Here is a 65,823-nt window from a genome sequence, read left to right on the forward strand (position 1 = left end):
TGGCCTTGGAGGGGGCTGACTGCAGCCCCTCTGCGGGCAGGGATGGGCTCCAGGTGGGAGGCGAGGATGCTCCAGCAGCAGCAAGACCACAGTGGTGACCACAACACGTCTGGGGACAAGGGAGAGTGGGACAGGGAGGGCACAGACCCAGGCTGGGTCGGCATGCTGGGGAAATGCCTCACGGCTCTGCTCAAGGTGCCATTACCACCCCTCTGAGACCCTCAGCTCGCACCCCAGGCTGGAAGCGGGGTGATGAGGGAGAGCAGGAAGGGATGGAGATGGAGGGGGCGAGCGGGAGCCTGGTGCCACCTGGTGGCTGCCTCGCCGCGCTCGTGGCCTCCACCAGTCCCCCGTCCCGGCTCCCCCAGTAGCTGGGTGGGCTCGGGCTGCTGCTCTGGGTGTCACCCATCCGTGTCTGTCCCAGCAGGAGGGCGCCTGGTGCTGCCCGACCCAGCTCTTCCAATGGGGATGGAGGCTCCTGCAGGCACCCAGCACAAACTCGCTCTCGAAGGGCTGTCCAGGGGTGCTGGATTCACACCTGTGCTGCGATGCAGCGGCCTGAGGACACCGGGACGTGGCTGAAATCCTTGCACAGGAACCAGGGAATGACTTGTTCAGTCCTTCAGCCTGTGCCGTGCCAGAAAATAAATCAAACAGCACCAAGATCCCTTTGTAGGCTGGAAACGGCCCCATAAGGTGCCTCTGGGAGCTCAGAGCCCCGTGAGCATCCCCAGGGCAAAGCCTGGCTTTGGTATACTGAAGAGATGCAGTAACCCTGAACCAGCACGCCAATTAGGGCTAACTCACAAATGTTTTAATAGTTGCTGGGACAGGAAGAAGGTGGGAAGATGAACATCCCTCTGAGCGTAGCGGTGGCTTCTCAAGGGCTTCTGCTGCTTGCCTGCACCCCTGGCCAGGGATTTATCCAGGTCCACCCACAGGAGGCACCCACAAAGTCAGGAACAGGAGAGCACTGTCAGGAAGGAGCTGCACCCTGGGCACAGCCTCACAGACAGACAAACCTTGCAATATCATGTTGTGACAATACCCAAACGTGGTTCAGAGAAGAGCAGCAGGGATGATCTGCAGGCAGCAGCTGGAGACTGCCAGGGCTCTGTGTAGCTCATTAAGGAGCAGCGTGACCGCTGTTATCCAACACAGCAGAGGGAAGAGCTCGCCTGCTCCGGTGCTTTTTCTTCTCACGAGGAAGCAGAACAAGAACTGGGAGCTGGTGTTGGACAAAGTCACAGAGCTCGGTGGCAGCTGGTGCTTGTTGCTCCTTGGCCTGCTCCTCACTGTGTGACGGAAGCATTGCAGCTTGTGCTGGTCTTCAGAGCACCCCAACATCCTTTTTTATCCATAGACCAGCAGCTCCTTGACCTGTTTGGGAACAAATAAACTTTGTATTAACCCTGCATCACAGCATAAACGCACAGGGGAACCTGGGGGAACGGCTCTCCCCTCATAGCTCGGGCACTGTGTTCTGGCCCTATAGCTGTGACAAGGGCTCAGCATCACCAGCCCTTTCCTGCAGCTGCCACAGACGGGCTGACCCTCACTCCCCTCCCCTACAGCCAATGCTCCAGCCCCTATAGCAGCAGGGGGAGATCCTTACGGCTGAGGAACCCCAGCTCCTACAGCTTATGGGGCTGCCACACTCAGACCGCAGGAAATGGGGTTCCCAGCCCCATAGCAGGAGGTCCCCGACCCACTCCCTACAGCCCCGGCTGCGTCACAGCCCCCATCTCCAGAGCAGGGGCGGCTCCGTGCCCGTCCCTACAGAGGAACACCAACAGCCGGCGATGTCCCCGGGCGTCCCCCCGTAGCGGGCCGCCTCCCATAGGGCTCACCCCACGCCCAGACCCTCCGCCCGGGGGTCCCCGGCCTTCCCCTCCCACCCCGTCCCGCCCGGCCGGGCCCTCCCCGGGGGAGGGCGCTCGGGGGCCGCGGTCCCGCCGCCTCGTTCCGCCATGTTTCCCGGCCGCTCGCCCTGCCCGCCGCCCGCCTGAGCCTCCCGGCGGCCGCCCCCGGCCCGGCCAGGCCAGGCCCGGCCCGGCCCGGCGGCCGCCCGCCAGCTCCGGTGAGTGCGGCCTGCTCCGCCCCAACCCGCGGCCTCCGTGTAGGCCTCAAAGCCTCGGCCTCGATTTTTACGGCTCGCCGGGATCGGGCGCCCCGCTGCGGCGTGGGGGGGGGGGGGGGAGGAGGAGGAGGAGGGGCGCTCCGGGACGGCCTTGAGCCGCGCTCGGCCCCGGGGCCAGCTGGGCCGAGGGGATCGGGGCACGCTCCTACCGCCCTGCCCGGCCTCCCCACGGCCAGACCCACACGGCTGGCGGCCCCGTAGCGTCCAGGGGAGCCCCGGGCACCGCGGGCTCGGTTTGGGTTGGAGGTGCCGTGGCCGCGATGTGGATTTGCGGTTTTTCTTTCAGGTGGGGTTTCAGCACTGCGTCGGCCTGCCGACCCGCGGGCAGCTCGGACGGGGACAGAGAGGCTCGGCGGTGGGGCTGCTGCCTCGGGCTGCCCTGAGCGCGCACGGCTCGCTGAGCAGAGCGGCGGACAGAAGGGACAGAAGGCTCCGTTGGTGGTGAGTGGACACAGCGCGGTCGAGGAGCGGTGTTAGCGAGTCGCCCTGCCCTGTGCTGCCTCCGGGCTGATGGAGCAGCCAGAGGGGACGAGGTCAGTTCTCTCCCTTCGGGTGCGGTGTTTCTTGGAGGTGGCAGCTGGCCGTGAGCCAGCACTGTGTGCCCTCGCAGCCTTGAAGCCGGCTGGATCCTTGGCCGCATCCAAAGCAGCGTGGGCAGCGGGTGAGGGAGGGGATCTGCCCTGCGCTGTGAGGCCTCACCTGGAGCACTGCGTCCGGATGTGGAGTGCTCAGTACAGGAGAGACACGGACCTGCTGGAGTGAGAGCAGAGGAGTGCTACAGAAAGGTTCTTGGCGATGGAGCAGCTCCCTATGAGCTGAGGACAGGCTGAGAGCTGGGGCTGTGCAGCCTGCAGAAGAGAAGGCTCCGGGGAGAGCTGAGAACGGCCTTTCGGTACCTATAGGGGCTGTAAGAAACAAGAGGATGGACTTGTTAGCAAGGTCTGTGGGATAGGACAAGGGGAAATGGCTTCAAACTAAAAGAGCGGAGTCTTAGACTTGATGTAAGGAAGTTCTTTACAGTATGGGTGATGAAGCACTGGCTGCCCAGAGGGGTGGTGGATGACCCATCCTTCAGATACCCAATGTCAGGGGTCAGGGCTCTGAGCCCTCAATGCAGCTGTGGGTGTCCCTGCTCAGTGCAGGAAGTGAGACCAAATGGTCTTTAGAGGTGCCTTCCGACTCAAACCATTCTGTGATTCATCAGGTTTGGCAGCAGGGCTCCGTGCTGCTTGGCGCCTGTGAGTGAACTGCAGGCTCAGGGGTAGCAGAACTCATCCAGTAGCAGCAATCCTCCAGTTCTGTCTCTGGGGCCACTCAAAATAGGAAACAATTTCAGAAAGTCAGGCAATAGTTGTGGCCACCTGGATGCATGGGGATTCTGTCTTTCAGCTTTTGCCCCCAGTCTGGGGGAGCTGGATGTGGTGCAGGCTCCTGTGGCTGCTTGGGCCGAAGGAGAGGTCAGTTCAATGGAGGAACTCCAGGTCTGGCAGCAGAAACACCAACCTGAGCTGTGCAGGGGAAACCCCAAGTGCAGAGCTCTGGTTCCTGTCACCCAGCTGAGGACAAGGAGGAAAAACCCGGAGCTGATTCCCTTCCTTCCCTCAGGAGCACTCCTGGGGGGTTTTATTTCTCATGTTCCCATCGCTTCGTTCCCTTGGCAGAGCAAGTTTTCCAGGAGTGTGAAAGAGAGCAGAGCCAACTGCAAGGCCGTGCCTGCTGTGCTGGGAAAAGGAGGAATGCTGCTGGTGACTCCCTGGAGCAACACCCGGTGTGGCTTCCGAGCCACAGCCACCTGTGAACATCCCTTTGTTCCCTATCAGAGCCACATTGCTCACACAGAGGGACTGGGATGAGGGAGCTGACTTGCTCCACTTCCTGAGGAAACGTGGGTGAAGGGAGGGGGGAAATCCTCACTGCAGAGCTCTTGTTGTGCAGCTGGTGGGGCTCATGCTGCTGCTCTGCTCCTTCTGTCTGCTGTCAGCCCGTGGTGTTGGTGTGCTGGTCAGTGCTGCCCTGGAAGCAGAGCCTTGTCTGCAGAATAGATCAGCTAGGGACGGTGCTGAGTGTTTTTGCCTTCTGAATTGGTGTTTTTTTGTTGCCAGGAGTTACTGCTGTGGTTGGAAGGGTGCAGTGCAGCGTGGCCGCATAAATGCTACGCGAGGGTCAGCTGCTGGGTTTGCTGTGTGTGATCCTAAGAGTAAGATGCATTTTGGAAGGAGGCTCCTCCTGGGAAGGTATTTCAGAGCTCCCCTCGCAGCTGGAGAGAAGCCTTACTCTGACTTCCAGCCTAAATATAGCAGTCTGGTTCCCCTCATCCTCCAGCACGTGTCAGGGAACACTTAAATATGTCAGAATTGAGAGTTCCCTTGGAATCGCTTGCATCAGCCTCTGAAAACTGAAAAAATTAAAGCTGTCTTGTCATGAAAACAGCCCCGCCGGGTGCAGGTGGTAACTAATTAACCTGAATGCTGGCCGTCTGACCTGCATTTGTTGCTTCAGTGTTTGCAGGAGTCGTTAGTCATGCTGCGATGGCACTTCTTGTTATGTTTAGAGTGGATAATTCAGGTCTTACGTGAGCCTCTGCTCCAGTGAGTGCAGCAAGGTCTGTGGAGCGAGGTCCTGCTGACCTTCCAGGCTCTGTGGCAGCCAGGTTGTGGATCCTGCTTACAAGCCATGTGTGTCTCTTCTCTCGAGGGACTCGGGTTGCACTGTGCTGTGAGTGCAGGATCCGTTCTGGGGATGCTTTGTGCTCCTTCCTGCAGTCAAGTTCTCTGAGCGTAAAACAGCAGTCTCCTTTTTATTCCCCCTTTGCAGTTTGGCACCTTGGAGGAGAAAGGATGGCTCAGGAGACGAACCAAACCCAGGTGCCTCTGCTGTGCACCACCGGCTGCGGGTTCTATGGCAGCCCACGCACCAACGGGATGTGCTCCGTTTGCTACAAGGAATTCCTGCAGAGGCAGCAGAGCAGTGACCGGATCAGCCCTCCAGGTAGAGCATTTTTGTCCAAGAAATCTGTGTTAAATGAGTGCCTCTGACTGGCTCGGAGCACGGTGCTGGTGTTGGTCAGATTCAATCCCTGCAGGAAATCTTTGTTCCCTGCAAGAGGGTCTGTTGTTTTCCTCCCAGGGGCAGCTATTTGTGAAGCGCCTTCCAGTAACCTGTGACGTGCCACTTGCACTTGTGTCTTCCTCAGCAGCACAAACTTGTAGCTGTCATCTGCTCCCTGAGCTGTGTGACTGCTAGAAATCATGTCGGTCCCTCCAAATAAATCACTTCTGGGGAAGACTTTGGACTTGAGTTTGCACAGTTTTCTCTGTGGGGTTGACAAGCAAAAGCAACGAAGTAAAAAAGTTTGTTTTGTAATGAACTCAGCCCACCTGTCGCTGTGTGGGGAGCAGCCAAGCGTGCAGAAGGGGTGCTTTTTCCATCCTAACGTTTCTGAGGCTTCACCAAGGTCGTGCTCTTGTCTCTCAGCAGCCAGCAGTCCCAGCAGCAGCCCTGTGGCATCGGACTCCATGGCAGGGCAGCGGGCAGAGGAGGACTCCACACCTGAGGATGCGAAAGCCAGGTGAGGGCTTGGTCTGTGGGTGTACCTGCAGCTGTGCTGCAGACCAGCCTTAGGACACAAGGGACAGGCTTTCATCCTTTGTGTGGCCAAGGGGATCTGTAAAACAGGCTGGGTCAGACACAGTTTACTGCGATCCTGGTTTAACTGGAAGACTGAGGTGTCCCTGATGGTAATGAGTGATTGAGAGGCAAGTGCCAAGAGGTTGGTAGTGAACTAAAATCCTGTAGGAAACTGGTTGTGTTACAGCTGGTGCATCTGCTCTGTCCATAGCTGTGTTCACTTGCTCCATTTTGACTCAGTTGTAAGAGAAAGCATCTGGTGGTGATCCAGTCTAGAAGCTGCAAGAGCTGCCTTTAGGGATCTCACTTAGAGGAGCACACTGCTTATCTTTCCCATCACTTTACAGCCATGACTCATAACTGTTCCCCTGGTCCTGGACTTGTTTGGATGGGCTGTTGGCTTTGGGATGTAACTGGGTAGGAAAGGAAACTGAGGTCATCACACATTCATTCTGTTGGTGTCTGTAAAGAACTTTGATCCCAGCTCCCAAGGGGTCCAGGCCTGCTGTAGTCCTGAGCTCCATCCGAGAGTAACAGAACTATCGATGGGCTGAAGATCTCTCCCATGTAACTGTTCCTCAGAGTGCAGTATTGATGTTTGCTCTTTGCTTTGTTTATCTGTCACGCATGCTCACAGTGCTCAGACTCCTGTGACCCACCAGATGACAGCCATGAGCATATCCAGAGAAGAAGGCAGCAGTGAGACAGAAGGGCTCGCCAAGACGGAAGAGGCCACCCCAGCATCTTCCTCATCAGGTAGACTGGTTGGTTTGGCTTTTGCACGAGATGAGATGAGATGACACCCATCTAGGAAGTTGGTTTGAGCAGCAAGCACGATGGTGAAAGAGACTTGAAAGGGCCTGCCCTGTTTTCTGTTAGTGGGATGACAGGAGGTTCAGGGCTGGATCCACAAAGCCAGGTTTCAGCTCGCTGCAGGTGTGTATCTTCCAGCAGCTGCAGCTCTCCCTCCTGTTGTCTCCAGCTGAGGTGCTGTAGGAAATCAGTGACCTTCAGTCTGGCTTTCAGAGCTCAGTTTTCCTTTCGGTAGATTAGAGACAGCGATGAGTATCTGTGCAGAGCATTCTGAGACCTACATATGAGGAACACTTACATAAGAGTCAACAAAAACAATTACTTGCATTACTTGCAAGGGGTTAATTTTTGATGTTGTTTTTTTTTTATTCCAGGCTCAGATGTTTACATCAGCTAAGCTGACTGTCCCTGTGCATTCTTAACCTATGGCAAGCACCAGATAATTCTACTTAGCATTAACTTTCCTCGGCAGGAGAGAGCCGTGCCTTCTGATGCCTTAGCTAAACTTTGGTGTCTTGCTGGTGTTTCTGAGCTGCAGACTTGGGGAATTGACATGGGGAGAAAACATGAAGCTGTGTGAGGTGTAGGTCTCAGTGGAAGCAGACAAGCCTCAGTTTGGGGGCTGATGTCTGCAGGCTGCTAACTGGGGTTAGGGCAGCGTGCATGCAGAGGTGTTGTCTGGCACAGACCCACAATCGAGCAGCTGGAGGAGTAAAATGATGCGTCTCTGAGTTGATCAAAGTAACAGAACTCTGGCCTTTGGTTCAGGTGCCCTCCTTGAAACATCACAGAGTGCAGCTGAGGACAAAACTTCTCCGGAGAAACCGAAACAGAAGAAGAATCGCTGCTTCACGTGCCGGAAGAAGATTGGGCTGACTGGTGAGACCCTGAGCGGGGGGAGGCCTGTGTGCTGCAGCCCCAGCAGTCTGCAGGCAGCTCTCCTCGTGCTGCCCTGCTGCCTGAGCTCAGAGCGTTGCCGTGGCTCAGAAGGCAGGGGGCACCCCTCCAAAAAGTGCTTTGGGTCTGCGAGTCGTGCAGATGGGAAGGGGATTGACTGCAGCTCTCCGTGCCAGCCCTTGAATTCAGGGTTGCAGAAGTGCGTGGAGCGGTGCCTCTCGGGTTATTTCTGCTCCTTGGCAGAAGCTGTTTGCAGAAATACAGCTGGTGGTCACTGTAGATCCAGTTGTGCTCCTACTCGAGGCAGCAGTAAAGCCTTGCTACTGCTGACGTGAAGTGAGTTAGACCCAAACTGAAATCCCACTCCAAGATTCATCCTTTGTTTGTTAGGGCTGCTTGACTTGTGCCATTAGCTTTCTGAAAGCAGGGAGCTCTCGGGCAGTGCTCCTTGTTGAGTCTTGAGAGCGAGAGGTGCTGTGATGGGAGCAGGGATCACTGGCAGAGCAGTGGAAAGGAAATTTGTGAAGCAGCGACCTTGGCCAGGGTTTGTTAATATGAAAACATCGTTCCTCCAAATTAACTCTTGGCATCCAGCTATCCGTGGTGCTCTGCAGGTCACCCTGTCCTAGCAGCATGCTCTGCTTTTCTGCCTCCATGGATGCACGCTGCTTTGGCAGGATCAGCTCCAGGTTTGCTTAGCACTCTGCTGCCTGAGCTGCCTTGGAGATTTTGGGGCACTCCCATAGAATAAGTGCAGGTTTATAAGGCTGGAATTGTGGGCAAGGAAGGGAGCTCTGCACCCAGCCTTCACACCCGAAGGGAGGATTACTTTCAAGTAGGAATCTGCTTGCAGAAAATTCCTGTGAATTCAGAGCATGTAGGATAAAATGGGCTTTCTCAAATAGGTGTGATTCCTCACAGCGTTGTGTTTGTGGTCTTCACAGCCCCTGGTTGCTACGGAGAGGAGTTCATTGCCACTGCAGTGGGGAGCTGAGCTGCTGTCCTGCAGCACATCCCTCCCCTTCTCCGTGCCTCAGTTTCCCAGCGTTGACAGAAACATTTCTGAGCAGTGCTGTCTCTCTGACTCAATTATGAACTTTTAAGGCCTAAATAACTTGAAAGGAGGTGAAGGAAGGTTTTGTTTGCTGGCTCGCTGCCCGTCAGCCCAGATGCTGCTGCTGTGCTGCCCCAGCTCCGGCTGCAGCCTGGGTTAGGAATCTGGGTGCAGATCTCTGAGCTCTTCCTGCATTAGGTGGTGTGGCAGGAGAGGGCCCTGCTGACGACCGTGCCTTAGTCTCTGCTCTCCTTCCCTGTAGGCTTCGACTGTCGCTGTGGGAATCTGTTCTGTGCCATTCACCGATACTCAGACATGCACGCCTGCCCCTATGACTACAAGGCAGAAGCTGCTGAGAAGATCCGGAAGGAAAACCCCGTCGTTATAGCTGAGAAGATCCAGAAGCTGTGAACGGGGCTGAGCAGCTCGAACTCCAGCCTGGTAGCCTGGTGCTCCTCCCCGTCCTCCCAGCCTTCCCCCCTCCTCCCAGCCCCGTCAGTGGATATGGGGATCCAGCAGCACACGCAAACCAGCACCCGGACCGGGATATTCCTTGCACCTCCTTGACAGAAGCATGGTGTTCCTCCTCTCCCTACAATCCTTCAGGGCTCAGCAGATCCATTTCTGTCCAGCTTTCACGAGGACACTGGCCCGACTCTGCCTCACCCACTGCAGCACTGAGACCACAGCATTTCTCCTCCCCAGCCAAGCCACCCCTTCGTCCCACGGCTCCAGGTCCTGCAAACTGCCTGGGACTCATGGCTGGAGCTCCTGAGCTGCCTCCAGACTCCCCTCCCTCCACCCCCCCCCCTCCTCCTGATGGCTGCAGAGTGGGGAGCCAAGGAGTCCCAGCGACGATCCCGTTCCCCACAAGGTGTTTGGTCTCAGATGCAGCAAAGAGAGGATTCTGTAGTTTTAATGCTCCCAACCCCACACCCCTTTTCCCTTTGAGAAGCTGTTGTTGAAGCAACTGCATCGTTAAGCTGCAGAGTATGGCACAGTAAAGTTATTTTGTGGCTTGCCGTGACACAGACACACTCCGGCCACAGGTCAGGACCTGGAAGCAAACACTGCTCTGGGGTGGGTGGAAAGTCACAGGGAGGGTCCTGGGGGGAGGGGGGCAGGGGTGCACACAGAGGCTTTGAGCTCTTTCAAGGAGCATCGTGGGAGGGAACAGGGACACGCAGGAGGCTCTGGGGCACGTGGGAGCAAACGCTGGGGCTCTGGGAATGGACAGGCAATGGGGCTTTGCTCCCGTGGAAGATGGGGTCAGCGTTACTTTGTTCTGGCCATCAGCAGCACCGAAGTCCCAGCTCATCCCAGGGGACAACAGCAGCCACACGGCTCTATTGCAATGTGGGTCACCCCGAGGTTACGCCTCAGTTTCCCCACCCCCAGCAGCGACGGCTGCAACGCAAAGAAACCCCACGGTGAAAATCGTGCAGATTGGGGGGCTGCTGCAGCACGAGGATGGAACCCCAGCGTGAGTTTCCTCGCCCCGGCAGCACGCTGCAGCAAAAGCCGGAGGAAAGCAACCGTGCAACGCTGGGAAGGTGCCAGCCCTGCGGGGGGGGGGAACGCTGCGGGCCGGCTGCGTGCAGTGCAGTGCAGTGCAATGTAATGCAATGCAGTGCGATGTAATGCAGTGCAATGTAATGCAGTGCAGCACAGCCCGCACCGCAGCTGCTGCAGCGCCACGAAAGCGCGCGCGCGGCGTTGTCCCGGCAACGGGGTGGGCGGGGCGTGGGCGTCACTTCCGGGCGCGGCGGCGGTGGGCGGGGCTTGCGGGGGCCGCCATGCAACGCCAGCGCCGCCCCCGCCTCGGCGGCCCGCAGCGGCCGGGAGTCCCGTAGGAGCTCCGAGCGGGGCGAGGCGGGGGGGGGGCCGGGGTCGGGCCGAGGAGAGCATCTGGCATGTGCAGGTATTTGGGGGGGGGGACGGGATTTGGGGGGGGGCTGCGGGGGTCCGGTGTGCGCTGGGATGGGGGGAGCGAGGGAGCAGCGGGGGGAGCGGGGGAGGAGGCCGCTGTGTGCGGGGCTGTGTGCGCTCCGATGGGCCCGGTGCCCCCCCCCGCCCCCTCCAGGTCTCGCTCAGCCTAAGGCTTGCATAGGGCTGGAAGGGCAGCAGGGCGCGCGGTGAGGTCCTGCTGGGGGGGATCCCGCAGCTAAGCCATGTGAGCCATGGGGATGTCCCCCCCCCAACCCGCCACCACCGCTGTGATGTCTGTGTGCGCGGTGTGGTTGTGCCCCCCGGCACCAGCAGTGCTGGTCAGATTGGCTGTCAGGGTGCACACACAGCAAGGACTGCTCACCCCCATCCCCCCCTCGAACCCCCCGGGCCGTGCGGTGACACACAGGTGAGGGCACCACACAGTGCGTGACACCCGGCGTGTGCAAGCACAGGCGTGTGCACCGCCTGCCTCTGCCTGCGTGGCCGCACGCCTGGCCCGGCCTCACAGCCCGAGCGTCCCTGCAGGCGTGCGCCCAGAGGGACCCCGGCAAGCAGCCTGCAGGGGGTGGGGGGGAGTGGGGTCCCTTTAAATATCGCCGTGCGTCCCGTCCCCCCCCCCCCCCCCCCCCCCCCCCCACAAAGCCGAACCTCCACCCTCCCCTCCTCTTTCCCAGCCCTTCAGAGGCAGATGGAGCGGATTCCGCGGGGTGTGGGCTGCTTTGACATTCCTCAGCCTCGAGCCTGTGCCCAAACTTGCAGAAAATAGTCGCTTTTTTTTTTTTTTTCCTTCTTCCTCCCTTCCCCTTTCCCCCCCTTTCCTTTCATTTGGGAGCTCTGTGCTCCAGCTGCACACGCGTGCATTGAGGCCCTCGCCAACACTGGGGGGGGGCTGAGGGGCAGCTGTTTGTGATCCCGGCTCTGTGCTCACCTCACCGGGCTGCAGGGCTGCGCGTGGGCTGGGATGCTTGGAAGGTTTTGGGGGGGGGCTCAACGGGAACATGGGGGTGTCAGAAGCGTGGGCATGGCGCAGCCTTCAGCTTGGGATGGCGGTGGGTGGCGGGTTTGCCCGTGGGTTGTGCCCACACGATGCCGTGTGCCCCCTCTCTGCAGGCTGCCTGCAGGCACACGGATGGTGGCCGCCCCGACCCGTGAGGGACTGCAGGCTGCTCCATGGCAGCCGTGATAAGGACGGGGCCTCCCAGCGCTGCTTCAGATCCTCCCTCGCTCCCAGCGCAGCCTTGAATCCGCCGTCATGAACGGGCTGTCGATCAGCCAGCTCTGCTGCCTCTTCTGCTGCCCTCCCTGCCCCAGCCGCATCGCCGCCAAGCTGGCCTTCCTCCCCCCAGAGCCCACCTACGCCGTGGTCCCCGAGCCGGAGCCCATCGGCAGCACCAGCACCGGATCCCTCCGAGGCGGCGCTGCGGGGAGGTGGAAGCTGCACTTGAAGGACCGGGCGGATTTCCAGTACTCCCAACGAGAGCTGGACAACATCGAGGTGTTCGTCACCAAAAGCAGCCGAGGGAACCGCATCGGCTGCATGTACGTCCGCTGTGTGCCAGGAGCCAGGTGAGTGGTGGGCGCGGGGCTCCCGCCGGCTGCCCCCTCCCTGCCCTGCCCGACCCGGCGCCGCGCTGTGGGGCTCGGAGGTGCCCTGCAGTGCAGGTGAGCTCAGCTCCTGGAACCTGTTTGGCTTGTGGCTGGAACTGGGAATGGGACTGAACAGGTTGAGGGAGGGAGTTGGGGCGCAGCCGCAGGCTATGGGGACCTCGGCGTCCCCTCCTGGCTTGCTGTCCTCGAGGTGCCCTTCTGATGTCACACTGGTGATGTCACACTCCGGTTGCGTGCCCAGCATCTGTGCAAAGCTTCTGTGGAGCCCAGGCGAGCCCCTGGCCCTACAGAGACCACGGGGATGGTCTGCAGACCTCAGCCAGGAACACTCGCAGCCCTGAGGCAAGCTGTGTTTGCGTGGTTCTCTCACTTACTGGGCAAGGTTGATTTTTGCAAAGAGAAGAGCAATAGGATTGGAAGCCAGAAGGGATTTAGGTACAGCTTGCCACAAAGCACCATAGGTCTGTAAGGGAGGAAGAGCTCGATTTGGAATCATTCTGTTGGGAAGGGAGGATGCGGAGTCTGAGGGGCTGTGGGAATTTGTCCGCCCATGGAAAGCAGAGTGAGATGCTTTGCTTGGAGCCTCCAGGAATCCATGGCAGCTTGCTGGGATCTGCTGGGACAGCTGGCGAGGGGCAGTGCGGGGTGTGAGCCAGAGACCCCTGGGTTGGGTGGGTGCTGGGGGGAGCACAGCAGCTGCTCCCTGCGTCAACAGCACGCATGGAGCTGCAGAGCTGCACATGCACGGACTGTCGGTGCTGTGACGGCGCTGTGCCACCGCTGCCTGCAGGAGGCCCAGATGTGGAGTGGGGCAGAGCAAAGTCTGGGCTTTGCAAAGCCTGCGTCACCCTGCGTGGCCCCACGCAACGCAGAGCGCTGCGCCTGCAGGTGTACCTGGCGCATCCAGGCTGCCTGGTGGGGATGTCTGCTCCTGTCCTGTCCTGCTGCGTGTCTCCAGAGAGAGGAAACAGCCACAGGATTGCTCTGCCTGCACATCCGCTGCTGGCCTGCTCCCCATCTGCCTGCGGAAGTGGTGAATGACACACAGGCCCAGGAAGGTCCCGTCTCCATCCTGCTGCTGCCTTCCTGCCAGGGACCACTTGATCCCCACAATGGGGTGGTCCGGTAGCATCCAGCTGCTGGGGCTGAGCTGTGGGCCCGCTTTCCAGGGCTCCCTCTGCCTGCTGTCCTCGTATTTAGCTCTGCTGAACGTTTCTTGCGCTGTAAAGCGTCGTGTTTTCCCTTTCTGCTCCTGGATGGAGAGGCTGAGTTCCCCCTCACCCCGCTGTAGCGCTGCGTGTCCTCTCTGCTCTCTGATCACCAGGCGCTGGGAGCTGAAAGGTGCCGAATCAGAGGCGTCTCCCCCCCTTGTGAGGGGTTCAGGGAGGGGTGGGCCATGCTGCCTCCCCCAGCAGAGGAGAGCTGAGCTTCCATCAGCACGCCGTTCGTGTTAATTTTGATGATGAACATTGTTTTTCCCCTTATGGTGGAAATTTCTTGTGCCTTGTCACTCCCACAATTCACTTCTCTCCCAAGGTCTGGTGTCTTGCCAGACTCAGGAGAGAAAAAAAAAAATCTGCTGTCAGAATTATTACTTAAAATCCCCGTCGGGCGAACGGCCCCAAATCGCGAGCTTTTTTATTTTATTTCTAACCAAAAATAGACTCAAAAACTCCAAGCGAGGCATCGTGCCTCTGGTTTGTGCTGGTAGCGAGCCCCAGCGGCGAGGAAAGTCAGGGCACCTCCAGGGCTGGGACCTCCAGGGCTGGGACCTCCAGGGCTGGGACCATCCCACGGCCGTTCCTCCGTCCCTTTACGCGCTGCGGTTGCAGCCCCTAAATTAACCCTCGCACCCATCCGGCGCTGCAGGTACACGGTGCTCTTCTCCCACGGCAACGCAGTGGACCTGGGGCAGATGAGCAGCTTCTACATCGGGTTGGGCACGCGCATCAACTGCAACATCTTCTCCTACGATTACTCGGGTTACGGCGCCAGCACGGGGAAACCCTCCGAGAGGAACCTCTACTCCGACATCGACGCGGCGTGGCAGGCGCTGCGGACGCGGTGAGCTGGGCAGGAAGGGGGCTGAGCGCTGTGCTGCTGCTCCTGTGCTGATGGTGGTCGTCTGTCGTCCCCCCTCTGTGGGTGTGGGAGGCGGGCTGTCGTTGCCGTGCTGCAGTGATGAGCACGGAGGTGGCTGTGGTGTGGGGCTGGGGGGGCTGGGCTGCAGGAAGAACCCGTCAGGACGGAGCTCTGGAAAACAGGAAACGTCCCTGAGAGGGGCCTGGGATGCTGGTAATGGGAAGGGGGGGCCGGAAGGCTGTTGTGGGGGGTGGGCCTGGATGCTGCGGGGTCTGACCTTGCTCAGGGTGCTCAGTGTCACGGAGGTGTGGTGCTCCCCACCGCTGGCACGCACTGTGTTCCATCTCACCCACTGCAGCCCTGTGCCTCACAGAATCACAGCATTGTAGGGGTTGGAAGGGATCTCCAGAGATCATCGAGTCCAACCCCCCTGCCAAAGCAGCTTCCCTACACCTTACCCCTGCAGGCACTCCTGGCTCACACAGGAGCTGTGTGCTGCCCTGCAGGGCTGTGTGTCCCCCCCTCCTCCCCCATAGCCCTGCTCCCGTTGAGGCTGAGCCCTGACGCCCCACGGCTCTTCTGGGAGCCCAGGCTGCTCCCAGAGGCCACGGTGAGGACGGCCCCTCTGTCTCCTAGACGTGCATTCCCCGAGGTCAGCACCGTGTCTGGGAAAACAATGCGCAACTCTTAATTAACGCTAATTGCTACAGTGTTTGCAAGCAGCTGCGGGAGCAGAGCAGCTGCTTCGTGCCCAGCCTGGAAGAGCTGAGGGAAGGCAGAGGGGACGGAGCCCGGTTTGCACTCTGCAGCGTGCTGTGAGCAGCGCAGGGTGAGGCCTGGGCTGCAGCTCCCGGCGATGGCAGGGTTGCTGATGCTCGGGCCCTGCCCTCTCCTCCTCCAGGTATGGGATCAGCCCGGAGAACATCATTTTGTATGGACAGAGCATTGGCACAGTGCCCACCGTTGACCTGGCGTCCCGCTATGAGTGCGCTGCCATCGTGCTCCACTCCCCGCTCACCTCCGGCATGAGAGTCGCCTTCCCTGAGACCAAGAAGACCTACTGGTTTGATGCCTTCCCCAAGTGAGTGCCTGAGGAGGAGGGACTGGGGTCAGTCCTGGGTGCCAGCCCTGTCTGTGCAGAGGGGTTATGGGGAAAATCAGTGATGGCCTTAAATTGCCCCCCCAGGACCCTCCTGCGTTACACGTGGTCCCCATGCTGGGACGCTGGGACCTGTAACCCCTGCTGAGGGCTCCCGGCATTCCCTGGTGGTGTCACCTCCCAGCCATGCTGTGCTTTCATTCCTTCCCACCAGCTACTTCCCTGCCCCCCTGGGTGCCACCTGAGTCTCTCCCACCAGTATTTGGGGCATTTTTCCCCCCACCCTGAGGAGGGCAGAGGTGGTGCCTGCAGGCAGGGGTGCAGCAAAATCTTGCTTTGCCTCTTTCCCCTGCAGCCGGGCCAGCAGGACGGTGGTCCCTGAGCTGCACAGTGCGGCCGGGAGCCGCCAGCCCACGCACTGCATCCCGATGGCCTCACTTGGCCTTTGGGCCCTGGGGACTGGGATGGGAAGGGCCTCGTTGCCAGGTTGATCCCCACACAGGGTCGCAGTGTCCAGGGCCGGTTTCCCTCGGCCCTGCCTGGGTCCCACGGGGCTGCTGTCATTGCTCTCTTGTCCTCAGCTGTTGCTCTGGCGGCGATCTCAGCGCTGGCAGAAGCTCCACATCCCCGTGCTCGGCTGCGATCAAAGAGCATTTCCTGCTGCCTTTCCCCGGGGGGCTGTGCTTTAGGGGGCAGGAGGGCTGCCTCGATCCCTGCACTCACCCCCTTTTGTCATCTCTCCCCTTCCACTTTCTTGGCAGCATCGAGAAGATCTCCAAAATCACCTCTCCTGTCCTCATCATCCATGGCACCGAGGATGAAGTCATCGACTTCTCCCACGGCCTGGCTCTCTTTGAACGCTGTCCCAAAGCTGTGGAGCCGCTGTGGGTGGATGGGGCCGGGCACAATGACATTGAACTCTACAGCCAGTACCTCGAGCGCCTTCGGAAATTCATCTCCCAGGAGCTGGCCAGCCAACGCAATTAGCTGGAGGATGGGGCAGGGTGGGGGGCTGTCGCGTGTTCGTCCAGCTCTCCCAGCGCTCCCAGTCCCTGCTGCTGGAGGCACGGTGGGTTTCTACAGCCCCAGCCTCGGGAGCCTTGAGCGGACAGTGCGTTTCCTCTGGGGTGCAGCACAGCTCTCCTCCCTCCCTGCGTCACCCGGTGCTGCTGGCATCACAGCTGGGCAGGTTGGAGAGGGCAGCTCGCTCCTCCTTCCCCGCTGGGCAGAGCGGAGCCCCTCCTGATGGTGAATCTTCAGCTTCGGACACGTCCTCATCCCCTCTTCTGAAACAGTGAACTGTTGAATTCCTCCCGGCTGCTCTGCTGCTCCTACTGTAGCAATAAGGCGAGTTGGGCTGGGAGCAGCCACAGGGTGAGCCTGTCCCTGGTGTCACTGCGTGGCGGAGGAGGGCGCAGCTCCTTCTGTGCTGGTTGCAGCAGATGCCTGCTGCTGCTCCCTGCCTGGGGCAGAGCTGTGGCCCCATAGGGGGGGATTGAGGATGCGTGGAGGAGATGCCCCCCACCTCACAGCCCTCTGCTCAGCCCCGCTCTGCCTTCTTGGAACACTCCCCGTGTTCAGGTCCTTTCTGTGACACTCCTTCCCTCTCCGTCCCCTCAGAGCGGGGTGAGGAAACCAGGCACCAAATAAAGAGCTGAGGTTTAGAGTTTTACCCGTGTTGCCCTTCTGCTGGGGGCTGGGGCTCTGATCCCCTGCTCTCCCGGCTGAGCTGTGTGTCTGCTGGGCCCTGAACTCATCCCCAGCTCCAGCCCTGCGGCACCAGCAGGTGAGGAAAGGAGCATGTGGGAACAGCCCTGAAATCATCTTGCACCGGCCTATGGGGCAGCAGATCCTCGTGTGGGGCTCCCAAGCCATTTCCCCATCCCCTCCTCCCTGCTGTGGGGCTGCGGGCTCATGTGAGGAGCAATAATCTCACTAAGCTGCCCTGGGCCTCACGCTCAGAGCACTGCCGTGTGCCTTTTGTTTAGGGCTCAGATGGGACCACGGGGGTCCCTGCTCCCACAAACCCCTCTTTCCCCCCCCCCAGAACCCCCCTGTGCCACCCACAGGGGCCAGGCAGTCGTTAAGCCACGGTTTCACGTGTGCTGGGAGCACTGTGGGCACTCAGCCCTGCTCCCCATTCCCTGACCCCGAGGAGCGGGGCTGGAGCAGCGCCCTGATCCCCACACAGAGGCGTTGTTGTGTGCGCCGGGTGTATTTTTATCCTCTTAGTGCTGCCTGTTGAGCTGTGGGTGCTTTGGAGCAGCCCCGCATCGCCAGCAGGATGCCTTGGGGGGGTTGGGTTCCTGGGGTGAGGGGGGGACCTCAGGGCAAATTGTGGCTGCGTTTGTGGTGTCTGGAGTTCAAAAAGAAGAGCAGAAAAGTTCAGCCCTGCCCCTAAAGTCCAGAGCCAAGTGGGAGGTGTGGGCTGTGTGGACTCCCATCAGTGGGCCGTGGGGCTGGGCCCGATGCTGCTCACAGTGATGGGAGGAGGGAGGTGTGGGGTCCCCACAATGCAGGAGCCAGACCCACCTCAGGGGTCCCGTGCACAGCATCCCCACAAACAGGGCAATGGGACGCATCCCCAGGTGTGGGGGGGGATGCAGCTCAGGCTGGGCTTGGGGAGCCTGGGGGTCTCAGCCAAGAGGGGTTTAAGTCTTTGGGGCATAAAGGAGCCTTTTGATGGCCAGGGCCTGCGTGCTGTGGTCATGGGACCCCGCTCACAGTCCGAGCTCAGTCATGGGATCCAGGAAACCGAATTAAAGCGTCTTAAGGAGCTTTTTTTCCGAGCTCTGCTCTGTTTTTTTTTCACGTGCTCGTCATATGAACAAAGATGGTATAAAAGGATGGCGGGGACGGGGCCGTAGCGCTCAGGTTGGGAGTGGGGAGGGGGACAGAGGAGGGAGAGCAGGGCGAGGGGCTCAGCACAGCGCCGGATGGGATGGAGATGGAAGGGGAAAGGAGAGGACAAGGATGCTCCGCAGCAGCACCTGGCTCGGCCCCACCAGGTGAGTGAGGCAGCGATGGGGCTGGCAGGGCTGGCTGGGGTGGGGACAGCATCGTGAGCATCCCCGTGCCCAGGGCTGCACCCAGAGAGAGGCCTTGGTGGGACGGGGGCACAGCATGGGGATGGGGGTGGCTTTGGGGAGCCCTGTGGGGTCTGCAGGCACCACTCGTGTGCACGCAGGCAGTCACCCACTGCAGGACAGGCAGGTGAGCTCAGCTGCACAGACTGCACCCACATGGCTGCAGATGCACGCGTTCCCCCGCGCTGCCCTTCATAGAATAGAATCATAGAATCATAGAATCACCAAGGTTGGAAAAGACCTAAAAGCTCATCCAGTCCAACCGTTCACCTATTCCCAATAGCTCCTACTAAACCACGTCCCTCAACCCAACATCCAGTCTTTCCTTGAACACCCCCAGGCTCGGTGACTCCACCACCTCCCTGGGCATCCATTCCAGTGCCTGACCACCCTTTCTGAACAGCAATTCTTCCTCATGTCCAGCCTGAATCTCCCCTGCTGTAGCTTGAAGCCATTCCCCCTGGTCCTATCACTGATGACACGAGAGAAGAGGCCGACCCCCACTGCCCCACTCCTCTGCTTTGCTTTGCAAACCCAGCACTCAACGCCCAACCCCTGGAACCCAGCACTTCCCACCCCCACGTCCCAAACCAACCCCTGGGCTGCGGGGTGGCCCTGAGCTCCCCTCCCGTGGAAGCAGAGCGCTTTGGGGGATCCCCACAGCCCCGCTCCCCTCCCGGCTCACTTCTCTCCTCCCTCTGCAGGAGCGCTCGCTATCCGCGGAGCAGTGCAGCCCCTCGCTCCCGTGAGCTTCCCTTTGTCATCCTATGCCTGAGCGATGCCTGGAGGCTGGGACGGTGAAGGGAGGCCCACGGGCTGCCACGGCCCTGCAGCGATACGTCCGGACGAGGCATCTGTGGGGCTGGGGGTGCTGGGAGCATCCCTGGGGGCTGGGGGCACCCAAAGGGTTGCAGGGATGCTTGATGGGGGGACCGGGGCGGGGGAATGGGACACGCAGCCCTGTGCTGAATAGCTCATCCCTGGCCCTGCAGGACGATGTTCTGGCAGCTCTGAGAAATCACCTTTTCTCCAAGCATCGCTCCTCTTCCTTTTTCCCTTTCTCCTTTCACTTTTCTTTTTGTTCCCTCTCCTTTTTCCCTTTCCGTATCCCCCTTTTCTCTTTTCCATTTTTCTTCCCCCCCCCCGACCCCCCTTTCCCCTCTTCTATTTTCCCTTTTCCTTTTCCCTTTCCCTCTTCTTTTTCCACTTCCCTCTTCCATTTCCCTTTTCTCCTTCTTTTCCCTTTTCCTTCTTCCCTTCCCCTTTTCCTATTCCCTTTTCCCATTCCCATTCTCCTTTTCCCTTTCCCCATTCCCCCTTTCCCTTTTCCTACTCCCATTTCCATTTTCCCTTTTCCTTTTCCCTCTTCCTATTCTCTTTTCCTCCTTCCCTTCCCCTTTTCCTATTCCCTTTTCCCATTCCCATTTTCCCTTTTCCTTTCCCCTTTTCCTATTCCCTTTTCCCATTTCCATTTTCCCTTTTCCTTTTCTCTCTTCCTATTCTCTTTTCTTTCCTCCCTTCCCCTTTTCCTATTCCCTTTCCCTTTTCCTACTCCCATTTCCATTTCCCCTTTTCCTTTTCCCTCTTCCTATTCCCCTTTCCCATTCCCTTTTTCCCTTTCCAGTTCCATGTTTCCATTTCCATTTCCCTTTTTCCTCACCCCTTCCTCTTTTTCCCTTTTCTTTCCCCTTTCCCATTTCCCCTTTTCTTCCCCCCTTCCTCTTCCTCCTTTTTCTCCCCTCTTCCCCACTTCCCACCCATTTCCCCCTCTCTTCACAGCCTTACAAACTCTGGTGACACCATTCCTGCGCCCTGGGGTTGTGCTGAGACCGCAGGAACATCAAGCAGAGATTTGCAACATGAGAACCTCCCAGTGACCCAAACACGAGGATTTCCCCTCAGTTCTTTATATTCATACACATCTGTGCGCGTGGCTTTACTTTATATTCCCTCGTCTTCACCTGAGCTGAGCACGATGGAGGTGGGGATCATAGAGGCACAGAAACGGCGTCGCTCAGCGTTTCTGCGTGAGCTGAAGTTGCACTCAATACATTTTTCTCTCTGATATAAAAATGAGCTGAAGTTGCACTCAATAAACGTTTCTCTCTGACACAAAAATGGAAATGCTGTCCTTTTTTGGGGGGGAGCGGGGCTGTGGGCTGCACACATGGAGCAGCCCTGGAGGTGCCTTAGGAAGGATGGGGATGGCTGTCGTGTTCTGATGGCGGCTCTTTTGGGGGCTGTTGTTGAGGTGGCGTCATTAATAGAGATGTGGGGTTCTGTCAGGGTTGTGGTTTAGGATTAGGAGTTCATTTTAGGGGCTATAGTAGTCAGGTCAGGGTTACGTCAGGGATATCAGGGCTCTTGATAGGGGCAGGGTTGTTAGGCTGTGGTTAATTGTAGGGGTTCAGTCTGGATTAGGGGCGTTAGGGCTACAGGGAGGGTTTAGGATGAAGAGTTGGGGGGTCAGGGTTAGTGTTTTTAGGTTAGGATTTGGGTTATTTGGTTTCTGGTTACGGTCAGGGTTAGAGTTAGGATTAGGGGTTACTTTTGGGGAGGTGTTGGGTTAAGAGTTATTGGTGTTGTTAGGGTTAGGGTATGGCTACAGTTAGGGTTAAGCTGTTAGGGTTTGGGGCAGAGTTAGGAGAACAGTTATGTGACTTTTTGTTAGGATCAGGGCTGGGGCTTGAATTTGGGTTACTGCATTAAGGTCAGGGTTATGGCTGGTTGTGGGGCTGGGTTAGGATTAGAGTTATTACAGCTTTGGTTTTGGGCAGGGGTTACGGTTTAGGATCACGGCTATGGTTGAGGTTGGTTGTGGTTAGGGTTTAGGATCATGGCTATGGTTGAGGTTGGTTACAGTTTTGCTCCCTGAGCTCCTCCTGAGCAGACCACAACCGCCAGGCTCCATTCTACAAGCTGCTCCCAGCTTCCCATCCCTCACTCTGCACGCATAACTCAACCCCCGCCTGCACGTGGAGGTACACGAGGGCTGAGTGACACGGCGGCCGCCATTTTGCTGCCGTTCCCGCCCTTTTCCCCACCCCGTTCCCGCCCTTTTCCCCACCCCGTTCCCGCCCTTTTCCCGGCTCAGGCAGCGCCGCGGACAGCTCTGTGCGGGCAGCGGCGTCTCCAGGGGTCCTTCCCGCCGCCGGGCCCGGCGCCTCCAAGATGGCGGCGGTGTGAGGCGGAGGCGCCGTCTCCGCTCCCCGCCCCGCGGCCGGCGGGATGCTGCGGTCCACCGGTTACTTCCGCGGTATCGACTGCCCTTTCCTCACCGCCGCGGAGGGTCCGCCGTGCCGTCGGCCCTACTGCCATTTCCGGCATCCTCCGGTCGCGGCGGCGCGCTGCGGAGCTCAAGGGGCGGGCGGCGCGCTGGGCCTCGGCGCAGGTACGGGCCGGGCCGCAGGAACCGAACCTTGCCGCCTTCCTTTACCACGGAGCGGCCCCGTGAGGGGAGGCTGCGGCTCCGGGCGGTTCTCGCTGCGGCGTTTTGGTGTCGTTCGGGTTTCTTGCCGAGGCCTGGAGCGGTGGGGTGAGGGGCGGCGGCTCGGTGCTGGGTAAAGCCATGGGGAAGGAGGGGTGTTTACGTGCTCGGGGCGGTGAGGTTCTGTGCACGGAGGTGGGTGCCCCACAGCGCTGGGAGTGCGTGGGTTCACGGCTTTGGGCTCCTGATCTCTGCCCACTGCACGGGGCTGGGGGGATCTGGGTCCTTCCCGACCCCGGGCATCCTATGGCTGCAGCCATCTTCCTCCTGACCCCAAGGAGCAGCTTTGTGAAATAACTGCTGCCTGAGGACAGCCTGTCTGTGTCACAGCTCTATTCCCGTGCCTTTTCCTGGCCCTCCAGGCGCACAGCTCACACGGCAGCTGTCACAGCCCTTCTGCAGCACTGTGGGGCTGCAGGTCTGTCTGGCCTGGTCTGGTGGCTGACAGCCGGGCCTGCCCTGTGACGACCTGTGGGGAGCCCCAGAAGGGCCTCGGTGAGGTGTAGAGCACTGCCAGCTTTCTCAGATGGAGCTTGGCTACAGAACAGATAGCTGTTGTTCTGCTCAGTCCTTCCAGCATCTCTCATTTTCCTTAGTCATTATTCTCTGATCTGCTTGTTTTCTTGCAGAGAAAAGCCTGTGTTCTTCTCCCCAGAAGAATGCTGTTTGCTTTCTTACTTTAAGGCTAGCATGTATGGCCTTAAAGACTTCAAGCCCAAGTTGTCAAAGTTTGGGTTTTTCATATACTTGGAAGATTAACAATTCCTCTTATCTCCCCATTACAGAATCATCTTACCCTGGCAGTGGTTTAATGTAAAATAAAAGCAGCACATCCAGAGCTGTCACAGTCAGACACACACAGTACGATAACAACGATCTGCAAAGCTCCATTCGAGCTCCTCGGGGGAGGTGCTCCGTGTGCTTGATGCTGTCATTACCTGTTGGCATATTATTTTGGTGCCTTTAAATATCTGCACACTGTCACTTCTGGAACGAGGTTTTGCTCATTTTGCTCTGCCACCTGGAACAGATGCTGCAGCTGCACTAAATAAATCCAGTGCTGTGGGTTTGGGGATTTTTTTGGTGGATTTTTTTTTTATTTTGAATAGTTTCAGGGTTTTTTGCTTATGAAATGGGGAAGCGAAGGTTGGTCTTTAGTTAAAAACCTCCTTGGTGCATCTGGGAAGTTTGCACAGCTTCTCATAGCGAGTAAAAAGCGAATCATAGAATCATGGAATTGCTCAGGATGGAAAAGACCTTAAAGATCATCAATTCCAACCACAACCTAGCTGTGCTCCCTAATAACCCACGGCTAAATCATGGCCTTGAGCACCACATGAGTGGCAATGAGAGAAGTCCTGCTTGTGTTAATATAGGCTTGCATGCATTAGTGCCCCAGAAATCAGTGTTTTTGGGGTGGCAGAGAGGTTTATTTGGCGTTTGCAACCACAGCTCTGCAAATTCTGCCTCTGCTCAGGTTGGGCTTCAGCCCTTTTTTTCTGTGCTAATTTAGGCCGAGAGATGGGAAAGAAACGGTGACACTGCTGCCAAGTGTTGGCCTTCTGAAGGGATGTGGGGTGCTGTGCAAGGTGCCTGATGTCTGTAGAACGTTTGTGGGGTGCTCTTGGTGTGGCTGAGCATCATTTGATGGCTTCAGATGCAGAGGTGCTGTCCTTCCTTCCATCTGAAGCCGTGCAGACTGGGAGATGTGTTTAAAATCTACACTAGGGGGTGTTGGAGTTTCACTGGCAACCAGGCAACCATCTTGTGGAGAGCAGGTTGCTGCCAGCCAGCAAAGCTGCTTCTCTTGTTTTGAAGTAGCCCTGCTGCAGTGCATTTTTGACCTATTTAATTACATTGCTCAATGCTTTAAGACCTTTTTTTTTTTTAACCAAAGCAGGTGGTTCCTACACCAAGAGCTGCAATGCAGATCTGTGGGTTGTTTTGTTTTTGGGGGGAGAGAGGGGGGGAGAGCCTAGAAAAAAGGATAACATCTAAAGAACCAGCCTGTGAAGCGTATTGATTCCGTGCTGGTGTTTGCTTTGATGTTTGAGGATCACCTTAGGACTGGCAATAACCCCCAAACTCTTGGTAGATCTTGTGTAGCTTTGAAGTAGCTTTTGAAAACGGGAGGAGTGGAGGTGTGATGGAGGCTGGGGATGTGTGCCAGGCAGAGCCCAGAGGGCTGGGGAAGGGGGATGTGGGCAGTGCAGTGCTGTCCCCACTTCTCTTTGTCACCATTCCGCACTCCTCGAGGCGCGCAGCGCTGTAACAGATGATCTGTGATTCTTCAGCAGGGCTGGGAGGTGGGACCTGAGCCTGTAAAGGGCTGCGAATCCGCAGGCTGAAGGTTCTCATCCTGACTGGGGCTGAAGTGCTTTTTCCAGCTCTGAAGTGACTGAAATCCACCTGCTTCAGAGCAGGATGAAAAGCTTATCGAACGCGTGTGAAGCGCTTTGAAAGCGGGCCGTGTAAGTGGGAGGGAAGGGCTGCCTCCTGTCCTAAAAGCGTCTCTTCAAGCTGCAGAGGAGAAAAATAGGTCTGGCTTTAAAGTCTAGGTCCTGAGTATGCTGAAAGGCATAAAAGAAGCATAATGCAGCACTTTGCAAATACTGTAAGGAAACCCAGCTCTCGGGCACGGCAGTTTTGGAAGGAGCTGCCAGGAGATGCTTGAGAAGTGGATGGGATCTGAGCCCGGAGCAGGAAGCCACAGCCAGGCCTGCAGAGCCGAGCTGCTCTGTGTGCTGATCCCGGAGCTGGGCTGGGGGTGCTGGGCTGGGGGTGCTGGGCTGGGGGTGCTGGGCTGGGGGTGCTGGGCTGGGGGTGCTGGGCTGGGGGTGCTGGGCTGGGGGTGCTGGGCTGGGGGTGCTGGGCAGGCTGCTCCTCCGGTCTGAAGCTTTCTTGCAGCACACGTTTTCTGTTTGGATGGGCAAAGCTTTACCGATCAGATCTGTTTGAAAGGTGTCTCTGTGTGTCTTGAAGGAGGGAAGATTGAGGTTGGATGTTAGGGGGAAGTTCTTTAACAGGAGAGCAGTCAGGCCCTGGAACGGGCTGCCCAGGGAGGTTGTGATGCCCCATCCTTGGACGTGTTCAAGGCCAGGTTGGACGGGGTCCTGGGCAACCTGATCTGAATGCGTGTGTTTGGTGGCCCTGCTGGGCAGGGGGGTTGGAACTGCGTGATCCTTGAGGTCCCTTCCAACCCGGGTGATTCTGTGATTCTGTGATTCTGTGTGCTGTCTGGTGACACTCCTTCATCTCACAGCCATTTCTGGTGCCAGGCCCACAGCTCAGCAGCCTTAATGCTGTGTGGCTGCTGTTTGCTTGAGTCGATTGCAGAGTTCTTGGGCTCATCTGCTCCGTTCTATTGCTGCCATCGCCAGGGCAGCAAGGGCTTGGCAGTGTTCATCTTGGCTGCCTTCAGCCTCAAACCAGTGGCTTGGGATGGCGCTGGGTGTGAAGCACTACACAAAATGACACTTGTTGAAACCTGAAGTGGCTTTTTAAAACCTGACTTTAATCATGCTCAGCTCGTGTGTCACTGCAGGGCCAGGGATGCTGTCTGCTGTTCATGCCATGTTCCTCCTTAGTTATTGAGGGGCTGCGTGGTAAATCCCAGCTCTATGGGAGCAGCCTCTGAACAGTGGCTGGCCTTCCCTTTGTGTGACATATAGTGCTGGTTTGCACTGTGTAATGAATGAAAGAGGTCTTTAATAGATGTTATCTCTCCTGTAGCTGCTGTTTGAGGTCGGCTTCTTGTGGGGAAGAGCTGTTAGTATTGCCTTTGCTGCAGGGAGATGGAAGGAGCAGAAGTGGGACCTGTGAGCTTGGTGTATCTTCCCGAGTCCCCTTCATGAGCTGTGTGTGGGGCATTGCTGGGGCTGAGATGTTTTTTTCTTAATTTGTAGGACAGTAATTACCAAAATGCTGCTGGTGGGTGTTTTTAACGGCGAGTTTTGAAATGAGAAATAGAAAATAGACTTAATGGTGAGATCAGGATCTGTCTTCTCATGTAAATCAATGTAGCATCCTGCCAGCAGTTGGGGCTTTCTTGTCGTGGAACTGGCGGTTGGCTACAGGAGGGCACGCAGCTGCTCCTCGTGTCGGGGTTCTGCTGGGGGCTGTGGGGCAGAGTGCTGACTTGAGGTGTTTCTGCACTGATCTCTCCCCATCCCAGGGGAGCAGCAGCACCAGGAAGTGGAGCAGCAGGGAGGATTTGGGACACTCGAGGCGCAGTGGTCTCCCCGTATCCTTGAGGCGCTGGCTGCGCAGGCTCCCCACGTTCCCTTCTGCACGTTGCAGGGATTCCTTTGCTGCTGAAGGATTTCTTAATCCACGTGGAGCATCTTCCCTGGCATTGAAACGCTTCCTCTGTAGACAGGGATCTCTTGGAAAGAGTCCAGCGGAGGGCCGTGAAGATGGTGAAGGGCCTGGAGCATCTCTCTTGTGAGGGAAGGCTGAGTGAACTGGGTCTGTTCAGCCTTGAGAAAAGAAGACTGAGAGGGAACCTGATCCAGGTCTATCAGTATGTAAGGTGTGGGGGGCAGAATGGCGAGGCTGGACTCTTTTGAGTGGAGGCAGGACGAGGGAAAACGGCCGGAAACTGCAGCATAGGAAGTTCTGCACCAATGTGCGAAGGAACGGCTGTGCAGTGAGGTGAGGAGCACTGGAACAGGCTGCCCAGGGGGGTGGGGGAGTCTCCTGCTCTGGAGATGTTCCAGACCTGCCTGGATGCCGACCTGGTGTAGGAACTGCTTTGGCGGGGGGTTGGACTCGATGAGCTCTGGAGGTCCCTTCCAACCCCTACCATTCTGTGATTCTGGTTTTATCCTCGAGCCAGGCGCTGCAGTGCCGCCTTTGCGCCGGAGAAGCAGAAAACAGAATTCACTGATCCGGAGATTCCCAAAGGCTGGGTGCAGGAGCCCCGTGGTGCTCCTACAGCAGCACTGGGAGCAGCCTGCCTGCCCTGAGGAGCCGTGCAGTGCCAGCCCCTGCCCTGCAGCCCCGTGCCCTCCTGCTGGCAGCACTGGGAGGCGTTGGGTGGCCCTGTGGGGCTGCTGCACCACCCAGCTTGGGAAACCACCCTGCTGATAAGAGGCGATATGCGCGACGTGCATCGTGGGGACAAGAAGTCCCCCAGGGTGATAGCAGCTAAAAAAGGGAAGAAAGAGTCAGAAAGCCCCCGTGGAAACCAGAGCACGAACCAATCTGACTCTGGAGGAGATGAGGGTGAAGGAAGGCGGGACTTGGGGTTGGGAAGTCCTGCCCTAATGATCGCCGCAGCCCAGAGGTGCTGTGTCAGCACACGGTCAGCGCGCTGTGCCCGAAGCCTGTGGAGTGCCAAGCAGATGGTGAGAGCCTCGAGTGCAGCATGAACAAATACCTGCAGTGTTTGTTAACCACGGGGAGCTCAGGTAATTCTTTGAAGTTCTTGAATGCGAAGTGAGCTCGTGGGGTTGTGCGGGCTGCAGGCCGTGGGGAGGCGCGTCCTCCTCCAATGGGCACCATTCATTTAACCTGGGACCTCTCTGAGCTCTGCCCACCTTTAAAACCCGCAGGCTGTGCAAATGATCTGCTCTGCTCTGGGGGGGTTGAGCTGCAGAAGGGTTTTCGTGTCTTGGTGTTTTAGGAGAGGAGCCCTGCTGGGCAGCAGGCAGTGCTGGCTGGAGCTGCAGGTGTGTGAGTTGTTTTAATTTGGGCTTCTGCGTGAGCTGTAGCTGGATAGCTTGGAAAACCAGTTTGGATTTTGGCGTTGGTCCTTTGTAGGTCATGGCTGAAGCTTTTCAATGTAATACAGCCAAAAAGGTGCTTTTCTTTTCATCTGTTTGTGCGGCTGGGACTGCGTTCAGGTAGTATTGTTTTGTTATCTTGCTTCTTAAATGGGAGATCTTCACTCCAAGTGGTTCCGGAGATGGGACAGGTGCTGTGAAGATAACTTATCTCAAGCAAGCAGGAGAAAGGCTGCAGAGCTGAGGGAGTGAGGGGTCAGGGCTAGGATTACTTGTGGCCGCGCTGCTCCAGTGCCTTTTTAAGCCAGAACTGAGCAGGGAGAAAGGAAGACGCCTGAGCACTCCAAGCATTCATTTCTTTTTTCCTTCATCTCTGAAATTCGGCCATGCTGAGGTATTTACACTTCGAAGTCAGCCTTATTTTCATCCAGCGAGGTGGGGATGCTTTCTGCTCCATCTTTTCCCTCAGAAACAGAGCACTGTGTGCCCTGCAGGGATGAGCTCCGGTCCCTTCAGTGCCCCCAGCCTGCCGTGCTGGCTGCACTGCATCCTGCTTTATCGCTGCGACGGATGCTGCTCAGCCTTCAGTTTGCCTTGCTAATAGCAGATTTTTTCTCATTTTTGCTTCTTTTTTTGTTGCCTTTTTTTTTTTTCTGCTCAAGAAATGGTGCTGTTGGTTCAGAACTTTGAAGCCCTGATACCTCAAAGGGAGCGAGACTGCGAGGGGCACAGGGAGCAGCATCTACCCCTCAGTAATGCCTCCAGCCCTTGCCCTGCTGGTGTCCCTCCACCAGTACGGAGTTATCTGTGCTCCTATCATTTAACTTCAATAATTACAGTTAGTAATTACGGAGGGCTGTGGTTTCAATGAAGGGAAAGGAGTGTTTCCTTTAGCTCCTCTCACCTGCCCTCCTGGCCTGTTCAGTATTTGCAACGTCTCCATGTGAATTATTTCCTAGGGGTTGGATGTTAGTGTTAATAGTTGGAGTTTTGCTTTGGCTCCTCACCAATGAGCCCCAAACTGCCCCTGCTTTTGCACAGCTCAGTGCTGAGGGGCAGCAGCAGCTCAGCCCACTGGCAAAACCTTTTTGGGTCGTTCTGTGCTGTCTTTTCCAAGGAGCTTCGGATGAAAAGCTTGAAATCATTTTCCAACAGTGATAATTTATTGCTAATCTCCAAGCTCGTCCATTTGCTAAGCAGCAGCATGACGAACACAGGCAAGCTGTTAACAAGGCTGTTCTGACAACATTGAAACAAAACAGGCTTTTATTTTCACTCTCCCAAGGTGAAGTTCCACCTTCCCCACCTCTGCTGAACGCACCTCACGTTACCAGCATGGTGTGGTGGTGCTTGGCCACCACTGCCTGCAGTTTGACCACCAAACTCATCCGTTTCGAGATACAAACTGCAATAACTGCAAGTTCCTAATTGCTGCCTCCTTCCTCAGAGCCCCACCTCAGAGCTGAGGCCTCCTTGTGCAGAATCAGAAGGACCAGAACCAGGAAAACAACCCGCCTTGGCTTTTTAGGAGAATCTCTTTTTCTTTGGTCTTGTTGATGCTTCCAGGCGCTCTCTGCCAAAGCAGCTGATCATAGCGAGGTTGGTTTGGGTGACTTTGAAAGCTGTCTTCTGCTCAAAGTCAATGGTTCCCTGAGGTGCTGTGTAAATCCTTAATAACTCCATTGTTGTAGCGTTGGTGTTAACTTCACCTTTTTGTGTCTCATAGGGACCTTCCCCCGTTTCTGAGGTATTTGTGAAAACTGTTTGCATTTTCAGGAGTGCCCGATCACAGCTCAGCTCACAGCCCTGCGAGGAGCTGCCATCTCAGGGCTCTCCAAGGCAGCCTGGAGGCTCCTCTTCACATCCATCTGAAAAGAGGCGTTTTGCTGAGCGACGCCCCTCGTTTTGCTTTAGCACCTGGTAGATCAGAACTTCGTTTTGACCTCGTGGGGGTGAAAGTTTTGACCTCTTCATGTGGAGGTGGAAAGCAGTGTAAGGTGATGGCTCTGCTGCTCTGTGCAGCCAGGTTTAGGAAGGGGTGTTTGTGTGTGTGCAGCGTTGTCCCTGTGGCACAACATCCCCTGGCTTCCCAGCAGTGAAATCAAGCACCTGAAGAGGCAGCCTGATTTCAGGCAGCGTATCTCATTTCTCCACATGCATACAATCCCCTTCTGCACGTGTTTCCATGCTAGGGACCAGAACTGCATCCCTACTAAAGGCTTCTGTGAGCGTATCTCAAAGCCTGCTGGCGTTCTCAGAGTTTGTTGTGTGTTCTTATGATTCCACTGGAAGAAATGAGTGGAGGTGAGCAGAGCATCAGTTTCTATGGAGAACCTGACCCTGAGATACAGCTGGGTACATGAGGAGAGCAATTGCAGCTAACTCCTTTTGTTGGTATGGGTTCTGTTTATTCTCCTTTATGTCCAGAGCTATTCTGCTGGCACGTTTCCTAATGGGACACCAGAGCCTGTGCTTGTCTTGTAATTCCTCTCTGTTTTGATGTAGTTAATGCAGCGTTTCTTGGGCAAAGTGTTGTTTTGGTGTAGTTTTGCCTTTTTTTGTGTGCAAGTCTTCAGGTCCAGACCTCGCCTTTGTTTGTAGGCCGCCCAATGCTGACCTCCAAACAGACTCCCAGGCCTTCAGTTGTCCCTCTAACAACTCTTGTGCTGAATTTTAGGTCTCCCTCTTGAGTGAGGATAAAAGCTGCCACCTCCAGACTTCAGTACAGCTCTTCTTACCTCTGATGTTTCACGAGGTGGAGAGAAATCAGGGCTTCTTTGTGCCCTACGGTGAAGCACGTGGCGATGGATGGAAATACAAGCACAGCACCTTGCTCCTTTCTCCCTCCTGCCTTCTCCTGAGCTCAGCTTGGGCTGGCAGTTGGAAGATGTGATGCTGTGTTTGCCCAGAGCCCCTGCTCAGTCAGCAGCTGGTTTGCTAACAACCTTTCAGACCCGAGAGGGTAGCAAGTTTGTTTTTTATGAAACCACTGCCTTTCTTTTAACCCAGTGCCTACCATCCTATTTGCTTGGAGGTCTGTTCTGCCACCTGCTACACAGATGTGGATCTCACAGCCAAAGGGAGATGAGCATTCATGGTCACAGAATACAGGATCCTGGAATACCCTGGGTTGGAAGGGACCCATAAGGATCCTTAAGTCCAGCTGCTGGTCCTCCTGTTGGAAGTAACCCTCTGTCTTATGAGAACTGCAGACCCAATTCTTGTCTCTTATCACTCTGCTTATTATTTAGTTCTTTTGCAGTGTTGCTGTTGTCCTTCCAGCAAGGAAAAAGGTTTCTCTGAAGTAACAGCATCCAAGTGCTGCGATAGTGAGCACTGAAACCTGCTCCAAGTCGAAAGGCAGCAAATAATTTACCTGGGGCTTCTGATCACTTGCTGAATGGCCTCTTCTTCTCTTTTTTTCTTTTAAAATACGCTTTGCTTTCATTATAAAGTATCAGACACTTCAGGTAACTGCTTCTCCTTGTGATACAGAGCCTGTATTTACTTCTTAGAAACTCATCTGCATAAGCAGCTTGCCCTGTATTCCTGAATCAAGTGGTAATTGGGAATTCCTATGAGCTTATGTTCATGCCACTGTACAACCCCTCAGTAGCTGCTTGCTGATCACCTAATTGCTATGGAAATACGTGCCCTGGGTGCAGTGCTGGTCCCAGCTGTCAGCTTGGCTGTCTTGTGAGGCATGGAGTGGAGTCTGCTTTGCCTCCCAGTTATCCAGCTGCACGCCTGGGGGAGGAGGGTGGGCAGAGGGGGAAAGGGGAGGTGAGTGACAAGCAGTGAGCGCAGAGAAGTGCAGTTTGCTCTCCTCATTGGTTGCTCTGATGAAGCCACGCAGAGAGTTCCTGATCTGCTGGGTTCTGCTGCACTCCTTCAATAACCAGGTTTGTGAGAGCTGCTGGTGGAAGCTGGGTCCCTTCTCAGCAGCTTCTCCATACCTCAGCAGAAGACAACAGGGGCATTGCAGGCATGTGGTGATTGCTGTGTCTGTGTTCTGGTGTTCTGCTGCTTTTGAGTCCTCCCACACGTCGCATGGGAGGTGGAACATGTGTGTCTCAGGGTGGTTCTTTGCAGTTGAGCTCTGCTGTCACCTTTGGACCTGCAGCGCTTTGTGGGTTCAACCTAAGATTCGTTTTCCTCCTGCTGCTGTGGGAAATACTGAGCTTTCAATGGGCTTTGGGCATTGGCATCAATAAATGAGAGCCTAATCCCTGGTTCTCGTGCTGGAATCCTCTGTCGTTTCTCGTGCACTTCATTGAATTAAGCAGATAATTCTGTGCGTGCCCAGCTCCTCTTAGTCCTAATGCAGTGATTATCCTTCAATGCCCCAAAGAATATTTCACTTACAGAGCTGTTCCAGGAGTAAGAAAAGCACTTTGTTAACAGTTCTGTAGTCCTTAAGGCCCAGGAATACTTTGGAAGCTCTAGTCTAGCTGCCACTGCCCAGAGAATGTCACTAGTGGCTTTTGGTGCAGTGTGTGCATTCTGTAGGGATAAATCTAAAGGAAATGGTACCTAACCTACTGACATTAATGGTGTTTTTCCTTTGCAGAGCGGGGCTATGATCCCTACAACCCTGAGCTGCCAAAGCCCTCGCTGGAGGCAGAGGATGGGGCCCTGGCTGATCTTACAGACATGACACCTGGCATTCTGGAGCTCGAACTGGTCAACAAAGCCATCGAGGCAGTCAAAAATGAAGTTGAGAGAGAGCAGAAAAAGTATGAGGAGCTGTTGGAAACCACAAAGGAGCTCAGGGCCTCTGATGCCTCGCTTATTTCAGAAACACCTGTGTCAGCTGCCATGACACAAAGTGATTTGTTTACCTCCTTAGAATATAATCCAGGTAGCTACAACTTCAGTAATAACTCCGACTACAACCCCACTCCTTTTGCTGCTGCTGGCCAGTCGAGTAAATACACCTTGGATTCGCTGCGATCTAAAGGTAACTCGCTGGAATACGTTCCCAAGGCTGTAGCACAGGCTAAAAGATACAGCAGCACTGTCACTAACAATAAATACGTCATCGATGACTCCAAGCCTTCGACTGACTTGGAGTACGACCCGCTTTCAAATTACTCAGCCAGGCTTTTGAACAAAGCTGCAACGAAGGAGCCCAAGGGGTCTAAAAGGGGAAGGGTCCCTAGTTATGAGGATTGCTATTCTCCTTCACGAAAGAAGCTCTGTGAAGCACCCGACGAGTACGAAGTGTGTGCCAGGTTCTCCTCCTCTGAAGATGAGGCTGATGCAGAATGCAAATCGACCTCTGTTAGCTCTCCATCAAAAGCTGGTTCAGAAAGTGAATCAGATGATGGATTGTCCAGCAAAGAGCGGAGCGCTGCGTCGGGTGGCTTCGCTTCTCAGGGTAGCAAAGAAACTGCAGCAAAATACCTGGAGGACCTGGCTGGTTCACAGAAAATCCCTCCGAAAAATCTATTGGAGAAGAATGCCAAAGCAGCAAAATTGTATTCTGGTAAGAATGACCAGGAGACTGAAAATAAAAACAAAGATTGTAAAGATAAAAGCAAGAGGAAGAAATCGGATGTGAGTAAAACGCCTGGCCTCGGTGAGGTTGGTAAGAAAGAGAAAAGTAAAAATGCAGAGAAAGACAAAGTAGGCAAGAAAGAAGAAAAACTGAAAACAAAGAATGAAGAGAAAAACTGCAGAGACAAAAGCGTTAAAGTGAAAACCGATGGGAGTTCAAAGAAAGCTGATAAATACAAGTCAGAGAGAGTGGATGAGCTGAAGAAAGAGAAATCCAAGGGTTCCAGCAGTAGTTCAGGGAAAAGCAAGAGTGAGGATGTCACCAAGGGCTGCGGCACGGAGAAGCTGGGTGGCAGCAAGAAAGAGTCTAAGCTAAAGACAGCTGATGTGAAGAATGGTAAGGAAACCTCGAGCAGCAAAAACAAAGACAAAGGGACCAAGAGCTCAGCAGTGGAGCAAAAGAAGGAAAAGGTCAACGTTGCAGGAAAAGGAGATCCAAAGAAGGGGCAAAAACAGCAGAGCCTGAGTCACGTTGACCTGTTTGGAGATGAGAGTGGGGATGAGGATGACAGGGGCAAACCTGTGCCGTCCACGTTACCTGACGTGAGCTCAGACTCGGATGGTGACAGCAGCGGTTCGGATTCTCAGAGTGAAAATGGAAAGAAAGCAAAGCGTTCTAAGTTGTCCAAGTCATCGTCGTCTTCCTCAACATCTGATGACATTGATTATTCCAGCCTGGAGAAGGACTTGGACTTCGAGACAGACCCCATGGAGGAGTGTCTCAGGATTTTCAATGAATCCACTGATGTGAAAACGGAAGACAAGGGGAGGCTGGGGAAGCAGGTAACGCCTGTTTGAGTTGGTTCTCCCAAACCTAAGTGTGAAATGACACCGGTTTGGTTCAGTGGGGCTGAGTATTTCAAGTTGCTGAAGAGCACTGTGGAAGGAGGCTGTATGTTGGATGAATGTTATCCCTGTTGCAGCTGTTGTGACGAGTTTGCACCTGAGTGTAGCTGTTGGAGGAGAGCTCGTCTTGTGAGCAGAAAAGCTGGGAGTTTTAAAGCTTTCTGCCAAACTCTCTGTTGCAATAACAGCAGTGATCCATTCTGATAGAGCTCTGCCTTGCTGACAGCTGAGGGCCTTTCCAACCCTGGTGTAAGGCAGATCTCTGTGTAATCTATTAAGCATGGCTTGATTTTGCTTGTTTAGGATCAGCTGTTCTTTCTTCGGTGTAATTCTCAGCTAGGAAAGGCAGCTTTGTTTTTGGCCCTGTTGCCCAGTTTAAGCTCCTTTCAGAGCTTTCCAAATAAGACTCAAAATGGGCCAAATTCAGAAAGCACCAACCCAGGGGCTCTGCTGCTATCGCAGGTGTGCAGTGGCAGTGCTCAGCTGCCCCTGTGTCCCATTGAACCTGGCCTTTGCACACCCGTTACCTCATATTCCTCAGATTAAAGTGTAATTCTGCCCTGTTCTGGAAAGCACCACAGTGTGGAGGTGCTTTGAGGGAGAAGTGCTTGGCAGCGACCTGCTTCCCTGCAGCTTTTCAGCAGGATGGCATTGCTCTCTGGGGGTTTAGGTTTGTTTAGGGGATAACTTTGTATCTGGAGCCTCTGTGGCCTGAGCTCAGCTCTGCTTGGAGGGAGGGTTGATGCGAGCAGCGTGGTGCTTTTCCACTTGGAAGGAGAACTGAGAGTTTACTGGGGATGCAACCAACTGCATGAATGGGCTGAGCGAGTTCCTTCAGAGTGCTGTGATGTCAGGTGCTCCTGCAGGGCACCCCGAGATGGGCACAGCTCTGCTGGAGTGGAGCTCATCCCAGCTCTGCCTCCAGCCTGTCAGTCCTGCCTCTGCTCACAGCACTGCTGGGGGCTGCAGGCAGTGCTGAGTGCAGATCAGCTGGAAAATCTTAGAATTGTCTGAGATGGAAAGGATTTCTAAAGGCCATCCTGTCCAACTCGCCTGCACTGAGCCTGGGCACCCACAGCTCCATCGGGTGCTCAGAGCCCGGTCCAGCCTGAGTCATAGGAATGAACCTGTGTAAAGGATCAGCTAAGTTGAACACAGGAGCAGGTCTGAGCTGTTAGTTTCAGCTCCTCGTGCAGGAGCTCTGGGTTTCTTGCCGTTCAGAAACATTCCCCAGGGATTGGTCCCTGCAGCCCTTCTGTGGGTAGGGCAGTAGATGCAGGGCCGTTTCCCTGTGTGTGCCATGGCAGCCATGCGGTTTGGTGCTGGGCACGCGTTCAGGACCTGCTCTGGAAATGTGTCATACCAGCAGAAAATGAGTCAGCTCTTAGCAAGAAACCCAACCAAACATCCTGAGTTTTCAGCATGCCGTGAGAAGTGGGTGGCTGGAGGTGAAGGCATTCCCATCTCTGTGTCAGGTAGGGGCTGGGCAGAACGGTGCTGAAGCTGTGTGCTGTGCAGCCCTGGTCACCCCAGTGGGAGCAGTCGTGGCTTTGCTGGTGGCTCTGGGGGTCAGAGTGGGTCTCATTTAACAGCTCACAGGTGTTGTTTCCACCTGCAAGGACCCTCTGTTCACCCCAAAGGAGGTTTGTCTGATCTTCTGGGGAGGGATCCTTGCCTGGTCAGTCTTGGAAGCTTGTTCTTTTTGTCTTACAGCCATCGAAGGAAGAAGTAAATAAAGAAAAGACAGAAGAGAATTTAACCACCTTATTTCCCGGCCAAAAACGAAGGATCTCTCATCTTGTCAAACAAGGAAATGTAAGTGCAGCTCTCAGGAGGCATCTAAAGTGACTCTTTTCTGTCCTGGGACATCGGGGCGCAGTGTGGTCCCCTGTTCAGGCAGCAGCATATGAACTGTTCACTGGAATACTTTGATATCACTCTTTTTTTTCCTTCCCCTTTCTGATTTCCTAAAAATGTGGTCAGGCATCTCTTACAGAAAGCAGCCACACACCAAGAAACAGTGCTAAAACCAAGGGTAAGCTGTGGAGGAGTGAGTGGATTTGGCACCTTGTTGCTGGGGGGGCTGCCTGGCATGCCCTGCTGCTGCAGGACAGCTTCTGTCAGTCACTGCATTAAGAACAAGGTCAGGCTGTGCCCACTGCTACTTCTCCTTATGGTGTGGAACTAAAAGACAGCTGGGGGAATCTTGTAAGATGTTAAAAACCTTTGCTACATTTATATACGCCCCGATTCAACGCAGGTACTGCCAGTACCTTGTTTGATATTGTTCTTGTGTGATTGTGGGAATACTTGAAATACGGAGGAGAATTAAAAGAGAAAAAAGAAAAAGCAAGGAAGACACGCTGATCTTTTTATTTCTTTCTCACTGGGATTTTAATTCTGTTTTCTCTGAGGGTTTAATGCGTTTCCCTCCAGGTGCTGAGTGCAGATTAGTCAGTTTTATGTTCTGTAGCAGGATAAGAGTGGCGGCTGAAGCGCTGATTTGAGCCGGGAAGCCCAAATTAATTGTTCTTCCTTTCTGCTCTGCTTAGGAAAGGTTTCTTTGCTTTTAATAATTTGAAGCCCCGAGGTCAATACAGTGCTGTTTATTTAACTACATATCTTCAGCCAGTTCATGTGTTCTGATAAGGCCCCTTTCTTCCAAAGTGAAGAGATAAGAGACCGAAACAAATGGGTTGGAAATTCATTAACTCAAATATTTATTGCAAATAGGTGCCTTTTAGACGGGTACAAATCCCAAAATACATTTTCTTAATGTGACAGCTGATCCCAAAATGCTTTCCAAAGCCCTGAGCCCCAGCACAGCCATCGCGTGGGCAAACAGAGCCAGCCTGGTGCTCTCAGCCCTGGACGTGCCTGCCTGGGGCTGGCAGCTCCGTGCTGCTGCCAGGTGTGTTCAGGAGGTGCTGTTAGACCTGAACTGCTGCTTTTGCCTGCACGGTTACTCGTGCTTTGCCACGTCCCTCCAGGTCGGATATTTGCTCAGCCTCGTGATTTATAACTCAAACACTGAGCAGGCTGAAGGGGAGGGAGCTGAGTTCTCAGCTGAGTTTCTGAGGGGGAATGGCGGGCCAAAGGAATTGGAGGTGAGGCAGCAAATGAGTGGCCTGTCCTGCCAGGAGGGCTGTAATTATCCTTTAATGGTTGGCTGCGCTCAGTTTGGTTTCCAGAAGCCGCTGTCGGCTCAGAGGGCAGGAATGCAGGAGGTGCCAGCTCACCCCAGCTGCAGGTCTCCGAAGCTGTGTTACACACAGGGGCTGTTGGAGCTGATTTCTCACATTTCCGTGGTTATGAAGTAATGTGGCAAAGTTTGTACTGCTTCTCTTGTTCTTCTGCTCCGAGAGAACTTCTCCATGCCAGCGTCACTTTTGGCACCTTTCCCACGACCTACATTTGGACATAAAGATGATGCATATGTAACATGGTTGTGTCAGTAACGGCCGGAGCAGTGCAACACTTCCCCGAGCAGCAGGGCAGAGCTCAGAGCTGCTTTGTGTAATTCTCTGATCCCATAGATACTTATGTGTACGTGTGACTTGTAACTCGTCTGTAGGAACCAGAGTGCTGAAACAAAGCTGCTGGGAGGTGGGGAGCTGCTGGGGAAGATGGTGCTGGTAATTTGGGATGGGAAAGGCAGCAAAGGAGGGAAGGAATGAGCAATCGTGCAGCAAAGGGGAAGGGGGAATAGTTTCCATTTTATTAGAAGCTGAAGCACGCAGTGGTGGTCGGGGGTGAGGGGCCAGATTTGTTTTCTAAGGCAAGGCGTGGAGCTGGGTGTTGATGGAGCCCAGCACTGGTGATGGACAGCAGGCACCCTGGCCATTAAACAAGCATTTGAATCCCAGCTCAGGGAAACCCCAGAGGGCTGAGGGGTCTCCCCAGAGGGCGAATTGCGGGCGCTGCGCTTCGTGGTGGGTGACTGAGCTGTGCGTTCTGGAATACGGTTGGGATCTTCCCTCCAAAACCAGGATGTGCTGAGGTTTGGATGGGTCAGGGAAGAGAAAAAACCTTTTTTGGGTGGATGAGAAGCGAAGGGTGGGGATTGCTGGCTCTAGAAACCTTTTTGTCTGTGCAGGCAGAGGTCCCGAACAGACCCGTAGTCCGGCCGTACCGCCCGCCCACAGCACAGGAGGTGTGCTACCAGAGGATCCAGCTGGCCCAGCAGCAGGCAGCACAGCTGGCCGTGGCTGTGCAAAAGGCCTCCCTGTCTCTGCCAGGAGAAAAGAGGAGGATTGCTCACGTGCCAAATGTAGCCCTTACTGCAGCAGTCAAGCAAAGTAAGCCGGCAGCGTTACTTGTCGTCATCGCTATCTTGTCCTCTGTGCTGTTGGGAGGATGCTCACTGTGCTGAAATTTCTCTCAGGCTGAAAATGGGAAACTATCAGGAGGGCCACGATTGCAATCTTTGCTTGTAGGCACTGATGGAAGGTCTTTCCCCTGAGAAGTGCCATCGGTTTCCAAAAAGCGACAGGCTAAATGTACAGCTCTTTCCTGTTTGTTCTTTGGAGACTGTTTGCTCTTCTTCCTCTTTGAGGAGGTGGCTGAGCAGGAGGGAAGTGCTAATTTGTGCTCATCATTATGTGTCCCACTGTGGTTGGAAGGGCTCAGAGCTGACCTGATGAGCAGGTGGTGCATTGTGGCTGGCAGGGTTAACTCTCTAAACTCGACTGACTCAATTACCTCAAAGCAACAACAGCAAGAAAAACAAAACCAAAAACAAGGCATGGTTCCTAGCAGAAGGCTCCTTCATCCTTGCCTGGAAGGTGGTAAAATTACTTAATTTTTATCCCTTGGGAGGCTTCTGTTTGGAAAAAATGCAGTTTGTAGCACAGCGAGTCCATCCTGACAGCTCAAAGCCCCGCGGTAGCTTTTCTCCTGATGCGTGTTGTCTGTTTCTTGCAGGCCTGGTGGGTGGCAAGAAGGCTGCTGCTGGCAAGAGTGTCACAGCTGCCAATGACTCCGAAGCTCCCACCCCTCCTCTGAAGGCCTGCACCTTAGCTGGGATGGCTTCCAAGACCACCAGCACCACCGTGCAGAAGAGGATAGCCCACGTTCCGTCCTTGCAGGTAAAAGAGATGCAGTGCCTTGTTTTGCAGCTCCGTTTCAGGTCATCCCTCGTTGAGGGTGCTGTGGTGAACTGTTGCTGTTCCAAACTTAGCTCTCAGAGAAGTGCTGTTTTGATTAGGATGATTAAATGGGTTTCTTTCTTGCTGTGGTTTTCCTCGATAGGCGTTGTATAAAAAATTAAACACTTGAGGAGCACGGAAGGCTAGAAATACTTAAGTGCTATGCTGCTCTCTTTGAATATTGATCTCTCATTTTCAGTTTGAGTCTTTTGTTGGGCTGGCTGGCTGGGTCTGTAGCTGCTTGTGTCAGGGACTTGAGGTCTCTCCTGTGTGAATGGATTGGTGACCTTCCAGCCTTTGTGGGCCAGACTGAGGAAGGCATTTATGAATAACGTCCCGCAGCAACCTGTCTGGTTAAAATGTGATGATTTAAACTTCGTGCTGCAGTTTATATCTGGGGGAAAAGCATTTTTTTTTTTTCTCCCTCTTTTTTGATACCTGCCCAACCTTTGTGTACTTTTGATAGCGAAGTGTAACCCGAAGCTAAATAAAAGCTGAGAGCTAAAAATGCTTGCCATTGTTAGAGAGGTTGTGTGAGAGGCTGAGAAAACATACACGTGTAATGAAAAGGACCAACCCCCCTGCAACAGGTTTAAACAAGGTCCAGGAATAGGAAGAGGTGGATCTGAGTGGAAGTCTCATGAGGAAAAAGATGCTCCCTTCCCACTCAGGTCCCTCGTCCTCGTTGGGTCTGTTTGCTGCAGATGGGTTTGATAATGGATGTCTCTTGGGTAAGGTGGAGGAGGATCAAAGCAATTGGGTGCTCTGGAGGTGTGCAGTTTCTTCTCCAAAGAAGGAGGCAGCCTGTGTGATTTGGGAGATGAATGGGCAGCAGTAGGTTGTAGCTCGGTGCAACAAGCAGTTCTTATGCACAAAGAACATATTGCTCAATTTCAGGGGGGAAAATCCTTACAGGAGCACGAGCAGCATTAGAAAGGAAACCAAAGCAATGCAGGGAGGTCACAGGAACCCCAGGGAAGCAGGGTGGCTTAGCTGGCTGCCAGAAGCGAGCCTCCCTCCCTCCTTCCAGCTTCAGCACTTACAAGAAAGAACAAACCTTACCTGGTGTTGTGCCTTCAGCTCAAATTGCAGCGCTTGGTGCTGTGCTGATCTCAACTCCCTTAATGTCAGTATCATCGTTTTCGTGGTCTGGGATGCTTGTCTATGCAAATGCAGTGCTGTGAATAATGCTGCTGTGCAGCTGGAGGAGTTGTGTAACGAAACCTTCTTGAAGCAGTTCAAATACTGAAAGGACACAGAAGCTTCAAGCAGTGTTTTTAGAACCAGAAGTGATTTGTGTTACTTTTAGCTCTGGACAGATTTTCAGAAAGGAAGTGAATAATGCAACAGAAAATGGGAGTCTCGAGGTGACGTGTTTGTTAAACCCCAAATAGCCTCTTTCTCTCTCTCTGTCTCATCTCTAGAGCGCCAGCTTACAGAGGCCTGTTATTCCCACAGAATTTGGTGCTAAAGTCCCAACAAACATTCGTCAAAGATATCTCAATCTCTTCATTGATGAGTGCCTGAAGTTCTGCTCCTCCTCCCAGGAAGCCTTTGATAAGGTCTGTACTGGTGCTTGCTTCATGTGAGTGATGTCTGTAGTTCCGTATGGAGCCCTGTGCTTCGGCTGAGACCTTCTGAAATGGCAGCAAAACCAGGATATTCTCCTACCCGTGGGTCTCAGTAGAGAAGGTGAATGTCAAATAATTCCAAACCGGGCAGCAGAAAATAGAATTCCACTGAGGGTTTCCAATAGGAAAACCATCCTCATTAGGAGAGCACACAGCGTTTTCATTACACCCAGAAGAGGGGCTTAAGGGTGCATTGAGGCTGAGCTGGACAAAAAGAAACCCTTTGCTGTGATACAAACACCCTGCAGTCTGAGCATTCAGTGGAAGCAGGATGGATGTAACTGGCAGAGCTTCCTGCCTGTGAACGGTGCAGAATGTGAGGAGCCTTCTGCCAGCAGGGAGTATTACAGTAAGATTTCCAAAAGCAGAATTGAGAATCTCATGTATTTCACTGGAGAACTTTGGCTTTGCTATTAGTTGGGCCAGCACAGGGCACTGTGGTGTGTTCTGTAACCAAAACAGACGAGGATGTTGATATTTTTGGTAACGTTTTGCCTTTGCAGCTCCTTGGGGAAAACATTCCTATCGCACTCAAGGAATGGCTGCTGTCCAAACTTCTTTTTTTTGTTGTCCAGTTCAGAGCTTTGTCTTTCCCTCGTGCTGCCCTTGAAGTGAGGAAAGCAGCCTTTCCCAAGCAGTTCCACAGTGCCCTGTTAACCTGAGGGAGGGCTTTATACAAAAATGCTTCTGGAGCATCATTTAAAATACGTTTTTTCTTGGCAGCCCCAAGATGCAGTGTGTGTCAGTGCTGTGACACAACTCTGTTTTGGAGTCTGGTACTTGGATCCTGCCTTTTGAGATGGAAATGTTTCTTTGTTTTCCCCCCGTTTTCCCGAAGCAGCAGTGGGAACAGAGCACACAGTAACGAATTGCACTGTTTGCAGGCTCTGGCAGAAGAGAAGGTGGCTTATGAACGCAGCACCAGTCGCAACATCTACCTGAACGTGGCAGTGAACACCTTGAAGAAGCTCAGGAGCCTCGTGCCCAATTCCCCCTCCAGTACGAACAGTACGTACCACGTTTGTGGTTTAATAAGGAGCCCTGCTTGGATTAGAAGCCACGGAGAGAAACTTGTTGAAAAGACAGACCCATTTCTCAGAAGCATTATGCTGAAAGGCAAACAACTCCAGTTAGCTTTTTATAGTCTGGCAAGCTTTAATGGGCCTTCAAGAGGCCAGTCCTGCAATGCTTTGTTGGCTGTCTGAGCCTAAATGGAGATAATGCCACATGGATTATGGTGTTTTTTTTTTTTAGCACAAGTTCTTTAAAATGAAAAGCCCTGCTAATGGAGTAACTTTCACATGATACCTTCAAAGTGATAGACTCGTCCATCACCGCAGAAATCTGTTACACACATTAAGCTTCAAGAGAGAAACGAAGAGGGTTAAGACATTTCATTATTGGCTCTCGAGAGGGTACATTAAACAATCAATTTGTGCTGTTCTTGTGAATTTTTTTTTCCCCAGTCTCTTCCCTTTTCTCCCCTCTGTCTTCATTACCTTCTTAGCCATTACTCAGAGCGGCTGGACTTGGGAGGCTGGCCTTTAGGAGAGGGCTGCCAGTTAATGATTACTAAAAAGCACCTGTCTGCCATTATCTGATGTGCTGAGCACACTCCACAGCTCCGAAGGCCTTTCTGAAGGAAGGTGAAAGATGCGGTGTGGGAGTCTGGCCTGTGGGCACCCAACAAAGCTGCTCACTGCAGATGGGTCGAGTTGTGTCGGTGCTCAGCCCCTCTCTGTGCTCTCACTCAGGATGGCAGCTTGGTGCTTGCAGTCAGCAGGTGGAGCTCCCAGAGCCTCCTGGGGAGCTGTAAAAAACGTCCTCCTCTGCCCTTAAAAAGTTGCAGCGGGCTGAGAGTGCAAGCAGAAATCTCCCTGTAGTGCTGGAGAAAGCTAGGAACAGTGCACCACTGCACACAGACTCATTTCTGGAGCAGGGAATGCGAGAGGATAGATGCAGTCCTCTGTTTGCCTGTGTGCTGTGCCCAAAACTGGAGGGCTGAAACCACTCGCTCTTCCAGAGTTGCATCTGAATATTTCATCTCTGTCCTGTTCTGCTTCTTCCCTCTTGTCGCTGCAGAAACAAGTAACAAGAAGGTGGTGTCCCACGAAGCTGTGCTGGGAGGGAAGCTTGCTGCTAAGACCAGCTTCACCCTAAACCGGTCAGGGAGCTTGAAAGCAGAGGATTTGACAGGTAAGACCCTGCTCCTGCAAAGCTGTCAGCTGGGAATTCTAGCTGGAGGTACAGCATGCTGAGTGGGAAGAGCAGGACCTTGTGATGCATGAAGAGCTTTGATTTACCTGGGGGGGCTGAGTTGTGAGGTATGAGGTGCTGGTTAGCACCTTTCTGGCTTCCCTGCTCTGGGCTGTGGGTTTGCTGATGTTGGCCGTGTGGCTTTGATGTAGTGTTGGGAGCTGTTCAGAACTGCCTCTTGTGTTTTGGGTATTACTGACCCGTGGCTTTTTTTTCTATTTCGATTTTACTTTAACTTTCCTCCCCTGAAGGATTACTTTGTCTTGTGCCCCTCAGATGAAAGGCAAACGCACTGATATCTCCATCTGCTCTGCAGGGCTCATTTTCACATTTAGGAATGTCACAGTAAGGTCACGTAGCAGCCAAAGGATTGTGCCACAAGCGTTGTTCACTTTGGGTCAAATTGTTTATGGGTATTCAGGCTGCCAAGAGATATGGGCAAATTGCTGAGGAGATCAGAGAAGAGACAGGGATGCCACGGAGCAGAAGGAATTGACGTGAGGAAAGCTTGAAAGGGCCCTATAGCTCATCTAAGCTACATCAAAGGGTGCACAGCAATATTGGAGGGGTTTAACAGCACTGAAAGAAGAGCTATCGAGCAGAGAAGTTACAGCTGCTCTGTGGAGTGAAACAGTCAGAAATCAGCAGCAGGAAAAAGCTTCTGATAAGGAGTTTTTTAGCTAGCTGTGGGCAGCCTTTGAGGAGTATTCTGTGGGCTGTGTTACAAACGATCAGTTAAAGCACGGGGAACATTACAGGCATGAGGCTTCCCTTGTTCCCTTGTGCCTGAAGATGGGGCCCTTGGGAGGGATTTCAGTCCTGCTTTCCAGATAGCCCAACCTAGTGCTGGTTGTTGGGAGAGGTGGCAGTCAGCTTGTGCCACTGTCAATACTGAACAAGGGCAGTTGAAAGTAAAGCGTGAATCGGGGGAGTTCCTACCAGGTGCATTGGTGAGGCAGAAAAGCTGAAGAGAAAACAGCACCTGCTTCTGTGGTGTGGCTTCATGGTTGTGTTTGATGCCTGCAGGAGCTGCCCTGTACCGTCGGCTGAAGGAGTATCTCATGACTGAGGAGCAGCTGAAGGAGAATGGTTACCCCATGCCTCACCCGGAGAAACCAGGCCGTGCCGTCCTCTTCACAGCAGAAGAGAAGAAGAGCACTGACTGTAAGCTGGGCTGCTTCATTCTGCACTCCCTGCTGCCTGTGTCTCAGGTGCAGGGAGGCGCCTGTCCTTCGTGCAGCACGTCTCTTTGTATGGAGATGTTCTGCTCTCAGCATGGAGCTGCCTTTGCTCGTGTTGCCACGTGTTGTGCAGCTGTTCAGCCAGGGATTTTTAGGATTTTTCACTTAGACTCCAGCCCTGTTATGGTGCTGGGGAGGAGAAGCTCCTGGTCAGCACCTGGTGATGCTCTCCTCTTCCTGGCAATGATTTTTTTGGGTCTCTGCACACAGCTTGCTGTGATGGTGCCACAGAGCAGCACCAGTCTGGGTCGTGCTGTGCTGCTTTGGCTGCACGGTTTTGGTGTGGTTGTTGTGCAGTGCTGAGCAAAGTGGTTTCCAAGAGCCCTTTTGGCAACCAGACAAAGCATTTGCCAGGCTTCCCCTGGGCAGGGTGGGATCCTCTGTCTGAATTTTCTGATATCCTGCAGCAGGACTGATGCTTCTCAAAAGCTGAATGGGGCAGACGGTGATGCAGGAGGGATAAAATACATACATAGTGTGCATTGTGAGGTGCCTCGTCAGGCTCCTCTGAGCATCTCTTTGGAGAGACATTGCTGAAGTGTGTTAAGTGCTCATCCATGTTAACACCTTGTGTCTACATTTGTCCTGTGGTTGCTGAAGCAACCTTTATGAAAGCTCTCTTACATTAACACTGTTAAGTACTGCATTTGTGTGAGCCCTTCTCTTCAGCTGCGGCTGTGTACAGCAGCTGGCAGGCTGAGATCGTGTTGCTGGTTCTGCTTCTCTGATTTCCTACAGATATTTTAGGACTTTTGAGTTTTTTCTTCTTTCTAACCAGTCTGCTAATGCTGTGACCACGGTCAGCAGGTGAGGATGGACCAGACAGGTGTTGTGCAGAGCAGCAGTGTGCTGCAACTCGGGGAGTTGCTGGGAAAGCAGGTGCACGACAGACACCTCCTTGTCTGGGGTGTTTTGCATTTCCCTTCTTTGAATTGTGGGCACTACTGAGAGTGCAGGTGGCAGGAGGGAGAAGTCCCCACTTGGAGGGCTGCACTGTGCTGTGTGTTGTAGGGAATCCTAGCAGAGGAGCTGTACCCACTGAACATCACTTGGCAGTGTCACAGCCCCCTGGAAACCAGGCCTCACGAGCTCCAGTGTCCAGACTTACTTATTTATCCTGGTTCTTGAAATAACTGTGTTGGAGCACAGCGTGATTTGCTGAGGATGGAGAAGCAACACAGCAAGTGTGAACTGTTGGAGCAAATGTTACGTGTCAAAGCCAGCAGGCAGTTTTACTTTTGGCTCTGAGAAGTGGTTTGGGGTGAATTGTGCTGGGCTGCATTTTAGAGGAATCGCTGTGTCTTCGTGGGAGTTTGAGAATCCATCTTTGGCATCCTTTTAATCAGCAGTATTCACCTCTTCCAGTGAGCTGCGGGGCTTTGAGGAGCAGGATGGATCCACTGGTGCTTTGGCCACGTTGGGCAGGTACAGGATTTGCAGCAACCTGACTGAGTTCTCTCTTCCCTTGAAGCCTCGTGCAGGATTTGCTGTCGCTGTGGCACTGAGTACATGGTCTCAGCCTCTGGAAGCTGCATCCGCAAGGAGGAGTGCGTCCATCACTGGGGGAGGCTGCGCAAGCAGAGAGGTACATCTGTCAGGGAGGGCTGAGCTGCGTGCTGGATGTGCTCTGCATCCCCAAATGTCTGGGGCTGGAGTCGCTGTGGAGCGTTTTGTGGCTCTGGAGCTCCTCGCTCGCAGGTCGTGGCAGTTCCTGGTTTTGTCACTGGGTGGCACAGGCTTGCAAAGAGCTGCTGAGGAGTAGTGGAAGAGTCCCTGAGATGTGAGAGTGGGACAGAGGTGGTTATTTCAGCTTTAAAAAAAAAAAGAAAAAGATGAAGGGAACAACAAACTGCCTGTGTCTTTTGAGGAATAAGGTCTCTGCTAGGAGACCTGAGAGCTCAAGGCCTCATTGCCTGATGGGGCTTAATGGTCTGGGATCAACTCCTTTGCAGCAAGCTGCTAGCCTAGTTTGAGTGAACTCTGTAGTTTTCTGCCAAAGCATCCATGGTCAGTGGATCTTAAGCCCCTTAGGTTGCTGACCATGAATCCATACTTAATTTTCCCCTTCTGCTTGATAAATTATTGTTTCTGTGCTCATCCGGGACACCTCCCCACTGGGGAGCTAAAGTTTAGGTCTTGTTGAGGGGACTTTTCTCTTTGACTCTTAGCTCTTGCTCTTTCAGTGCCGGGTGGATGGGAAACTCATTACAGCTGCTGCTCAGGAGCTGTGGGTTCAGCAGGCTGCCAGGTTGCTAAGGTGAGTTGTTGAGCAGCACCTTTTTGATTCTCAGTGACATTTGTCCTCTGCATACGGTGGTGGTGGATTCCCTTGGGGGTGTGGAGGGGCAGCAAGCACTTCTTAAATGTCTTTTGCTTCACAAAGGTAGGAAAATTAAATGTTTGGCAGGAGGGAGGATCGCAGCTGTGTGGAGCTGAGGTGGTTTCCATTTTACAAATGCAATTTTTTTTAGCACTTTTCCAAGCGAAATGTAAACATGTTTTGAATCTCCCAGCAAAAGCTTGGATCCAGCCTTCTTCAGGGAAACAAGGAAAAAGTGAGAAATAAGGAAATTCCTTTGAAGGACTCACTCAGTTTCAGAGTGCCAAAACCTTTTTCCCTTTATTTTGTTTTTTCCCCCCATCCCAGTGCCCTGTAACCACCTGCTGCAGGCCCAATCCTCTCCCAGTTTTCCATATGCCACACGTCCTTTGTTGTGTCGAGGGGAGGAACTTTCCCAAGCAGTCTGTGGTGTCCCAGGCACTGCTTCCCTTCTTAAGGTGGGGAAAAGATCACAGCCTTAGAAAGCAGAGTGGAAAACCTGCTCAGGACCGGAGTTTTGGCCCTTTGATGGAGCTGAGTGGTGGCTGGGACACCTTTGCACAGTGCCTTTCATTAGACACCAGCCTGGCACCTTTGCATTTTGCTGTGCTGTGGTTTGGAAGTCCCTGGGTGGTACAGGGCCAGCAAAGTGGCCTGCAGGTTGTGGAGAGCTGTGTGCCCTTATTGCTGTGCCAGGAGCTGGGGCTGGGAAGGGAGCTGTAGGGTGAAATTCCAGGCTTATCAGAATAGAAAGAACAGTCAGCACACGGGCTCTAAACGCCTGCCCTGCCCAGCCTGAAGCGTGGAGGGGATCACACACACCGCCACTTCTTTTCCTTTTCCATTTGGAATTAGGATCTCTTTTTAATCAGCATTCACAAATACCCAGCAGGGAAGTCGAGAGAAATTGATGAGGTTATAAAACATGACTTCTCTGCATGTTTTTACGTGGCTGTTGTAGCCCATAAAACCTCATGGCCTTTTAAGAAACATACAATCTCTCTAATAGCCTCTGACTCAATGAAGCATGCCACCAGTGCTCCGGGGTGCAGCCATCCTCTCACATCTGCCTCCTCGTTGTTGTGCTGCCACAGCCTGCTGCATTCTGCCTTTCTTGGCTTTCTCATCCAAATTGAATCCTTCAGGAAACTGAAAGTCCGAGTCCCCAGCCTGCTCAGGATGGGAATATGCCATGAGATTGTGGGATGCTGGGGCTCCCAGGGAGCACAGCATCATTCAGCTTTGGAGGAGGGCATTGAAAAAGCAATTGATTACAGTGAGAAACTGCTCTGAGTTCCTGGATGCACACAGCTGGCCATAGAAGAGCGTTGTGTTTGAGAATGACTCCCTGCTTGGTTGGGTCGTGCTGCAGTTAAGGAGTGTGGCAGGAGGTGGCAGGAGGGAGCTGTGCACGGAGCAGCTGAGCTGGGAGCTGCTGCCTGCTGCTCTTTGTTGCACCAAGTCTGTTTCCTTCTCAGGTCTGAAGAGCAGAAACAACTTTTCTCCCTTCTCAGTGGTGAAGAACTGGGCAGTTGTAGAACATCAACTGTTGTAGAAAAACACCTAATTTTGTGATTTTGTGATTTTTTTTCTTTCGCTGCTTGGTTACAGTGCAGAGAGAGGGAAGAGGTGAAGCTGGAGGGGAAGTAAATGGTTACTATTCGTTGGCCTGGTGGTGTGCTCTACTCATTTGTTCATCGAAACAATCAGATTCATGGGCACAGATGCAGAATTGCTGAGTGTAGCTTCTTGCTCCTGCAGCCTCTGAGCATTGCTGGCTTTGGGTGCAGGCAGAGATCAGCTCGACGTGGTCCAGCTGCCTCATTGGCTTCCAGTGATGCAGTTCTCTGGACTCTGGGGGTGCCCACAGTAATAACCAGTGCAAAAATGAGGCACGTCCCCACTTTTGGTTACCTCTCTGCCAACAGGTTTCAGCTCTGCTGCCCCAGTTTGTCCTGTGCAGCCTTCATCCTCAGGCATTGCCGAGTGTGGTTTGCTTGCTTGCAGGCTGAGCTGATCGAGAAGCAGGAAGGGGGAGGCTGAGCACACGCTGTGATTACACCCCACAGCACTGAGATGTGGGCATAAACAAAACCTGCAGAACAATCAGGCTGCTGGGGAGTGAAGCAGAGGGCACGGCGCTGCGGGGTGTGGTGCAGCAATTCCACCTGACCTGAAACCACCTAAGTGGGCAAAAGGGCAGCAACGGCCTCTGCCCTGCGCTCTGCTGAGCGTTCCTGCTTCCTTGTGGTGGGGCAGAACAGCAGGACAGGCTGAGTGTGATGTGTGACCTGCGGCTGTGCACGGAGCAGGAGCAGCTCTTGAGGCAGCAGCTCAGCCCTGCAGAGGCTCACGCCGTTGGTGAAACCGCTGCCTGAGTTTTCCTGGTAGCACAAGGATCTTTCCCAGGCTGAAGCATTACTGACCTGAGAGCTCTAGCAGGGATGCTTAGAAGTGGTTGGAAACGCTCCTTGTTGGTTGCACTGAGCACCGCTTGGCAGTAGCTCCGTTCTCTGTGAGCTGCCTGCTTTTGGAATACAGTGGCTTTTATTTGTAGGCACGCATTGATGTCTTCTGCCATTTTGTTATCCTGGTTTCTCCTGCCGTCTGTGGGCTGTGATGTGGCTGCCACTAATGCTTGGACAGGGATGTTTGATGGGAGAATCCTGCAGCCACGAGCTGAGCCAGGAGCCAGCAGTTAGAGCAGATCCCTGCAGTAACACGGTGTGAGCCTTCCCCAGCCATGCTGCCCTGAACTGAAAGCTCCTGCCATCTCCTCGTGCTTAGGCACGAGATGCAGTGCTGCTATGTGAGCTGTTTGTGGGATGCCTCTAGCTCTGATCTCACTTAGGAACCAGGTTTGCACCTGGTCAAGCTGCTTTTATGGGGAACTTCTCAGACCCGCTGCTAGGCAGCCCTTAATCCTCATTAACCTTCAGAATCACTTGTAAAAAATGGCTTTCTTTAAGCAGATGGCTCTTCTGAAAATGAGTTTTTGGTTTCTTGCCCCTTCCTTCCTCCAACACGCTTCTCCTTTGTTTTTCCTTCAAGCAACATGTCCACGATGGGCGGAAGGAGAGCCTTGATGGCTTTGTGAAGACTTTTGAGAAGTTGCCTACGACTGATGGTTACCCCGGGATCTTCGCGTTAGACTGTGAGATGGTGGGTCCCCAATCAGCAGCACAGGCACAAAATGAGGCTTTTGGGTGAAGGCTGTGTTAGAAGGAAAGCTTTTCTCCTCTGCCACCTTCTCTCCTTTCTGTGGACTCTAAATCACAGAGGTTTATGTTAAATTTACGTTGAAATTAGCTCTTAGTAGTTTTGGCAGTGTCTGCTTCCTTTGAGGACCACGTGTACCCTTGAGAAGTGGTAGCCAGTTGGTTTACATCGAGCATAGGCTGCTGGCTGGCCTAGGTGTGCTGTGTTTTGGGAGCTGCAGCACTTCAGCAGCACTGTGAGCCCCGTGCTGAGCTCGGCACACGTTTATTTTCATGTCTGCTTTCTTGCTTGCAGTGCTACACTAAGCAGGGACTGGAGCTGACGAGAGTAACGGTGATCAACTCTGACCTGAAAGTGGTGTATGACACCTTTGTCAAACCAGACACCAAGGTGGTGGACTACAACACCAGGTGAGGACAGCTTTCTGGGGGCCAGCATCAGTAACCTGAGGGGAATTCCTCTGAGCACTTGGCTGAAAATCCCATGACCTCCACTTCCTAATGGCTGGAACCGTTTGGGTCCTTCAGTGAGTGAAGCCCTCCTCTCTGTTTTTGCACTGCAGGTTCTCAGGTGTGACAGAGGAGGACCTGGAGAACACTAGCATCACCCTGCGGGATGTCCAAGCCGTCCTGCTGAACATGTTCAGTGCAGACACCATATTGATAGGGCACAGCTTGGAGAGCGATTTATTTGCACTAAAGGTAATCTGCATGTTTTGCATTTGAGTCTCCCTCTGGTTCTTCCCCACCTTCATGACTGCTGTGACTGTTACTAGGAGATGTTTGTCTCCAAACTGGAGGACTCAGGGGTCTGTCTTGTCTCTGAGCTGGTGGGAAGATGGAGGAGTGGAGGATTTGTCTTGTGTGTCACTTGTGAGCTCAGCACAGCTCCAGTGACCGTCCCCAGGAGGACAGACATCCGTTGGAGAGGTGAACAGAGCAGGGCTGGCTTGAAGGACTGAGCTTCAATCTTCTGTCATTCAGCCACATCTGTTTAGCCAAGACTCCTCTTGGTGCCAGCGCCCTTTGCCTGACGTTGTGCTCAGCTGGGATCTGGGCAGGCTCAGGGGTCTGCTGTGCCCTCTGGGTGTCCACAGCAACTGTTGTAGAAGCAGTTCAGGTCTCTTTGTTGCCTTTGCACTTGATTTTAAAACGCCCATGAAGTTCTTTGCCTTGTTTGCTAGGATTTGTGGCGTTCTTTGATCAAGCTGCTTTGACCTTTCAGCTCTCTTGCTTCCTGCCTGCGTCAGTCTAGTCCACACATCTCTGCTGTCCTGTAGGGAGGGCTGCGTTCAGAGCACAGATCCTAGGGGGCTTGGCTGGGGTCACTGAGGAAATCATGCAGCAGCAGGAACCAACGTGCAGTCGGTGCTCGTGGGCCTTCATCCAGCCATCCTTTATCACACAGCTTTGTGGCCAAGCTGTGACCGCCAGCCCACAGCGCTGGTTCGGAAGCAGGAGGTTTTAATGGATGCAAAGTGCTTTACCTCTCAGTGGCACCCTTTACCCCGGCCTCTCAGAGGATTCATCGCCGTCGTAAAAAGAAATTATTTACAAATCTATCAGCACGAGGTGACTGCGTTGGCCTTACAGAAGCATGGCTTTCTCCCAGCACAAAGGGCTCTGCCAAGAGGACGAAGCTGTGAGCGATGCAGCAGTGTGACAGGCAGTGCCACGTCGAGTCGTAATGTCTGAAGGCTGTGGCAGTAAAGTCGACATCTCACTAATGGCCGTGGCAAGCTCCAAATGGTGATAGCATTTCCATTTTCATTTCAAGCTGTATTATCCTGCTTCCTCGGTCTTCCTGATCTACATAAGTAATTATCGTTGCGCGCCTGGGTGGGTGCCAAACTTGACTGCAGTCTGAGGGAGATTATCCATAATGTTGGCAGTTCTACACTCCGAAGAGCCGTAGCAGGTTGTTTCTGTTAGGCTGCAGGTTGTTTCTGTTAGGCTGCAGGTTGTTTCTGTTAGGCTGCAGGTTGTTTCTGTTAGGCTGCAGGTTGTTTCTGTTAGGCTGCAGGTTGTTTCTGTTAGGCTGCAGCTGTTCGCAGGCACTGGCAGAGCTGGGCGATGGAACTGTTACTGAGGGGGTCAGGAACTGTCTTGCTGTGTTAGCTGGCGCTGGGAAGAGTCGAGGGAAAGGATGAGATTGGCTGAGCCACGTGTTGAGGATGGCAGAGCTCGGGTCAGGTGTGCAGATTTCCCTCTCGCACCTCAGGGCTCTGCTGGCTCCTCCAGGCTGTGGCACCGAGGATAAACCTGTCTTGGATTTGAGCTGCCGATCCGAAGCAGCGCTGTGCATCTGCTGCTCAGTGTGCAGGCAGGCAGGGCTGTGAGGGCGTGCGTGTGCTGGCTGGCACGGCTTTGGGAGTTGACAGGCAGCGAGGGGTTTGCTTCATTCAGAGCCTCCTGCAGGACTGGTTGGGCCGGAGCTCCGCACCAGAGCTGCGTGGAGCTGAAAGGTTGACCGGAAGGTTGCGTTCATGTGGTTAATCCTAAGGAGTGCCCGTCCCTGGGGGAGAAGGAAAATAAACAAGGTTCTTTCCTGCTCCCTCCCTGCAGCTTATCCATGGCACGGTGGTGGATACTGCGATCGTCTTTCCCCACCGCCTGGGCCTGCCTTACAAACGGGCTCTCCGGACGCTGATGGCCGACTACCTCAAGCGCATCATCCAGGACAACGGTGAGAGCGAGGGGGGGCTGAGAGCACGGCCCCGTGTCCCACCCCACCTGGCTGCTGTTCCTCCTGCCCTGCTCTCCCCAGGCCCTGTCCCCACCGTTTGGTCTGCATGGCAGTTGTGAACGGGCCCATCTGTGCCAGAGTTTCATTTTGAGCCCTTGCTGCTTCCCTCTGCACTACGTGGGAGGCAGAGGAGTGGTGTGACGAGGCCGGAGGCGGCTCTCAGGGCCGTGTCACATCTTCCTTGCTCTCCCTGCAAACTGACATTGACCTGTCTGTCTTCCTTGAGCGCAGTGTAGGTGCAGTGCTGGGCAGGAGCCCTGCGGCCTACGGACAAGCAGTGCTTCAGCCCTGCTTTGAGCCAGGCACAAGTCCTGCACTCGCATGTTGTTCGTTGGAAGCCCTTCCAAATCCATGGCTGTGGTTCAGTGTGATCACAGCTGGGCTTGCACTGCTGTGTGGAGGGCAGTGGGGAGGTGGTGTGGGGGAGCAGGGACCAGGCTGCCCTGTGCAGCACAGGCTGTAACTGCTCTCCTTGTCTCTGTCCCCAGTGGAAGGACACGACTCCAGCGAGGACGCCAGGGCTTGCATGGAGCTGATGATCTGGAAGATCAAAGAAGACTCGAAAGTGAAACGATGACCTGCGCTTTCTCTCCCTCCTGTTCCTCCTCCACCTCTTTGAAGCAGTGCAATAAATGCTCAGAGTAACACTGTCCACCCGTATGCAGCAGCATGCTACCCCAGGCTCCCCGTGCACTCGCAGGTATCTCATGGGCTGCTGGTGGTGCAGCTGAGGGCACCAGCTGGCTGCCTGCAGGTCCCTGTGTCCGCATAGCGGCTCTCGGACCCTCTTTTCTCTGCCTGAGGGGTACTCTGTGCTACAGCAGTTGCCCCGTAGGCATGGCAAGGTGGTTCTGAGCAGCACAGCTAGAGGGAACTCCGTGGTTCCTCGGAGAAGCTCGTAGAGGTAGGCTGGATACGTGCAGAAGGATCTTTCTGGTTCAGTTCAAGGTAGATTGTTACTGTTACTTTTTTCCCAAACGTAACTTAAATTGCTTTTCTAGTCCAAAGCAGGTTCTCTTCCTGCGGTGTTGGGAGAGGGGTGGGAAGCGGAGTAGAGCTGGGCAGGAGGCTGTAAAGTGGATTCTGTAGCTGCTGTGTGAGCAGGGAGTGGCGAGAGCAGATGGAGCCGTCCTTTGTGATCCAGGGCGACCCACTGTGCTGCACAGCGAGGTGGGCCCAGGGAGCTCCCTGCTGAGAGCTGGGCAGTGCTGAGTGCTGGCACTGCAGGCCGGGCTGGGTGTCAGGCATTGCCTGGACCTCAGAGAGACGGGGCTGCGATGGGTTGGGATGCGGCAGGAAGGGATGTGAGGGGGCTGCAGGGCAGGAGCTGCGCTGAGGAGGGCAGCAGTGAATGCAGGCTGGTTGGGATGGGCCGTCCTTCCCCTCAGCCAGGCTTCGCTTTGGGCTGCTTGGGAGCAAGGTTTTGGGGAGGACCTGGGTGCAGGAGGGTCCCAAATGGTCCGTGCACATGTGCAGAACTCCCCCCTGCTCCATCCCTGATGGCAGGGACCCGATACGCACCAGAGCAAAAGCAATAGATGGAAAATGCTCCTATTTTTTTTTTTCTTTTATTTTTTTTTTCTAACTAGTTTACATGTTGGGAGCTTTCAGAAAAGCAGAAGCCTCCCTTGTTGTTGTGTCAGGCGCCCCGGGACGAAAGCAGTGTTGTGCACAGCAGTGGATTCCCCTGGCTGCTCGCTCTGCGTTCCATCTGCTGGCTGGCAGTGGGGGGGGGTCCCAGCCTCTTTTCCCCCCACTGGAGCCGTGCAGCTCCTGCTGCTGCCCCGATGCTCACAGGGCACAACACCGCCCTGCCCTGGCAGCATTGCAGCCTGCAGCCACAGTGGGTGTTTTCCTCCCAGCCTCCTCCCATCCCTGCAGGGAGCAGCGCTGGCCACCCAGACCCAGGGAGACGCAGTTCAGAGCTTCACCAGGGAGGGAAGCTTTCTCTCCTGCTTTGCCTTTCTGTGGTTTATCCCGTTTGTTTTCACTCCTGGTGGCAGCAGCGCCCTCCTGCAGCAGCTTTCCCCCATGGCGTTGGGGTTGTGCCCTGCTGGGGGCCGCACAGCATCTCTGCAGTGCAATCAGAGCCCGGAGGGAGGGCTGTGGGTCCTTCCCCGTTCGTTGGGAAGGAGATGGGCACAACTGGTGTGGGGGAGAGTTGGAGCCACGTGTTGTCATTGCTGCCCCACAGCAGAGGCTCCCGGCGCCGAGCAGCCCCTGAGCCCACAGCCCTTCTGGGAGGGGGGGGGGATGCTGTAAAGCAGAGGTTTGTGGCCGCACGGAGGCGTTGGGTTGTGTATAAATGTTGTAACCTGTCACTTTTTGTAATTGTTTTTAATAAAAGGGTGTTGACTAGAAGCACGCCGCCCGTCTGCCTCTGCTTTACCTCCACGTGGGGCCTGGTGGGGCATCCCTCGAATTGCTGCCTCCCTGATTGCCTCCGTGGGGGGCGAGGAGGTGATGCTGTGGGCACATCCCAGCTCGTGCCCCTGCCCCCCTTGCACTGCCTGGAGGAGCCCCATCCGTCTCCCACGCAGGGCAGGAACTTCAGGTGCTGAGCAGAGCTGATTCAGCACGGAGGAAAAGAGGTGAAGGTAAAAAGTTCAAATCAAAAACGAATCTGCCGTTAGGTGACCTCAGTGGCAATGTGTTTTATCCAATGTGCTGCCCGTGGATGTGGCTGGGATGTCAGAACAGCCCAAGCTTGCAGCTCTGCCATCCCCATCCCCCCACAACTGCCCTCCCCCCACACTGCTCCCCTGCCCCACAGTGCTGCAGTGGGGCTGGAAGGATGCAGCGCCCGTCGGTTTGGGTGCCAACCTCGGCGTGGGGATGCGTTGTTCAGGAGCTCCCGCGTTCGCTGAGTGCTTTATGGACTGCCAGCCCAGCACTTGCTTAATCGCCTCCGGGTTTCTGCGGTTAATTGCGGTGAGCAATTAATCTAACGAGCGGTGGGGACTTGTGCTGGGACGGAGCTCTCAGCGCTGCGGTGCGGCTCTGGGGGTTGCTGGTCCCGACGCCAAAGCTTTGGTGAGCAAAGAGATGATTTGTATCCTCTCTCCTATGGGGCCGAAACCTGAGAGCCCCCCCGGCTCAGTGGGGTTGCGCCCATCCCCACTCCTCCCCGCGGCGCTGGTGCCAAACGGGGGCAGCTTCACCCCCGTGCTGAGGCTTCCATCTCCCCTCGGAGCTGATGTAGGGCTGTGCTTCCCTGGTGCCGGGGGGATGCGGTGCCCCATGGGGAGCCGCCAGGAGGGCCGGATCGGTGCCGGGGTGTGGCGGGGGCTGTCCCACAAACCCGCGTGGGCAGGGCGCAGGCAGCGGGGCCACGGCCGGGATCGGCGCAGGTATTGCGGCCGCTTTTCCCCTCTTCCTTTTTGCCCTTCTTCCCACCCGCACCGGGGCACCAGTGGGTGCGGAGGGGCTGCGCTGGGGGCTGCGTCTGTCTGTGTTGCTTTGGAGGGCGTTTGGACACCGCTTCGGTCCTTGCCTGGCTGGGATTGGGTTCATGGGGATGGGATGGGGACAGGGATGGCGTTGGCAACAGGGACTGGGGATGCTGTGTTTTCCTGTGGGGTCGGATCAAAGCAGCACCCAGGTGCAGTTATAGGGTGAGCAAACAGCAGCAGGAGGGAAATTCACGGCCCCACGAGTTCCCTGGGCAGGAGCTGCCGGGATGCGCGGGCGTTTCCGCTCCGATCCACACCCGGTGCTCATCACAGGGCAGCTCCGCCTCGCTCTGACCCTAATTAACCAGGAGCACGCCTCAAGTGGCTGCATTTTAACCCCTGACTGGAAGCCCTGCGAGTGGGGCGCTCTCCTGCTCTGCCATCGGGGTGCTGCGGGGTCGGGATCTCTGTGCTCTGTGCAGGCGCTGTTTCCCAGCTCACTGTGCTCCTCGGAGAGCCCCGTGTCTGCAGGTGCTTAATGAGCAGTGAGCTCGTTTGGCATCACCTGGGAGCAGAGCACAGGGGGTGACAGCAGTCAGGGTTTGGGATTTGGAAGCGCTGTGGCCGTGGGGGGGTTGTGGACGTCACAGCCACGTCCTGGAGCAGAGCAAAGCAGCAGCATCCCACCACTCTGCAGCATCCTCCTCTTCCTCAGGACGCAGATGTGCCGAGCTGGTGGGGTCACTTAGGATGCAGGGACAAAAGCAGAGCCTTTGGTGGTGGATAAAAGCTTTGGGTTTTGGTCCGAGTTCTTGGACGAAGCCGGGTTGCTGCCCTTTTGGGGTCACCTTGGTGTGGGGTGAGGTGGGCTCTGCAGTGAGCGTGGGGCTCCCAGCATCAGCCTGTGTCATTGGGAGTGATGGGAGGAGACCCTTCTGTGGAAGAATGGGAAGAAAGGGATCAGAGGAATGAGGGGAGAAACAGCAGGGATGGACTCCTGGGGGGGGAGGTTATTAAATGATGGGGTAATGGATGCTTTACGCCTTGCCGGCTTCTGACGTGTCGGGATCACGAAGAGCTGCACAAACATTAATTAATCTGCCCTAATGACCCCGTGGGGAGGTCAGTGAGTGGAGGGGAATCTCGTCATCAGTGAGGGCGGTGCTCCTTCGGCACAATGGGTGCGATGGCGACGTGAGGAGAGGCTCTCCTTCAATGATTTCCCATGTCTTCGTTGGAGAGGAGTCTTTGAGTGGTCAGAGCACAGACTGAGGCTGAAAGGGAGCTGCAGTCCAACCCTGAGGGCACGGGGGGCCCAGCCCCACACCAACACCTTGGAGTAAACCCATCAAGGCCGCATGTGTGATGGAAATCCAAAAGATAATGCTTTTGTGTCACCACTTCTGTGACGTTTAAGAATGCCACTGCACTTTCTCTGTCCTGCCCCATAGGGGTGAAGCTCAGCTGCTGGGCATCCCAGTGGGTCCCGCTGTGGTTCAGCATTGCGGGTTTTCTGTGTCCTTGTCCTCAGGTCCTGGTAGAGGTGGCAGCATGGATGGGCAGGACCCAGCCCTGGGCTGTGAGCGTGAGCAGAAGGGGCAGCCAGGTTGGTGCGCAATGAGCGCGGGCTGGGATTTTCCTTTCTTTGGGCAGTAGAAACAGAGGACTGGCGTAAAGGTGGCCCATCAGATGGGTGCAGGAGTTGGGGTCGTGGCTGGGATGTCCCAGCTTGGTGCTGCCCACACTGGGGTAGCAGGAAGAGCATCAGAAGGGGAACAAGCATCCTTAACAACAGCACCATGGAAGCGCGTCTCCCCAGCTCACCATGAGCACCACAACGGGTCCCAGTGTCCCCGGAGGGCAGGGGGTGGTGGCTGAGCACAGCCACTGGGTGACCACGAGCTCCTCCAGCTTTCACCTGGGAAGTGCAGGCCAACAACAGAGCCCAAAACGAGCAGCTCAGGAAGAAATCTGCCTTCTGCGTGAGCAAGAAGAAATACGCGGTGAGTCAGGCGGCGCCAACCAAGAGCCGTTTCTGGTGCTGGGCCCCCGCTCTGGCTTTAAGCTGCCATCATTTTGGCAGGGCAACGCCATTAAGACGGCCAAGTACAACGTCCTCACCTTCCTCCCGCTGAACCTCTACGAGCAGTTCCACCGCATGGCCAACGTCTACTTTGTCTTCGTCATCCTCCTGCAGGTGAGATGGATGCGAGGGAGAAGCACGAGCGTGAGGGAACTGTTACCAAAGCAGGGCTGTCTGGTGCTCGGAGCAGGGCGGCCATCTGTAGGGACACCTGTGTTCCCACCTCTGACCTTTATGGATGGGGTCTGGAGCTGACGTGGGTTCCCCTTTTGTGCCTATGCTGTAAGATGGCGTCAGGGGCACCGATCTGCAGTAGCGTTCGTCGGATTTCAGGACCTCTGAGTGGCTGAAGCTGAGATAAAATATGATTCCTTTAAATCAGTTGGGTTTGGATATAAAATAAGATCATACAGAAAACTGCCAGACAAAAATCCTACCGTCCCCAAATCTTGGCTTGGTTCCTACCTTTTTTGGGCCATTCTAAGGAGGAGAGCTGGGACCCGAGGTGTCCCATGGCGGGATGGGAGTTTGGTCACTGAGGTGCCCTTTTCTTTCCCCAGACCTTTCCTGAGATCTCCACGCTGCCCTGGTACACTCTGCTCTTCCCCCTGAGCTGCCTTCTCACCATCCGTGCCCTACGGGACCTGATGGATGACATTGTGAGCGTGGGTACCGAGGGGTGGTCAGCAGAATGGGCTCCTTTGCTGTGGAAAGTTTGGGAGATGCCATCATTCAATGTACCTGAGACACCATCAGCTCTGCAACATCCAAATCGCTTCGTATTTTCCCTTTGAAAGGATGTGGCCAGATGGTCTCCTTCCTTTAGGAGTGATATCTGTAATATCCCAATCCACGGCTGTAGTCACAGTTTGGCCCCTAGGGCCATCTTGGGGGGACTTCTGCCCCTTCATTCATCAGAATGCATCTCCAGGGTGCTTCAATGAGCAGATCCTGTCCTGGGGCTGAGGAACCCAAAGAGGTTATAGCGTTAAGAGGGTTGCTTTCATGGGACAAGAACGCCTGGCATGGCCCATCCAATTCTTCTTCTCTCTTCTGCCCAGGGCCGACACCAAAGTGACAGAAACATCAACAGCAGGCCCTGTGAGATCCTGTCTGGGGAGAGGTAAGGGGCTCTGGGGAGGGCTCGTGCTTTCCTTGCAGTGAAGCAGTGACGGAGCATCCGGAATGCTGAGCACCCCTGAGTTCAGTGTTTTGGTGGCACCAGGCCTTGCAAGCTTGCATCGCCCCCCAGATCTGGTGCAGCTCCGGGAGTTTCTTTGGAAGGATGTTTGTATCCCAACAGGTTCAAGAAGCGCTGGTCTGCCTGTAGGCATGGGGGTATGGATGTGAAAAGCAGCCCTGTGCCACTCGTGGTGCCCTGATGGCCACAGAGGAACCAGCAACGCCCTGCAGACCCCAAGAAGCCAGGAGAGCCACAGGCTGCTCCAGAGGATGGATGCAGCGTTAACCCTGCCGTGCAATATTCTAACCCTGCTGTGACAGCAGGGCTGCAGTATTCACGCCTTCTGAATTCCCCTTCAGCTTCCGCTGGCAGAAGTGGCGCGATGTCTGCGTTGGGGACGTCGTCCGCCTGCACAAGGACAGCCTCGTCCCAGTGAGCAGCGCCCCGTGGCTGGCGGCTGGTGTGCCAAGGGGGGCTCAGCAAGAGGAGACCCAACCAGGTGCTTTCCCTTTGCTCCTGCAGGCCGACATGCTCCTGCTGTGCAGCTCAGAGCCCAGCAGCCTCTGCTACGTGGAGACCTGTGACATCGATGGGTGAGCAGTGCTGGATGTCCCGGCTGTGGGCTGAGCTCTCCAGCCCTGGGCGCCACCAGAAATGGGGGTCAGGTGTGCAAGGGAGGCTGGCAGTCCTGCAGAAACCACGCAAGCTGGGGGGTCCTCCAACAGCCAACCTTACAGGCACTGCAGCCATGGAAGGAGCCTTTCATTTGGCCCCACGGATTTTGAAAATTGGAAGGCCAAGGAAATTTTCAGGCTACGGTTTTGGGGAAAACCCTGCACCCTGCAGAGCAGCTCGTGACCTCAGGTCTATCTCCTCATCTCCATTCCCTTCCAGCTCCTCATCCCTCCCGCTCGTCTGCTGGATGATTTAATGACAGGGTCTCCGGGGCCGGGGCTTTTTTCCTGCTTGATGTCTGCCACGATAGCTCCCTATCTTGCTTTTCATCACCATTGCTCATGTAATCACCCAACAATTAATGTCAACTTCTGTCTCATGGGCCCGATAGCAGAATTAACAGTGCTTTTGCCCTGTAGGGTTGTTTCATTCTTCCCTCGCTGACTCTTTTTTCGCAGAGAAACAAACCTGAAGTTCAGACAAGCCCTCCTGGTCACCCACCAGGAGCTGACAAGTGAGGAGAGCTTGGCTGCCTTTGATGGTGAGAAACCCAGATGGGTGAGGATGTGGCCTCCACCCCATGGTCACATCGGGGCAGCCTCCAGAGGTCTCCCATCGGCCTCACTCTGTCCCCAGAGACACCAAATGCCCTCACTCAGCACCTTCAGAGCTGGAGGGTGGTCCCTACTAAAGGGTCTGCATGGAGACCCTTCCCCAGCAGCGTGGTTGGGGTTGGGTTAGGATGGGGGTTAGGATAGGGACTACTGGATTAGGATGGGGGGCACAGGGTTGGGATGAGGGCTGTTGGGTAGGATGGGAGCCATCGGGTTTGCGCATGGCTCAATGTCTGTTTTCCTACCAGAATCAAACTCTGAGCATCCAGACTTGAGCTCAGACCCTGGATTTTTTTCCCCCTTTGGTCCTGCATGGGATGCTGTGTCAACAGCAGCTGGAATTAAGGATTTGGTGCTTTATCCCATGTGGTTCCTCGACTGGGCACAGCAGGCTGGTGCTCCAGCTCAGCCTTAACCCGAGTCTCCCATCCCGCAGCTGGAAGACGTGCAGGAAAAGTCTGAATTTTCCCTTGAGAAATCCTCTTCTCTGGAGGAAACGAAGGACCTCGCGTTTCCCCCACAGCCAACGCCTGCTCTGTGTGCTCTGCTCCAGGGAGAGTGACCTGCGAGGAGCCCAACAGCCGCATGCACAGCTTCACTGGTGTGCTGCAGTGGAGAGGCGAGACGCACGCGCTCGATGGCGACAGGATTCTGCTGAGGGGCTGCAAACTCCGCCACACCGACACGTGTTACGGCTTGGTTCTCTATGCAGGTGAGCACCAGCTCCAGGATTCTGTATTTCCCTGCATCGTGTCCTGGATCCACGTCCCTTCATGTCCTCTTGGCCGTGCGTTGGCTGTGGGTAGAGGAGGGCTGAGGGCGGTGGAAGGAGCATTTTTTGCTTTTTTACTTACAAAACGGTTTCTCGCCCAGGATCTGATTCTAAAATTATGAGGAACTGTGGAAAGATCAAGAGGAAGAAAACCAAGCTGGACCGCATGATGGACCGCCTGGTGGTCATAGTAAGAGCTGTGCAAACGCCTCCTGGGGGTGCTTAGAAGCTTCCTCGTGAGGCACTGCTTCCTTGGGCAATGCTGATCTTGTTAAGCTTGAAGTATTTTGCTCAGTTCTTGGTCCAGTTCCTGGTGGCTGTGTTGTCATCTCTTCTCCAACTGACTGCTGGCATTCCTCTTGGGTAGGGTTGGGGTTGGGGTCAGTAGGGTTTGGGTTGGGGTCAGTAGGGTTTGGGTTGGGGTCAGGAAGGTGGGGAAGTTGGGTTTCACTCTGTTTGTTGTGGATGTGTTCAGCTGAATTCTATGCCACGATCTTTCGTCTCAGCCCAGGATAGCCTTCGAGTTCTGTGTGGTCTCAAAGCAGCTTCACGACCAGGGGATGCAGTGAGAAGGGCTGCAAGGGACAATGGTTGGTCTGGTAGGCTCTGAGGGATGCGCCATTCTCAACCTGCCTTCCCCCATCAGATCTTTCTGGTGCTGCTGGTCACATCGCTGTGCCTCGCCATTGCCTCAGGGTTCTGGGCCAAGATGTTCCAAGAGAAACACAGCTACCTCGCTGCTCTCTATAAGCACACGGCTCCTGCCAAGCAGGCTTTCTTCAGCTTCTGGGGCTTCACCATTCTGCTGAGCGTCATCATACCCATGTCCATGTATATCACGTAAGAACGATGCAGATTGCACACAGCTGGCACTCAGTGCCCCCCTCCCTCCCCTTGCCCCATCACCTGGCACCTTGGCTTGCAGCCACAGTGTGGGGCTGCCACAAAAGGGGCTCAGCACCCGAGCAAAGGTGATGCAAAGACGCACGCGCCAAGGTTGGAAATGGTGGACAGGCTGAGGATGACCGACCGACGAAGGCGATAACTCCTTTCTCGCATTCCCACTCCAGGTTTGAATTCATCTACCTGGTGAACAGCTTTTTCATCAACTGGGATTTGGAGATGTATTATGCTGTCAAGGACATCCCAGCCAAAGCCAGGAGCACCAGCCTCAACGACCAGCTTGGCCAGGTGGAGTACATCTTCTCGGACAAGACGGGCACCTTGACGCAGAACATCATGAGCTTCAAGAAGTGCTGCGTCAACGGGAGCATCTACGGTAACTTGTGGTGGTGGCAGGTTGGTAGGGATTGCAGAGTTGGGTTGAGGCCAGGCTTTGGCTGGAGGTCACTTTGGTTCTTTTGTCTTCTCTGGCTTGCTGGGAAGCTTGGGGTACGTGGGTTGGTCTTGGTGGTGGTGGAGGAGGGGAAGGAGGAGGAGGTGAAGGAGGAGGAGGGGAAGGAGGAGGAGGTGAAGGAGGAGGAGGTGAAGGAGGAGGAGGGGAAGGAGGAGGAGGTGAAGGAGGAGGAGGGGAAGGAGGAGGAGGTGAAGGAGGAGGAGGTGAAGCAGGAGGAGGTGAAGGAGGAGGAGGTAAAGGAGGAGGAGGGGAAGGAGGAGGAGGGGAAGGAGGAGGAGGTGAAGGAGGAGGAGGCGAAGAAGTCGTCCTTCCCTTTATGATTTATTCTTATGGTGAGTGCATGTGGTGCTCTTTGCTTTCTTTAATGATTCAGATTACTTTTTTCCCCTCAGAAACCCCAGAACTGCCAATTCCTTCCTTCTCTCATTGCTACATTTACTCGAGCTCTTGGCTGGCTTTTGGTGCTTAATTAGTGACATTTAGAGAGCAGCGAGGGGCAGAGCTTTAGCACAGAGCTCCTTTTTCCTGAGATCCTTATCAAACACCTGAGACAAACAGGGACAAAAGGAAAGGGGAGAAAAAAAAACCATTTGGCAAAGTTTCTAAGCAGGAATAAACCCAATCCTCCTCTTCCTGTGTATCGCACTGCACCTCTGATAGCAGCACTGCCACGATCCTTTCTACCTGCTGACAACTGGAAATGCAGGTGAAAGCCAGACCTGCACTGTCAACATGAAAAACATGGAAAGTCTGAGCTCTTCAAGAATGAAATCAGTCAAACCTGAATGCCCCAATGGCTCACAATGGACAGACACTGGGCCAGCACTGGAAATTCCCTCCTTGCCAGTCTTCTGGCCAGCAAAAGAATCCCAGCAATCCTAATCCTCCTAGCAAAAAGCTGCTTGGAGCTCTTGCCAAGCGATGCTCCCAGCTCTTCAGTAACTGAGCTGTCTCTTATTTTGGCAGGTTTGGACACGGGCCATGAGAACAAACAGCCACCGGTGCGTAATTCCCTTCTCCTGCATAGCATGGGGCCAAATATGACCACGGCAGAGCATCACAGGGTGGCCCCGTTGTTGGTGTCTCGGGTTCCTACAGCCTGCCGTGCCTCTTGCAGGGGTTGGTGCTGACCCAGAGCTGCCATGGGGAGAAGATGTTGGACTCCAACAACGTGGGGCTCCGGGAAGCAGTGCAACAAAACAAGGATCCGGTGCTGCGGGAGTTCCTGCGGCTGCTGGCCCTCTGCCACACCGTCATGGTGGAGGAGAGGGGAGGTGGGTTGGGGTCCCCTATGAGGGGGTTCCCTTCGAGGCACAGGGGCCGTGATATCGTTGATATGAACTGCCTAGGCTGGGGTTTTCTGTTGGATAGGGATAGGGAGTGGCACTGGGATCCCATTGGGAACGGGGGTGGGATCCCACTGGGGTCGGCGTGGGGATCCCTTGGGGGGTGTTGTTGGGATCCTGTTGGGAGTGGTGCTGGGGTCCCATGGGGAGTGGTGGTCCTTGCTTAATGAGGACGAAGAGCACACTGTACTCACACAGCTGTTATTCTCTCTTCTCATGAACTCAACAGAAGTTAAAAAATACGTATTTTTAAATTTCAAGATTTGGTGGATTTAAATCATCTTCAGCAAAAGTGTGTATGACTGTAAACCAAGCACGGCTCCTGAAATGGGATGGATTGGGGGGGTCGGTTGTGCTGAATGCGTGTTTTTTAACCTTTACCCTTTGGAACATGTTTAGAAAAATGATTCTAAGGAGCTGAAGGAGTTGGACTTGATGAATCCTCACGGGTCCCTTCCAACTCGAGATGTTCTGTGTTCCTACAGCTCTGTTCTATGACTTTCCCTAGCTTGGTAGCTCAAGGCTTCAAGGTCTCCATCAGTAACGTCGGTGCAAGGCTGAGGCGTTCCAGGTGTTTGAGGGATGCTCATCTCGGCGTCTCCTCACCCAATCCTTGCTTCTCTTCCGCAGACCAGCTGGTTTACCAGGCGGCTTCTCCAGATGAGGAAGCATTGGTGCTGGCAGCCAGGAGCTTGGGTTACGTCTTCCTGTCCCGAACGCAGGACACCATCACCATCAGCGAGATGGGGGTGACGAGGACGTTCCAAGTGCTGGCCATGCTGGACTTCAACAGCGATCGCAAGAGGATGTCGGTGTTGGGTGAGCTGAGGTGGCTGCAGGGTGGTGCCTTGCATGGGGACGGCAAAGAGCAGCTCTGTCTTTTCTGCCTCCCAGTGAGGGACCCACAGGGCACCATCCGGCTCTACACCAAAGGGGCTGACACCGTGATCCTGGAGAGGCTGCGGGGTCGGGGACCCAACCAGGACTTCACCGAGAGGGCTCTGGATGTGAGTCCCACAGCAGCTGGGTCATGAGGGGTTGGTTGGGTGCCCCGCTGCTTCTCTGTCCCCACTCTGGCTTTAGGATTTAGCTCTGTCTTTCCCCCTTCTGCTCTGAGCCTCAAATGCACCTGGAAGGGGGAAATCCAAATCCCCTTCTTGGTGTTCTGCATCGCCCTCAGACGTAGGGTCTGATATGTGGGTCCTGCGAGGAGCCAGAAGTTAGATCTGATGATCCTGATGGGTTCCTTCCAGCAAGGGACATTCTTTGGTTCTATGATCACTCCTGGGGTGGGGGGCAGACAGAGCCCAGAGGAGACCTCAGACCCCATGTGAGCACAGAGTCGAGGTGAGGAGGACACAATGTCTCATCCTGGCAGCACTTTGCAGAGGAGACCCTGAGGACGTTATGCCTGGCCAGCAAGGAGCTGAGCGAGGCGGAGTACGACGAGTGGAGCAGGAGGCACCGCATGGCCAGCATCCTGCTGCAGGGCCGGGCGTGTGAGCTGGACAGGCTGTACGAGGAGATGGAGCAGGACCTGGAGGTGGGATGGGGCCAGGGGTGGGGAGGAACGCCTTGCCCTGTTCCCTGCTGGCCCCACAGAGGGTAGGAGCACGGAGGGGTTCAGCTCTTTTGGGGTGGAGGGGCAGGTGGAGATAGCCCTCGGGGTGGTTTTGCAACATGTCCACCCATGGGAAGGGGATGGAGCTTGCAGGAGACCCCTGGTTGGAGCCAGGGTTAACCTTCAGCTTGCCCTGACCCCCTGCCCCACGTCATGGCACCTTCCCTCCAGCTGCTTGGGGTCACAGCCATTGAGGACAAGTTGCAAGAAGGGGTCCCTGAGACCATCCAGCTGCTGAAACTGGGCA

General features: G+C 54.7%; 4 protein-coding genes and 2 long non-coding RNA genes across 13 annotated transcripts in view; 4 read left to right on the forward strand and 2 right to left on the reverse strand.

Annotated features, from left to right (window-relative positions):
* Positions 1–792: 792 nt before the first annotated feature.
* Positions 793–1,878, reverse strand: LOC128090464 (uncharacterized). Its single transcript, XR_008210950.1, has 2 exons — positions 1,639–1,878; positions 793–1,380 (listed from the first exon to the last, which is right to left on the reverse strand). It is a non-coding gene; the product is annotated as an uncharacterized LOC128090464 (long non-coding RNA).
* A 401-nt stretch (positions 1,879–2,279) lies between these two features.
* LOC128090455 (AN1-type zinc finger protein 5-like) lies at positions 2,280–9,558 on the forward strand. 3 transcript variants are annotated; one of them, XM_052702821.1, is made up of 6 exons: positions 2,280–2,581; positions 4,955–5,128; positions 5,615–5,708; positions 6,405–6,523; positions 7,349–7,459; positions 8,794–9,558. In XM_052702821.1, the coding sequence occupies exons 2-6, from the start codon at positions 4,978–4,980 to the stop codon at positions 8,940–8,942; spliced, it is 624 nt and encodes a 207-aa protein (XP_052558781.1). In that variant the 5' UTR covers positions 2,280–2,581; positions 4,955–4,977; the 3' UTR covers positions 8,943–9,558. The 3 variants fall into 3 exon arrangements, with proteins under 3 accessions (XP_052558781.1, XP_052558779.1, XP_052558780.1); XM_052702819.1 differs by lacking the exon at positions 2,280–2,581 and adding an exon at positions 4,275–4,374; XM_052702820.1 differs by lacking the exon at positions 2,280–2,581 and adding an exon at positions 4,275–4,374 and having other exon boundaries at positions 5,618–5,708.
* Positions 9,559–10,307: 749 nt separating this feature from the next.
* ABHD17A (abhydrolase domain containing 17A, depalmitoylase) lies at positions 10,308–16,942 on the forward strand. The gene is made up of 5 exons (XM_052702816.1): positions 10,308–10,452; positions 11,592–12,047; positions 13,959–14,153; positions 15,073–15,252; positions 16,032–16,942. The coding sequence occupies exons 2-5, from the start codon at positions 11,734–11,736 to the stop codon at positions 16,255–16,257; spliced, it is 915 nt and encodes a 304-aa protein (XP_052558776.1). The 5' UTR covers positions 10,308–10,452; positions 11,592–11,733; the 3' UTR covers positions 16,258–16,942.
* A 4,555-nt stretch (positions 16,943–21,497) lies between these two features.
* Positions 21,498–54,894, forward strand: REXO1 (RNA exonuclease 1 homolog). Of its 6 annotated transcripts, XM_052702746.1 has the most exons (16): positions 21,499–21,747; positions 32,140–33,911; positions 35,688–35,789; positions 38,071–38,272; positions 38,898–39,061; positions 40,546–40,683; positions 41,637–41,760; positions 42,835–42,948; positions 44,035–44,172; positions 45,721–45,834; positions 46,433–46,506; positions 49,621–49,731; positions 50,083–50,198; positions 50,351–50,489; positions 52,353–52,473; positions 53,022–54,894. In XM_052702746.1, the coding sequence occupies exons 1-16, from the start codon at positions 21,585–21,587 to the stop codon at positions 53,108–53,110; spliced, it is 3,681 nt and encodes a 1,226-aa protein (XP_052558706.1). In that variant the 5' UTR covers positions 21,499–21,584; the 3' UTR covers positions 53,111–54,894. The 6 variants fall into 6 exon arrangements, 1 of the variants encoding a protein (XP_052558706.1); XR_008210944.1 differs by lacking the exons at positions 52,353–52,473; positions 53,022–54,894 and adding an exon at positions 51,790–52,346 and having other exon boundaries at positions 21,498–21,747; positions 50,351–51,747; XR_008210945.1 differs by lacking the exons at positions 52,353–52,473; positions 53,022–54,894 and adding an exon at positions 51,769–52,346 and having other exon boundaries at positions 21,498–21,747; positions 50,351–51,726.
* On the reverse strand, positions 36,671–40,378 carry LOC128090461 (uncharacterized). The gene is made up of 2 exons (XR_008210947.1): positions 40,184–40,378; positions 36,671–37,382 (listed from the first exon to the last, which is right to left on the reverse strand). It is a non-coding gene; the product is annotated as an uncharacterized LOC128090461 (long non-coding RNA).
* Positions 54,895–57,102: 2,208 nt separating the features above from the next.
* The window catches only part of ATP8B3 (ATPase phospholipid transporting 8B3), a 14,895-nt gene continuing 6,174 nt past the window's right edge, over positions 57,103–65,823 (forward strand). Inside the window, exons 1-19 of the mRNA XM_052702610.1 lie at positions 57,103–57,106; positions 57,457–57,531; positions 57,837–57,928; positions 58,009–58,122; positions 58,569–58,667; positions 59,070–59,131; positions 59,551–59,623; positions 59,714–59,784; positions 60,325–60,407; positions 61,034–61,192; positions 61,354–61,442; positions 61,899–62,092; positions 62,323–62,531; positions 63,576–63,610; positions 63,727–63,883; positions 64,586–64,774; positions 64,850–64,962; positions 65,334–65,498; positions 65,748–65,823. The exon at positions 65,748–65,823 is cut by the window's right edge and continues 36 nt beyond it. Coding sequence (XP_052558570.1) covers positions 57,103–57,106; positions 57,457–57,531; positions 57,837–57,928; positions 58,009–58,122; positions 58,569–58,667; positions 59,070–59,131; positions 59,551–59,623; positions 59,714–59,784; positions 60,325–60,407; positions 61,034–61,192; positions 61,354–61,442; positions 61,899–62,092; positions 62,323–62,531; positions 63,576–63,610; positions 63,727–63,883; positions 64,586–64,774; positions 64,850–64,962; positions 65,334–65,498; positions 65,748–65,823 — 2,059 coding nt within the window. The remainder of the gene's footprint in view (positions 57,107–57,456; positions 57,532–57,836; positions 57,929–58,008; positions 58,123–58,568; positions 58,668–59,069; positions 59,132–59,550; positions 59,624–59,713; positions 59,785–60,324; positions 60,408–61,033; positions 61,193–61,353; positions 61,443–61,898; positions 62,093–62,322; positions 62,532–63,575; positions 63,611–63,726; positions 63,884–64,585; positions 64,775–64,849; positions 64,963–65,333; positions 65,499–65,747) is intronic.

This window comes from Tympanuchus pallidicinctus, unplaced genomic scaffold, assembly GCF_026119805.1.
Source record: "Tympanuchus pallidicinctus isolate F22 unplaced genomic scaffold, pur_lepc_1.0 scaffold46, whole genome shotgun sequence".
Lineage (NCBI taxonomy): Eukaryota > Metazoa > Chordata > Aves > Galliformes > Phasianidae > Tympanuchus > Tympanuchus pallidicinctus.

Excerpts from the sequence above, each read along its gene's own strand:
- REXO1 (XM_052702746.1), top strand. The coding sequence starts at position 21,585 with ATGCTGCGGTCCACCGGTTACTTCCGCGGTATCGACTGCCCTTTCCTC. Across the intron at positions 41,761-42,834 it reads TTCCCCCTCCAGTACGAACA|AAACAAGTAACAAGAAGGTG; the intron begins GTACGTACCACG and ends TTGTCGCTGCAG. Across the intron at positions 45,835-46,432 it reads GAGGCTGCGCAAGCAGAGAG|TGCCGGGTGGATGGGAAACT; the intron begins GTACATCTGTCA and ends TTGCTCTTTCAG.
- ABHD17A (XM_052702816.1), top strand. The coding sequence starts at position 11,734 with ATGAACGGGCTGTCGATCAGCCAGCTCTGCTGCCTCTTCTGCTGCCCT. Across the intron at positions 12,048-13,958 it reads CGCTGTGTGCCAGGAGCCAG|GTACACGGTGCTCTTCTCCC; the intron begins GTGAGTGGTGGG and ends CCGGCGCTGCAG. Across the intron at positions 15,253-16,031 it reads TGGTTTGATGCCTTCCCCAA|CATCGAGAAGATCTCCAAAA; the intron begins GTGAGTGCCTGA and ends CTTTCTTGGCAG.
- LOC128090455 (XM_052702819.1), top strand. The coding sequence starts at position 4,290 with ATGCTACGCGAGGGTCAGCTGCTGGGTTTGCTGTGTGTGATCCTAAGA. Across the intron at positions 4,375-4,954 it reads AGGAGGCTCCTCCTGGGAAG|TTTGGCACCTTGGAGGAGAA; the intron begins GTATTTCAGAGC and ends CCCCCTTTGCAG. Across the intron at positions 7,460-8,793 it reads GAAGAAGATTGGGCTGACTG|GCTTCGACTGTCGCTGTGGG; the intron begins GTGAGACCCTGA and ends CCTTCCCTGTAG.